Source organism: Amphiura filiformis, unplaced genomic scaffold (genome assembly GCF_039555335.1).
Source record: "Amphiura filiformis unplaced genomic scaffold, Afil_fr2py scaffold_22, whole genome shotgun sequence".
Classification (NCBI taxonomy): Eukaryota; Metazoa; Echinodermata; class Ophiuroidea; order Amphilepidida; family Amphiuridae; genus Amphiura; species Amphiura filiformis.
In genome coordinates, this window is record NW_027305486.1 from 1,274,598 (window position 1) to 1,346,686 (window position 72,089).

General features: G+C 36.8%; 2 protein-coding genes across 2 annotated transcripts; both read right to left on the minus strand.

The window, feature by feature from the left end:
* Positions 1-1,220: 1,220 nt before the first annotated feature.
* LOC140143522 (coiled-coil domain-containing protein 174-like) lies at positions 1,221-37,733 on the minus strand. Its single transcript, XM_072165352.1, has 10 exons — positions 37,591-37,733; positions 15,777-15,884; positions 13,549-13,649; positions 10,782-10,843; positions 9,461-9,668; positions 8,366-8,467; positions 6,815-6,975; positions 6,543-6,637; positions 4,956-5,229; positions 1,221-3,985 (listed from the first exon to the last, which is right to left on the minus strand). The coding sequence occupies exons 1-10, from the start codon at positions 37,627-37,629 to the stop codon at positions 3,492-3,494; spliced, it is 1,644 nt and encodes a 547-aa protein (XP_072021453.1). The 5' UTR covers positions 37,630-37,733; the 3' UTR covers positions 1,221-3,491.
* Positions 37,734-42,112: 4,379 nt separating this feature from the next.
* LOC140143455 (transmembrane protease serine 11C-like) lies at positions 42,113-51,738 on the minus strand. The gene is made up of 7 exons (XM_072165288.1): positions 51,490-51,738; positions 49,007-49,238; positions 47,971-48,309; positions 46,353-46,548; positions 45,332-45,621; positions 43,626-43,756; positions 42,113-43,225 (listed from the first exon to the last, which is right to left on the minus strand). Exons 1-7 carry the CDS (start codon positions 51,514-51,516, stop codon positions 43,040-43,042), a joined length of 1,401 nt encoding a protein of 466 aa, XP_072021389.1. The 5' UTR covers positions 51,517-51,738; the 3' UTR covers positions 42,113-43,039.
* Positions 51,739-72,089: the final 20,351 nt, after the last annotated feature.

Consider the following 72,089-nt stretch of genomic DNA (forward strand, 5'->3'; position numbering starts at 1 on the left):
ATCTCAAAATTAATATTCCTGAGAAACAACTTATTTGGCTTGATCACAGCACTATGGTGCTGGTGCTAGGATTAAATTTTTTAAATTGCAAAAAAATTAGCAAGAGCTCCGCCTTTGTGGGTGCTTTTGCAGAGATGCCACTAGGTGCATATAAAAAAGGAGTAAAATACCAGGGGGTCTGGTATACCCAGTGGGGTGTTCAAGCCCCAGTTTTTTTTATCAATCACAAACCTGTTTGAAACCCTAAAAACAACATTTGTTTTCATGAGAAACACTAATTTTCAAAGAGGCTCCATTTTCAAGTTACAGCACTTTAAAATGTCCACTTTCCTATATTTAACCATGCACAAAGCATTTTCAAAACTTTTGCACTGGCTTTATTACATGACCTATGCATCTGATTATGTGAAGCACAATTTAAAACTTATAATTCATTGATTCAAGTGGACCACCCACCAGAAGCCAACCACCCCCACCTGAAGGATCACATGTTTTTTTCTCACATGGTTTGTTCATCTTTTCCAAAACTGAAATTAACAGTTGAGTGCCAATGTCAATTAGAAGATATTGGCTATTATGTATGTATAGCAGTTGAAATGCATGAAAAGGTTGAAGTAAAAGCGTCAACTTTGAAGGCTCATAACTTGAAAACTGAGCCACCTTCGTACACATGAACTGCATCATTTCACTTTAATTTAAATAGGCCTATTTTTTCATTTTTAATCACCTCTGAGTGTCCATGAAAAGTCCAGGTTCCAGACAATTTTAAGGCTATACGGTGGCTATAAAATACCAATTGCAAGTGAATACTTAGCCAATTACATCCTGGTAGAGGGGCTAGCCTCAGGGCCGCTCCTAGGGATTTTGCCGCCCTAGGCAAAGCCTCTCCCTGCCGCCCCACCAAAAAGTGTTAAGGGGGTTACCCCTTTAAAACTAGCAGGGATACATAATGACGCCTTTCATGAAACAATTGTGCGCTTACCACTATTTAATTTTGGTTATAATGAAATTGAATATCGGGCTAAAATTGATATTTCAAATGATTTTGTGCGAAATGTGCGTAAATCTGGACTTTCGTCATTTGGAGGGGCGCAGAATCGATCCTGAATTGGTCGATTCGGCGCCCCGTAAAGGTGGCGCCAAGGGGCACGTGTCCCCCATCGCTCGCCACTTGTTTTTTTTCCTACTGCTTTTCTGTTTGTCTTTTATTAACCCCCTTTTTATTTTTCCTCCCATTGTTTCTTTTTATCCACCCTCATTTTTTCGCCCCTTTTCTTTCTCCATTCCTGCATGTTTTTTTCTTCTTTTTCACCTTTTTTTTTTTTTCCTCTACGTTTGCCGCCCTAGGTGACCGCCTTACCTGGCCTAATGGTAGGAACGGCCCTGCCTAGCCTAGCGATAGCGTATTATAATACTGCCACATTTAAGGTTATACGATGGAAAGCGTGGAGATGCTAACTTTCCTATTTTGTCTACCACCTAAAGATTTTCTCACCAAAAGTTTTTAAAAGTAGGCCTAAATAATTTTCAACGTCTCAATACAAATGTTTTCAGCTGTTGTTTTTTGTCTTTTCCTATAGAAAGAGACATGTAGAGCATAAGCATAAATAAATTTACATGTAATAGGCGTACCTTTTATTTTTTTCACCTTGGTATAGATTTATATCTTTCTATAGGAAAAGACTGAAATCAGCAGCTGAACATATAATTTGTATTGAAAAGTTAAATTATCTAAAACTCTGAACTTCTCACAACATAGCCTTAAATGTGCTGGACAAAGCATTTGTTTACATAAGGGTTGTTATCTTTTCAGCTAATCATGATTTGAGGTCAGACCTCATTACCAATGATATACACAAAGTGTTGCTACAATGGTTCTGAATAATTATACACTAATTGAGAGGATTGAGACATTGCTTGCTCATGGCTCGTGCACAGAAGGGCGGGCCTATAGACAGCACGAGCCCAATTGGTGCTTTATATATTGACTTGCCGAATGTATGGCAAAGCAACACTGAAAAGCAAACATTGAAGGAACAAAATTCAACATCTCTTTTACAAAATCGCCAGATCAAGGAGTTTGAACAGTGTTTGTAATATGATCAGCACAACAAACAGTCTGCAAAGGAGACTATTCTCTGAAATTTTGTAAAAATTTTCAGTAACAAAATGCTCCAAAAATCACACTTTCCGTCCGAATTTTCCTAGCTAATTAAGTAACAATCATGAACGATCATGCAAAGATCGCTCCCTCAAATTACCAGCTCCATTGCTCAAACGATGTAGCAAGAGAAAGTAAAAAACATAGAGAAATCTAGACCACGACTATAGCTACAATTGCATTTCAACAATTAGTTCCCAATTTCAATGCCTTTTTGTCCTTGGTCAAATTAAAACGAAATGTTGAATATAAAATTGCTGAAAAGAAAAACAAACTTAGTTTTCATTTTTAAAAAAATGGACTATTGATCTTGATACTTAGTGCCTCTGAAATATGATTAATTAATATTTATTGTTTTTCTCTACTACATTAAACATGACATACCCAAGATTATTGATTGCTTGACTTCTTTTGTGGGGTGAGTATATGAGTGTGAGAGTTGTCTGATATTTGTGTTTGTGTATTGTATTTTTGTTTTGTCTTTTGTTTTGTTTTTGTCTGTTCAAAAACATAACAAAAAACCCTGCCCTATAATAGCTCATTCATTGTATTCACAAACTTTATGATACATTTATTTGAAACTATGTTATGAATACTAATTATTGACTTTGCATTGAAAGGGTCTGGTGGATAGGCCATTATTTGTACACATGTTTTTCTCCCACCACCAGACCCAAGTACATGGCAATAAAAATGAAAAAAAAAAAGTTTTTGCAATGTTATTAAAACGTTTTATACCCTTTACATAACCCTTATTGAAGCAAATACATGAAGCAAATACATTTTAATAAAATCAATACAGCTTGGACTTGCCAAGAATTGAACAGGGTGCCTGCATCATCTCTATGGGCAATTCCATTAATTTTGTCAGCATTTACAGCTCCAGCAATTTTCATTCAAAAACAGTGAATTTAGGATTTGTAAACAACATTTGCCAAGTTTGAAGTAGTGACATTATTGGGTAAAATCCATTCTATATTTCCATGATTTTTTCAGCTGGATTTCAACATGTTTTTACATAATATTGTTTCAACTGAAATTCACATGGCATTGTTTTTTTTCCAGAAAATCGGAGTACTCCGATTTTCGGGGGTTTAAAACTCGGGAAATCGGAGTGACTCCGCGAAAATCGGAGTAGTTGGCAGGTATGCACAAGGGCATGATTTTGTTGGAAAATACAAGCACATACAAATACACCAAACCAATATAAAAATGAATGCGTCTGAGAGCACTGCACATAGTACGTGCCAGTATATTAATACACAATTAATATATGGTTTGCATCGTTCTCGCTCAAGAGCATGAATTTATATAAGATAAATAGCAAGAGTCATTTATTTTGACTTTGATTCCTGAAAAATGATAGGCTCTGCTTGATCGACTCCTCATTGACATTAGTCCTGTGTTCTTTTTGTTTATTTGTGTTTGTGCTTGTCCCTCCTGATTGTGATGCACCACCAGGCAATGCAGCTGACAGGTCTGACGAAGTATGCTCTTTGTTCATTGATAAATCAAATACTTTTGAAGTTCCTGGGCCATTCTTTTTAGTACTCTGAAATGATTTAAATTCCCCTCGAGGTACATAAGAAAATTCTGCACTGCTGAGCACCTTTTCTGCGTTAGACTTAGATGCTGTTGATGAAGTCTGTCCATGTTGTTGGTATATATGACTGGTATTTTGAGATGATTTTTCATGATAAGATTGCACATTTGCCGGTTTTCTTCGCTCTTGTTGAGGTGAGTCAAAGTACGCATTAGGGGGAGCAAATTCAGACAGTCTCTCATCTCTAGCTTTTTTCTTAGCTTCCTCCCATAAATTTGGATCTGAAAAAAAGATACAGAAATCAAAATAAGAATTTTATTAGTAAAGAACAAAGTAAAATTAGTTAACTACAAAATAACTTCATAGAGGGCAGAGGGTTATGTTTACAGACAATTATCTCATTACCTCTCTTTGTAGATTAATGTCTTAATAATGATTAATGATAAGCTTCAGAAAAAAGAATTTGTGCCTTTAAAAAAAAAAAAAAAATAACAATGTTCTAATTCTGGGTCCCTAAAATTGCTTAACATATACTGCACTTACAGAAATTCAACAAAAAAACATCAGAACCTTGAACTATTATATTAAAACATCAACATCTTAAAATACTTTTACTGCCTTCAGATGAGTTTTCCAGACCACGATTTTGACGCAATCTTGGGTCAATCCTTCATGTAATTATTTCATGTAAGCTAATTCTAACCCTAACCCTTATCATAACCCCAATCCTAGCACTAACCCTAATCCTAACTCTACCCTAAACATATCCCTAATTTTGTGTAAAATTACATGAAGAAATAACCCTTGAGATACGGGATAACTAAATAATCTTGAGATACAGGCAAAAATATGAACATATTATAACAAAATTGGTATTATAAACACTCCTAGTAACCAAATGTGCTGGAAAGTAACAATATCAGTAGTACACTTTGTCACTTTGTATTAAACTTGATTATGATGATAAATCAATTTCCAATTGCCTCCTTTGCCCTATTTAATACTTGAAACAGAAAGTGTCACATTTTGTTTAGTTTACAGTTGAGATTGGATTCTTCCCAAAATTTGTTGGGAGTGGCCATCTTTTCCTTCTTCTTTTATCTTCAAAATTTAATTTCTTTCTTTTCTTTCTATATGGGCAGGCCAGTAAGCTTATATACTTTAGGCTTTATAGCTTGGCTTAAGGATCCAGGTATATGGCACAGAAATACTATTTAAACACATAGACAAGCAAATCAAGAATTATATTACCTTTCCCAATATCCCATTCCCTAACGACGGGTTGTTCTTTCTTGCTTTTCCCAAGCAACATATCGTAACTTTTATCAGCTAATCTGTCCTCCAATGCATCCTTGCTTCTTTCCTCTACTGTATCATCTGGAGCGTCTTTATTCTCTTCTTCATCATCTAGGCCTGGTATATCACCTTTCAGCTTTTTCCTCTGCTTCACTTTGGCCAGTCTGGCTTGCATGGCAGCTTTTCTTTTTGCCTTTAGTTGTTCTCTTCTAGCACGCTGGTCTACTGTCTATTATCATAAACAAAACATGTGCATCGTTTCATAGAATTGTTGATATTTTTTGGGGGTGGGGTTGGGGGAGGTACAATTTAAAATTTGCAGAATATCTCTTTTTTCCCTGCTAATAAAGTATCAGTCTGCCTATGGGCTTTCCGATTTGAAAACTATCACCCTCCCCTCTTGAAAAAGAAAAAAAGGAAAAAATACAAATTCCAACCAAATCAGTTTTAGTCATTCCAGATCCAAAAATTGACATCCAAAACAGGTGGGAAAAATTGGAAAAGAACTGCATTTCTTAAGCTGTGCCACAAATTCAACTGCATTTCACAAACTGGGCCACAAATTCAACTGGATATCACAGATTAGGTCACAAATTCAACTGGATTTCATAAACCGGGCCACAAATTCAACTGGATTTCACAAACAGGACCACAAATTCAACTAGATTTTAACATTATTCAGCTGGATTTTGTTAGGGCTTTTTTTGTTATTATTGGTATTGTGTTGGATTGGCATGACAACACACCAACATATTGAGGACATCATTATTATTATAATTATCATAATTTATCAGGTCCCTGGAAATATGGGTAGCATGGCGGTGTACGTGTGTCTGTGTACAAGCATGTAACCCCATACCCAAAGAGATAAAAGACTACCAACCACAGAGTACTACAGAGTACGTACCACCAGTCAAAGTCCCCGTGTATTGCATGCGGAGAGTTCTCGCATATTCATGAGGGCTGATTGTTCGATCGTGCCGTGTCTAACAATCACGCCAGCGCTGCATGCCTTCGCGTATGCGCGATAGAGCGTTGCGTGCTTTCGCGACAGACCATGATTGCATAGCAGTCTTGCCTGTCGCGTTTCATGGAACAATCGGCCCTCATTATCGGGTGATGCGGAGACTTTGACTGGTGGTACGCTCTCTGTAGTACTCTGTGCTACCAACTCAAAATGCTATAGTTTATCCGCCATTTCGGATATCACTCATAGGGACCACAGCGTGTACCTCAGCATTTATCAGCAAGAGCCATTTACCAGCAAGAGCCCAAAATCTAATGATAACTAAGCTTGAGCGTTACAAAGGTTTGTGCAAGCAGACATCCAAATACGTTGAATCAAAGTTTGTCGGGACATAGTGAAATAAGCAGGAGGTACCCTATTTTGACCTCCATGAGCGACACACAAACATGGCAAAGTCGGTACTCTTTGGTTCTACCTCATTGATTGGGTCCCATTAGGTGTATTAAGTAGCTTGCATGAGCGACACACAAACATGGCAGAGTTGGTACTCTTTGGTTCTACATCATTGCTCTTACCTCATCTCTCAGCATTTGCAGTGATTCCATTTGTTCCTGTCTCTGTGTCTCGTCTTTGGAGAAGTCAAAGTAGCCTACACCCAGCTCTCGCACCTCTGAAAATTTATGGTCAAAATCATATTTCATAGGGATCAAACGTAGAGTGGTATTTTCAAGTAATTACTAAACACAGCAAAATCATACTAGTTAGCATGACTGTAACAGTAGACCCACGCTTTTAGGGTGATAGATGAAACTAACCAGAGGATGTGTATTATAGTATTTCTCCTTACCATCAAACTTAACATTCTGATAATGTACTGGTCCTGGCCCTTTCTTGGCAGCCTCTTCTGCTTCTGTTTCCCATTTCTTTCTTAGCATCTCACGATACATGTCTTGTGACAATAAATCTGGTAATGTATCTGTTCCTAATTTCTCTTTCTTTTCATCTTCCCTGCAAGTAAGGATGTATATAGATTCGAAAAGTTAGATTTGTCAAATAAAAAGGCTTATAAATAATTATGTAGTCCTTATCATTCTGTTACATACAGAATGTATGTAAAAAATAATGGGCTTCTAACAAAATGAAATGGGGAAAAATACATTGGTTTCTTAAAAACATAAAAAATGCATGATTTTACTAACATGTGCAGAAGCTTCATTATATTAATATAGCCTTATACTGTAACCTGTGGTCTATCCTTATCATTCTGTTACATACAGAGTGTATGTACAAAAACTGACATGAAGAAAAGTATTATCGCAAAAATTTTTTCATTGGTGGTGTGAAGCATGATGTCGACCAGGTCAGGAACTTTTCCTGTGTGATTTAGAGGTTTTGTTTAAAGTGACATTCAATTTACAGGGACATGTCACAATTCACCTGGCTAATTTCTATACATTGAGCCATATGCAATTCAAGAGGTATCGATCATACTATGACAAAGCCATCAATGATTTGCTCCAGAGAGTGATGCCCTCAATTTTTCTTGAATTTCTACTTTGTGCACGATTGCAATGCCCAATGGTGTACTAATAAAATACCACATGAAAGACTATAAGCCTGAAGTGCTTTAATTAAAGTAAAATATAAGTTTTTATATTTAATCAGGAGATCTCCCATTTTATTCCTAGTTCACCGATTGAATGATGGCTGACACGCCATGCGCATGTGAGCTCATGTGCACATTATATGATTGAATCAGTGACATATAAAAGGGCATATAAACTGTGTGCACATCGCTATTCGTCTATTTATATGCCCCAGCTACATGGATACAATTCTGGTTTACCCTCGCACCCGTGTTTTTGGGTTAGGAATAGGGTAAGGGTTAGGATTAGGGTTAGGGTTATACTTGTGTGCAGGGTATACCAGAATTATTCCGCTGCATGAAACTCCGCTGAATAATACAGGTAATACAATCGGCGAGCTAATACACGCAATGTAGGCACTGGAATGAAATAGCAATTTTCACCATTTTACCTCATTTGTTTGGCTTGAAATTAAAAGGGGACGATTAGGTATATTGCTGATAGGAAAAAGTGAACCAACTAGGATTTTATAAGAGCAAACTAACAACACTACCATGCTCAAGTTTGTTCCCTCATACACCAGAGTCGGGGTTGCCAAATAATTTCGGCCCGAATCACAGCCAATGTTGAAAAGTCACCCAATGTTTTTATTAACCATTGCTTTCTATGGGACAGGAAATTGTCGAAAGTCGCAGGGACAATCTTCAAAAGTTGGCCAATTAGGATACCAAATCACAGGTTCGGCAACCATGACCAGAGTCTAGCACATTATTGATTGAGCTATCTTGCACAATTTTATTTTCAGCTCTTACCTGAATTTATCTGGATTAAGATCCTTATCCATATTGATGAGATGTGGCACGTCCTTACGCATACATCGTCTGGATCGTCCAAGAGAATCAACATAGTCAACCCTGTGGTAATCAGTGGTAATAAAATAACTCAATAAGACATGGAAAAAGATGCATACACAAAATGTCTGGCATCAGCGTAGACACAATTTGCATACTATCTATGACCTACAGTCTGTCCACTTAGAAGTACAAAGTAAATAGACCTCAGAAACTGGAGGTATGAGAATAATTATTTCAGCGCAATGCTTCTATGGCGCGTAAACTGCTGCGCGATTTATACTTGCCAAGCGCACCATGCTCTTTACGTGTTGAGTCGCGTACGCGTGTGACGCAAAGCATCGACCCCCGCTGCCACAAATTTGGTTTGTACTTCTATGTGGACAGACTGTACACTGTGAAGATTCTTGGATAACACTTTTTTTAACACTTCAATGTGTTTATATCCGTATTTAACACTTAAAAGTATAGTAGGTGTTACTTAAGATTAACACTGCCATCACATCATTTTCATCCAATTAATAACACACCAACATGTTTATATTACTGATAAAGAATGTTGGAGTGTTGATAATTGTTATGCAAAATACCCTTGTAGACGCATTGTAGTGTTAAAAAAGGAATCCAGGAATTGTTTACAGTGCATTGCCCGTGTCTGAAGGTAAATTATCTTTAATATATTTTTTTTTTATTTTTGTTAGAAATATGGCAGTGTTTATGGTGGACATAATCGTATGATAAAGTTTTGAACATCCCAGGTTTTAGCCACCTTGAATATAACTGCCATTAAAAGATTAATTGCAATGGGCTACGCTAGTTGAAATTCACATATCCCCTATGGAAAACCTTAATCTCCTACACAGGGAGTGTAAATTTCAAATGGAGTCACCCATTCAACCATGTTTCGCCGTTGTTCATCACCGTTTAACAACTCGCATATGGTGCGTCGGCATGGTTTACTTTACTCAGGCACTGCAGACAACATGGACACATCATTTTTAAATGGTGTTGAACAACTGAGAGACATAATAGAATCCCTAGCTTACAGAGACCTACCATTCTTCATCAGCACTTGCTGGAGGAGGAATATTGCTATCATCAACATCATCGTCCTTTGATTGCATCATCATTTCTTCTCTTGTTGGCACCGTTGCAACAATTTCCTCCTCTTCTTCTGCTTTTTCTTTCCTTTCCTTCTCTGCATGGATCTTGTCCACTACTTTCTTCTCAAAATCTACCAAAAATCTTTCGTTGGTACTTTCATCTGTAGAAATAACATACACAGTCAATTCTTATTATAAAAATTTGGGAGCGATTATCAAATAGGGTGCAACTCTACTAGTCGTATTACAAGACTGGCCTACCGCAACCCTAAACCCTAACCCTAAACTCTGTAAACGAGGACTGGACTCAAGTCTAGCAAATTGCATGTTATTCGGTAATTGTACCAAAATTTGAAAGTTGAGTGCAAGAAAGTAATATGTGCAACGGCTGCCATATGTTAGATTTGAAAATTGCATTTACTGAGAATTCCAAAAACTTGGCATAGTGTTTAATCTCATTAGGGCGAAAAATTAATTGCACAAAAATTTCCACTTTTACAGTAGTGTGTTTTATTGCTGACCCTCTTCCTCCCTCTAATGAATCCGGAAGTGGGCATAAGAGTGATATTTTGTAAGAAAATATAGCAAAAACAGTTTTGGCCCCTCCCTACATTCAAAACTACATTTGTTTATAGGACGTCATCGATCTTTTGAGTTGTTCCCTAACCTTTTATAGCCAATACAGCTTTTGAATCAAGATCTCCATGTGGCTTAAAATTGGCGAAGCTACATGTAGGTGCAAAACTGACAGCATATAGTGAGCATACTGTATACACCAATATTTTTGTGTAAGATATTTTCGCGATATGAAGCAAAAAACAAAAGTTTGTTAATTTTACAGTTGCTCAATCCTGCCCCATATATTTCATGTGTCTTTAATTTTGCAGTTGTGGCTGGGTGTGCAAAAATAAAACACTTGCCGTTATACAGCATATGTGCAAGACATAAACAAAATCTAGTAATGTATGTAATAACCAAACATATCGTCACCCTCATAACCAAAGTGCCTAAGTCATTATTACATGTTTCTCATTTGCAATTTTGATTTTCTGAGTACTAAACCAATAATTAATCAAATTTCCAACCACATTCTTCATTAACTTGTGGAATTAATCTCTTTTGATGTATTCCACAAGTTAATGAAGAATGCAGCTGAAAATTTGATTAATTATGGGTTTATTACTCAGAAAATCAAAATTGCAAATGAGAAACATGTAATAATGACTTACATTTTGTAGGCACTTTGGTTATGAGGGTGACGGTATTATACATACCTGGAATAATATTCCCGCCAGTCATTTTCTCATATAATTTTGCTTTTGCTGCCAAAATAGATCTGAAATGTAGATTAAAAATAATAATATTATAACAACAACAACAACAACAACAACAACAACAACAACAACAACAACAACAACAACAACAACAACAACAACAACAACAACAACAACAACAACAACAACAACAACAGCAACAGCAACAACAATACAATTAAATAAGAAGAAGAAGAATTAATTTAAATGTGGTATTTTACAGCACTTCATTTTAAGGCAGCAGTTTCTTCATAGCCAATACCATGCAATATTACAAACCTTACAACTACTAGTAATAGTTTGCACTATCTACAATGTAAAGTTACTGAGATAGAAGTAAACAAAACTAAAGGTCAAACACAGCAAGTTGCCATTTGATCCTATTGAGATTATTGACCTAGATACAAAATTTGTCTCCGCAGCACATCAGCCAGACATCGGTGCTAATGTAAACTAAATTCCTGAATCCCGTTGGTAGATGAACAATTTGCTAACTAGTACAACTTTCACGAAAATCAGAGCAACTGTAATTTCAGACCCCGGTACCCCAGGTCAACATAAAAAGTGGTAACCATGTGTGTTCTAAATTTCGCGGAAAAGGGGTATTTTGTTGACTGAAATCGCGGACCGCCAAATCGCGAAAAAGGGGGTATTCTGAGCATTGTCTCCGCGAAATTTAAAACAAAAGGGGTATTTCACAGCTTCGTTCGATCGCTGTCTTCAGCCCGCGTCTTCAGCCTCCATCCTCTGGCATTTCATTGATTCCGCCCTCAATCGTCACAGCGAGAGCGCCAGAAGGCAGCTTTTTACTATTGGCACGGCGGTTTCCCGATATAGTTGTCTAGTGGGTGTTGCAATGATGCTCCCGCACGCTTTGAAGAGAGCTGAATGAGCGACGCCAACATCGATGGTGTCAGATGTAACCGCTTTTGGCTGCCGTATACACTTTTCCATGTGGTGAATTGAAAACATTGCGGAAACATTGGCAGTGATTGGAGCGAATTCTACGACCGACCGAAAGTGATATTTTTCCTTGGTTTTTAATTCTGTTCGAATTCTGATGCATGTAAGTTTTATTTTGTATCGTTGTTTCTCTTCCCCTGTTGCACTTGAAGTTTGGCGTGCGCCGGTTCGTTCGTGAAGAAAATAAATCAAAGTAAGCTTATCGGGCATTTGACATGTGTCAAACTAACAAAGCTGCCGAATTTGGAACCTATCATGCAATCCGTGAGTTCTTTTCGAAAATTTCAAGCTCAGTTTTAAAGAAACACTCCACCCACGACACTCGATCAGTCGGGCGATCAGTCATACTCGGTAATGTTCGTTGGATGTTCATAAAACATGTATAATGAATAAATTAAAGGGGTATTCCATGATCCACAACATCATCCCCCCAACTTATACCAAACTTTTCAAGAATTTGATAATGGGACCCCTACATACATACTGTGTAATTGCCAAAGGAATCTTGTAAATTCATTCCCATTTTCAATTAAAATCAGTATACAGGCATTGTAATTACCCCAGTTAATAACACAGGATCATCTGGGAGTACAACAGACACAAAGTAATGTTCATACTTGCACATTTTGTACTTAATATATTAAAATATTTGGAGTCATTGAAAAGGGGTGTCTGGAAATCTTCTCATTGAAAACCTTGAAAAAGGGGGTATTTTTTACCCTGATTTTGTCAGTGATTTGGCAAAAAAAGGGGGGTAAAATCAGTGAAAAATCAGTGAAAAGGAGGGTTTTGAAAAAAGGAAGAACACACATGGTTACCACTTTTTATGTTGACCTGGGGTACCGGGTTTCAGACCCCTGTACAAATTTCAAATTGACCCTTGACCTGTTGCACTACACATAGCTTCTGAACCATAGGTTGTATTGAGAAAAAATTAATATTTATGATTCTTGGGCCCAGACAAATAATTTGTTATATTTTAGAGTGATATTTGAACACTCACACCAGACTGTGCTTCATTCAACCCTGCTATAGAACTATCAGATTCCTATTGCTGCTGATCCCAGAGGTACACTGCACTGCCCAGAGCTACTTAGTGGCTACTTTGGAGTACCAGTGCAGTACCATTCCAGTACCAGTGTGTGTACTTGTGTGATTCAGATATATGTGTACTCTAGAGGTACTCTACAAATGAAGTAGAGTAGCAGTGTACCTCTGGGGGCAGCAGCAACTTAACATTTGGTTCATGTTTGGTGTTTGTGAGTTGACATTGGCGATCTAATTTTACATTAGCCGACAAACCCCGGGTTACATGAATGCATAAGACCTGCAGTGAAAAGAAATTAAAATTTTCCCTCTTCGTTTTTTAAATAAAAGAAAAAATAGTGTTATGATTTATAGTGTGCTACGCACAGGCACAACGCATAGACATTGATCCAAAGCCTCAGCACACTTTACAGGTTGTTGCTGATCACTAACAGCCCCATATCTGTCCATAAACTCAGGGATGTAGCTTAGTGCACACCCTAAACATTCCACTTTCACAGCCAGGATCAGCCCCCTGAGTTTCATGGGTTACAACGAGGCGATTTGCAATAAGTTCCATGTCCAGGAGTTTTTTAAGCTAACTCAATTTTTTGACACAAACATAATACTAATACCGCCAGGGATCGAACCCACAACCGCTTGCACCATATTCAAATGCCTTATCAAATGAACTTGAGCTAACTTGACTTCTGTTACCAAAGAATAGCCCATCACTTACTGTGACCTAGCCAGGGTATCTTCCTCTTCGCTAGTAAGCTGTGTGTCCCTCTCTGCTCGTGATTCAACACCTGCATTCTTCTTGCTCCAGATATTTGCTTTCTGAAGAGAAAACATTCATCAGTTTAAATAATATCGCTTTTTGCGGATTCTGACCCCTTAACCTGCTCCTGGAAATCTAGTTCATACATACTCACGATATAACGACGTTTCTGATTGGATTTGCGCCCTTTTTTGCTGGTCATAAATACCGTTTATGACCAGTACGCAGGGCATAACAAGCTGCGTCACGCAGCGTTGGAACCCAATTAACGCGATCCACGATTTGCTATTGTTGCGTACACGCGCATGTCACCGCGCCCATCATACGCAGAGCGCAAGAGATGAAAGCGTTGACTCCCGGCCAGGGGCGGATCCAGGATTTCGAGAAAGGGGGGGCACTCCGCTTGCGCGACGCAGGGGGGTGTATGAGGGGGATGTGCCCCCCCTCAGAAGTGAGAAACTTTTGGAAAAGGGAAGACCCAATTGAAGCCATTTGGTGGACCATTTTGTCACTATTATTGTGTAAAATTTTAGTTTGAAAAAGTCAAAAATTTGCGAAAAGACGGCCCAATTGAAGCCATTCGTGGACAAGTTTTGACCTCTTTTGTACCCATAAAGTTATTCGACACATGGGGGGGGTGTCTGAGGGGGGATGGCCCCTCAGAAATGAGGAACTTTTGCAAAATGAAGACCTAATTGAAGCCATTTGGTGGACCATTTTGGCACTATTATTGTGGAAAATTTGAGTTTGAAAAAGCCGAAAATATAAAATTTGCGAAATGACGGGCCAATTTAAGCCACTTTTTTTTCACTGTTATTGTATAAATTCAGAGTGCTGGGTGTGAAATACAGATGCCGAAACGGGCAGTTGTTTATATAGGCAGGGGGTGTCTGAGGGGGAAGTACCCCCTCCGAAATTGGGTAATTTTGCAAAATGAAGGTCCAATTGAAGCCATGTGGTGCATCATTTTTACACTATACGAGTATATCATTACTTTTTAAAACAAAACAAAAACGGCCCGAACTCAATTTGCAAAATGTTGATGACACTTAGGCCTACTCATTTTAGGCCTAAGACTCGGAGATTCGCAATGCATGGATCGAAGTCAGCATGAAGCTGACTTTGGTGACAAAATGTGATGGGCCCTGCATCATCAACAGGCCAGCAGTAATCAACAAGCACTGCCTAAAAGAATCTAGTATTATAGGACCTATACTTCTGATAGACCAGACTGTGAGCTACTGTGCGGTTTATTTTGGCATGGGCTTATGCAATTTAACTTTTCCCCCATCTCCTTTTCTCTTCTCTTTTTCTTCTTTTTACCTCTTTCTCTTCTCTTCTCTTCTCTTCTCTCTTTTTCTCTTTTTTGGGGGAGCAGGGGGCGCCACCCCGCTGAATCTGTGCCTGGAGAGTGCCACCCCGGTGTATGATACTCACTACAGATTTATCAGGCTGTAGGCTCTTTCTTTCTTTTTACGTTATTCTTTCTTTCTTTCTTTTCTTTTCTTTTTTCCCTTTCTTTTCTTTTCCTCTTTTCTCTCCCTCCTTCCCTTCTCTTTCTTTTCTTCTTTTTTATTTTTTGGGATCCGCTAAAAGGGGGGCACGGGCCGGCTGTGCCCCCCTCTAAATCCGCGCATGCTCCCGGCCGTTGACCTCACGAGCTGCTTCCTGCAAGTAGGCCTACTCATTTTCTCCCAATTTTGAAAATGTTATTTAACCTATGAAAATGTTATTTAAACTTGTATAAAACCTTATTATTTTCATTTGTTTTGGATTGCTAACAATGTTCAGAATGTTGGGTATGTATGAACGGGGTTCATTCATAGGATTTTGGGCTTGATCGTTGATTTATGCCCTCGGCTCACGCCTCGGGCATAAACAGCGATCATGCCCTCAATCCTATGAATGAACCCCTAAATCACATTATGTTATACAGCAGCTACCGTACTCATAATTATATTACAATAGCTGCTCTATAGCATAAAATATATGGAAAATATACTTCCAATTTGTAAATTGATACTTCCAAGTTAGTTTCATCTCTCTCCTCATATTTATCTTTAAAAATAAGTACCGGTAAATTACACATCAAAAAATTCCACCAAGACTCGAACCCCCAACCTATGGATTATAAGACCAACTTGTATACTACAACACCTACACTTACAGTAGCTTAATATTCGTACCTTGACCGACGATTTGGGTCTAGAAGTAGATGAACTTCCCGCATTCTGTAGACGTTCTCTCTTAAATTCTTCTTGTTTACGAAAAAGTTCGGCTTTCAAACCCACAATCTGTAGAAACACACAATAATAACAAGCACAGTTATTTACAGTGAAGTAATTCTACTATCTGAGTAATAATTAGAATACATGTAGGCCTAAATTTTTGCCAAACTTCAAAAGGCATAAAGGGGTACCTGGCTAAGGGTGTGACCACAAAGATATTTTGCTAAACGTGTAACCAGATTACAATATGTGACACGATCAAGGGGAATGAGTCGGATGTCGCTAACATTGATTTTGAGATATTGGCAAAGAAAAAGTTAAAATTCTTTTGTTTTCTATTGTTTTCAGCGATTGATAAAGTGAGTTAACTTTGTAAAGAAAAGTTGTATCAACTTGGGGTTTTCAGTTTCTGAAAGCTCTAAATGTCCACTTTAGAAACATATGTAAAACTCATTTTTGACTAGGGTCAACATGTGACTCATTCCCCTTGATCATGTCACATATGGTCTTTTAACCATGTAAACATATGTTCAAAAAAAAGTATTAAAAAAATAAGTTACTTATTTTTTTTGGATTTGGAGTATCTTATTTGGACCTAGAGTTAAAATGCTAGGATCATTCATGGTTGAAAAAAAGAAGAAAAAGGTAGGCCCTAGTCACTAGTGTTTTGACATGAAAACACTAGGGCCTATTTTTTTTCTTTTTAACGTCAACCATTAATGATCCTAGCATTTAGCTCTAGGTCCAGGGACACTCCAAAAGCAACAAAAAAATTTTTTTATGTTTAAACGATTACTGCTTTTCCTAAACAGATGGTGCATTCGCGGTCGGTTAACCGATGATCCGTGTAAACCGCTAACATCCTATACCTGGCTAGACTAAATCCTTCAGTCTTAAAAATCTTACCGCTTGTACTGTGTCAGACTCATGAAAATATTCTCATGATGCGACTTTGGTTGTGCACTGGAACTTCAGATTGTGCTCTGAAGCAGGCGGCGGCGGCGGATGACATGATAGAGAGAGACAGCAAAACTGCTCAGACGTATGGCACTTTCCGAACAATCGTAACACGGAAGTAAAACGGGACTGAATTTCGCAGCTGCCGCGATCACTGGTACGCGCCATTCAATTAGCACACTGAGTGATCGGAGCCTAACCAAAATGGCTGATTGATGTGGTTTTTTGATGGCAAATTTGAATCCACCTTTCATACCTACATTTTATCAGTGTTTGTATGCCGGTGCATCTTTGTGAACCGGATCCGCACAACAACCATATACTAAAGATCTCTAACAGCAAAGCTAAAGCTTTAGCTAAAGCTTTGCGTTCTAAAGAGAATATGCTCGAACAAGTTTTAAAGGCCAATTCAGTGCAGATTTGCTCATCTGGACGATCGTAAAAATCATCAAAATTCAGATTTTGGTACCTTTGTCATTGTCATACATGTAGCCTGCCAGTGGTTCGGCCAAAAGCCATATTTAAGCCAAAATAAGGCATTTTTTTACATGAATCTGTAATTTATATACTGACAGTACTGACAGTATAAATAATAGGTATGAAAGGTGAATTCAAATTTGCCATCAAACTGCATCACTTTTATCAAATTAAAGCCCTTGAGTATAAAAGAAAGCCAAAACTGCAAACCGTTTTGTCATAGCACTTTCCGTAGCAAAGTTACATCTTGCCAAAGATTGACTTTCATTAAAAATATTCAGCCAACATTTAATGCATCAATTAAAATACAAAACAGCATAGTCTCATGATTGCAGCTTTTCTATGTGAAACTGCTATCACAATCCCTCTAAAATTCCATGTGCAATTGTCTCATCACAAAAAAAAAATCATATATTTGGGTCAAGTGACATGTAAAAGATAGGTTTCCTTGACAAATCTTTTCTTTTAAATTTCTATGCAAATATTTATTGTGTTTGGGCCCCGGTTTAAGCCAATTTGGCTGACTAGCTAGTAGCAAATGTGTTAATAAGGTTTGCCTCTCATACATTGTACCTATAAATTGGCTGTATGTTTCTACTAGGCCCAGTTCCAATAATTGAAACTCCCGGCTCCAACTGCAGCGACCGGGATTTCCAACAGGTGCTGTGTACATTGTATAGTGTTTCATGGGTTTGTATAGGCTGAATAATATGCATTCACATACATACTTAGCCGTCGGTATGAAGAAATCGTTGCTCCAAAAATGATTACAAATTACACATTTGTAATCATTTTTCACCACAAAATATGATATGAAAACACAGGTGAGCAATGTATGAATATATGTAGAGGTCAAACAGGTTGTTAATTATTGTCAATTTTGATAAATATTTTGCGACATTTACAATGAAAACAATTAACACTGAAGGCACCCTACAATGGCACCTGCTACAACTTGAGAACAAGTCCTCAAATGTTCGAAATTTGTAGAATACTACAACTGTAACTTAGGCCTAGTCCGAATAATCAGACCCAGAACAAAATATTAATTTCTGACATGATCGTGTTCTGGGTCATGAAATTTAGTCAATATAAATTTCTGGGTTTTTTTTTCTTCATTTTTTGCCAAATTTTGCATTTCAAAATTACCAAATGACAATTTGAATGACTTCTTCACTTTTAATAGTGTTTCATGGGTTTGTATAGGCTGAATAATATGCATTCACATACATACTTAGCCGTCGGTATGAAGAAATCGTTGCTCCAAAAATGATTACAAATTACACATTTGTAATCATTTTTCACCACAAAATATGATATGAAAACACAGGTGAGCAATGTATGAATATATGTAGAGGTCAAACAGGTTGTTAATTATTGTCAATTTTGATAAATATTTTGCGACATTTACAATGAAAACAATTAACACTGAAGACACCCTACAATGGCACCTGCTACAACTTGAGAACAAGTCCTCAAATGTTCGAAATTTGTAGAATACTACAACTGTAACTTAGGCCTAGTCCGAATAATCAGACCCAGAACAAAATATTAATTTCTGACATGATCGTGTTCTGGGTCATGAAATTTAGTCAATATAAATTTCTGGGGTTTTTTTTCTTCATTTTTTGCCAAATTTTGCATTTCAAAATTACCAAATGACAATTTGAATGACTTCTTCACTTTTAAAAGGGCATATATCGTGATCCACAGCAACAGCATCAATCATCATCCCCCCACTTTTCTCAAAAAAAAGTTGAGATTTTTATATCACTGGAAACCCCAGGGGGGCCACTCATATAAAAAGTTGTAAGCATGCGTGTGAACAAAAACGCGAATATGGGTGGTTTTTCCTACTGCAACACAGGCCACTTGCGGGCCCGTGTTAAGGGTCTCAAAAGCATTGATTATAGCAAATAAGGGAGTCATATTTGACACCATGTGTCCGTGCTAAGGGTATTTAAATCTAATCACATTCCTATATCCCTACAATCGTCATAATAAAATATACTGCCCTAATAATGCAGGCGATAATTATGTTGAATAATGATAACTAGTAGGCCTAAGCCTACCAAATCCAGTTAGGAAGTATCCAATTAGAGTATTATAATAAAGGAAATAAGAAACTTGATGTCTTTTACTTTTTTCTTCAAAATTGATCATGCATCCTTGCTAAGGGTTGGCTTTAATCCACTTGTAACTTTGTCCTTGTTAAGGGTATGGTTAACAAACCATTATCCTTGTTAAGGGTTATTTTGAAGACACAATGGTTGTCCTTGTTAAGGGTGCTTTTCTGAAGTGCATTCACACGCATGCTTACAACTTTTATATGAGTGGCCCCCCTGGGCTGGAAACCTAGGCTACATAATGTTTATTTACAAAATATTTCTTGCAGATTAATTTGTTTAGCAAAGATATCGTGAAATTTTAATTTCGTTCTGGTATACCAGAACGAAATTACAACACATTGTCTATGGAGCAGTGTATATACAAATGATTCGTACCCCATGCACAGGGTACGAATAAGTGGTACATCCAAAGACAGTGTACATGGATATCCATGGAGGAGCTGTCAAAAATTACATATTTCAAAACCAGGATAACTGCGCCCATTATGAAAATTCACACAAACCCATCATTTTCAAAATACACTGAAACCCCATATTTCATTTTTGAAAAATATGATTCCTAATGTTTACTTACTTTTGTTCAGCAAAAGTTTGTCAAATTCATGTCTCAGAATGTTTATATTTTGTAGACTGATAAATGTTTCCATATATTGCACCCAAGTGTCAGTGCTAAACCCCTCATGTGGAGCAAATAATATTACAAGAAGTCAATTTGACCAACCACATAATAGATTAGGCTGTTCTTCTCCATCCATAATGTGTTTTGAAGCATGACCAAACAACAAAATTTTTCATCTACTCAAGGCTAGATGACAGCATGTCATGATTTAATTGGCCAACACCAAACATGTGATACACATGTTAGACCTAAGCCAAGCTCTTTCAGTGAGTATGAAATCTCTGTTACCAGTGTATTGAAAAGCACATGGTCGGTGAAGTGCATCAAGGAAATAAATGGTTTTTAAAGACTTGATACAGACTATTAGGCTACATGCTGTACATAAAGCTTTTTTCATGAATATCTACTGAAAAATATCATAAAAAGAGGATGCTAGGATCACGAAATACTCCTTCAAGCAATTTCAATTTGTTTACATTTTCGCTGGGATCACTGAACATGAATGGGACTAACGGTTGCATGTCATAAGGTGGTGTAATTTGTGTTACATGGTCAAAATTGACAAAAAAAGTATTTTTTGATATGTTGTAGGCAATGTTACCCTTAATCATACCCATTTTTAGTTGCAAATGTTTTTCGGTTTGGCATAATTGCCTAATTAATGAATAATTAGTGCATAGGCGGCAATGTAAATCTGATATTTCAAATGCATTTTTCTCAAATTGGACCTTCTTCACATAAAATAACCCACAACAAATGTCTGAAGTTGGATTTTGTCCAATGTGCCAGGATATGTTCACAACATAGTGATGCATCAGTCTCACCCTTCAAAAAAATTTATGTAATCGCGTTCACGATAATACAGGGTGCGCCAAAAAAAAGATATTTTTAAATTAAAATGTAATGAATCATTCATATTTTCCCAACACTACTTCCTACCATTTTCAAAATGCAAAAATTAGTTTCCTTGTGCAATTTCCTTTCAGAAAATACATGTATACATTTATCATGATACAGTGAATATTAAAGGAGATATGGACATTTGCAGCTTTTGCATGTGATTACATTGACTTCTGTGCATTTAGAGGCAACCTGTGGTACAAAATGTAATGAGAAACTAATGTGGAATATGAAATTGATCAATTTTAAAGTCAATCTTGTTTCTTTCAGTAATTGGCTCTAAAATGAGACATTGAAAAGCTCAATATGACAAGGGGTTATGAAGATATTTTCCTATGCTTGATACATTACTCCTCACCCACCTGCTCCTCCATCCCGTCAATTTTCAATTCCAGCTGATGCCATTTGTTTAGTTTGACTCATTTTTCAGTACTAGTTTACACATTTTTAGCCCTGTTCTTTAGCTTTAAAATGAGACCCAAAGTAGCTCAATAGGACAAGGGGTTGGTTCAATATGAGATTTTCATTCGCCTACATTCGGCAAATTGTAACACCTCCACCTTTTTAGGGTACACACTTGTGACATGCGACCTAACATGACTAATACATGTATGATAAACTCCTCAACGAAAGTTTGGAAAGTTTTTTCAAGCATCTATATCTCAGATTATTTGTAACCTGTTCATATCATGTTGCATATCAATGGATACCTACATTGCTCCCCTTTACAATGACACTAAATTTGAAACAATCACTTTTTTTACGGCTGAATACATGTCTTGTGAATGCAGTGGGGTCTCAAACCGAATGTGCCAAATTGACCATTATTCTGTGCACCAAGCTGCAATTCCATATCTTCACAATTTGGGACCTAAGGCAATCATCCCATATGACAAGGTTGCCCCCACAGAGCCAGGGTAGTCAATGACTACCTGCAGAATATGGGAGTAGAGAGAATGGAATGGGTTGCCATCAGCCCAGACTTCAACCCGATTGAACACTTAATGTGTGACCAGCTTAGACCTGTTGTGCGTAACAGAGTAGCCAATGCAACCATATTGAATGACCTGTGACGAATCCTGGTTGAAGAATGGAGTGCCATCCCACAGCAATGTGTGAGCAGGCTGGTGAGCAACATGAGGAGGAGGTGATGGCTGTTCTGGCTGCGTATGGCTTTACCAACCGCTATTGAGGTTAGTGACCAGTGTTGTTTGAGCACAGAATAATGGTCAATTTGGCACATTCTGTTTGAGACCTCACTACATTCACAAGACGTCTACTCAGCCGTGAAAAAAGAGATCGTTTCAAATGTGGTGTCATTGTAAAGGGAAATAATGTGGCTATCCATTGATATGCAACATGATATGAAAATGTCACAAATAATTTGAGATATAGATGCTTGAAAAAACTTTCCAAACTTTCGTTGAGGAGTTTATATTGTAGGTATGCCAGGCAAACCTTAGTTAACACATTTGCTAGTCAGCGAAATTCGCCTAGACCGGGGACCAAACACAATACATATTTGTATAGAAATTTCAATTTTTTGTCAAGAACAGGTCGGTCAAGGAAACCTACATAAATATGTTTTCTATACTTCACTTGACCCAAATATATGATTTTTTATGGTGATGAGACACTCACACATGGAATTTAGAGGGATTTTGAGAGCAGTTCCATTAAAAAAGCTGCTATCATCATGAGACTAAGATCTAGAAACACCTAGACTGCGGAACTCAGTCCTCAATGATAGTCAATCATTTATCTTTTGGTCGTTATATGACTATCATTTGAGGACTGAGTTCTTATGATACATCTTCCGATGAGCAATTTCAGACAATAGCTTGGGATTAGTGGGGCAGAGGTTATCTATTGAATCCTTTCACCCGCGGGGTCACTCCCATGCATTGTGGCCTGTACACCATCAGCGATATTAAATTAATTTGAAAAGCACCCTAAACAAGGATTTAACCCTTGGCTAAAACGATACCCTTAACAGGAATTTTATTCCTTGTATCAAATTTCATACCCTAAATTTCATTTCCGCGATTAGCAATTGCAATTTTGCTACCCTTTTTCCAATTTTTCATGTTTTTGACACCCTAAACACGATGCAGCAGATTGTGCCTACCCACGAAAAACTACCCTTTTTACGCGTTTTCATTATCACGGATGGTGTACAGGCCACAATGGGAGTGACACCAATTTGGTGTTTGTTATGCTCCTCGAAATATGTACCTTAAGGTCTATGTCTGAGAAACACCCCCGTAATGCTATTTTGGGGAATTTTGCTAGCAGAATGGTGTGCGCATGCGGTGGTGTGTACCTCGGCCTCTACATCGCTGGTGATTTTTGGTCTTCAAAGTTCACCTTTTGGGCTGAAAATCTTCCTACAAGGTTCACCTTGTGGTACACATACTACCCTGGAACATTTTGAACCTATTTTTGGTGGTTGTTGTGACTCATAACATCATTATTTTCAAGCTTTCTTCTGGGTAATCGATCAAACCCAGAAGATACATTTTTGACTGTGTGTGGATCAACGTATTCTACCGCAAGATTTCGTCACATCGTAAATTTTTAAAGATGGCGGCCATCCCGGCGGGTGATATGGATGACTAAACTGTCTGTGTGTCGTGATGACAATGGTCGGTGGTTGTGAGTAACTTACTGGTGGGGCAGGAGGTTTCTTTTTGTCTTATTGTTTTCCATTTTCCTGTACAAAATGAAGTGCTCCGAATTGTTATTCATGACGATTTTCGTCATTGGAAGTGGTTTGCAACTACAGCGTTTGTATACAGATATGCATACAGGTGAACTCATTTCTAAGCAAGAGTAAAACCCAAGTTCCCATGTCTTCTGTGTGGTGAAGCAGCCAAATGGGGCCAGCGTGCAGTGGCTTGTGATCAGTGCCAAGGCTGGTATCATGCAGATTGCATGGACATGAACTCGGTAGTGTATCAAAACATAGCGGACGGTAGTAATGTATCTTGGATTTGCTGCCAATGCGGCCTTCCAAACTTCTCCAGCTCTCTGTTTTCAAGATCTGATATTGAGCTGTCAAACAGTTTTTCTTGTTTATCACCTGATTGTGACAGCATTACCAGTGAGTTTCCTAGCTCGCCTTTGGCTTCCTCATCTCCATCCACCAAATCCAAGGGTTACCAGAACCCTAGACCTACCTCCAAACCAAAAAGAAACAGCCTAAAAATCCTGGTTGTAAACTTCCAGGGCATCCGCAACAAAACTGCGGATTTGAGAGTTTGTATTGATGATAAAGACCCAGATATCATCATAGGGTCTGAGACTCATTTGAATGATTCTGTGAACAGTAATGAGCTGTTCTCATCCAACTTCATGGTTTTTAGAAAGGATCGTAATTTTGGTCCTGCCAAAGGAGGTGTGCTTATAGCAACCAAAAACGACCTCATAGCCACTCATAGAGTGGACCTTGACTCGGAATGTGAGGCGGTTTGGGTTTCAGTTGAACTTCAAGGAGCCAAACAAATCATCATTGGTTCATTCTATCGTTCCCAATTGTATGGTAACACTGTTGAGTATTTTGATCAGTTACGTGAGTCCCTTTGTAAAGCTACTAAAAACAAAAACAGCCAAATTTATTTAGCTGGGGACTTCAACCTTCCTGACATTGATTGGCTAACCCAATCAATACCACCTGGCTCTCAATATGTTGCCCTGTCTAATCACATGCTGGAAATTTCAGCTGAGTTTGGGTTGGATCAGATTGTCACCGAGCCCCGATGGGTTCAGTCTTCACTGACAATGTGTACGCATGATGGTTCCAATTAGGGGTACTTTTCAAGAAATGTCCATGAAATTTTCGAGGACAAAATTGTTCGCGATTGTCCAAATTAGGGGTGTTTTGGAGCAAAATTGTCCTTGAAATGAAAAATAGGGTGTATTTCTGGGGGACTTTCGTCCGCGTTTTCTCGATACAGTTTTCGTTATTGTACTCATTTCCCCGTGAAATAGTGGGGAAAATTCAAAAGCGTCCTTGAAATGGTAAAAAGAGGGGTATTTATTTCGGAAAAATGTCCTTGATTCCTCGTGATAAGGGGGTGAAATGAAAATGCGTCCTCAAAATGATAAAAATAGGGGAGGTATTTGGGGGCAAATTTTCCTTGATTTCGTGCAAAATAGGGGGTAAAATTGCTGCAAATGTACTCGATTCACTGTGAAATAGGGGTCATTTTCAAATCCTGGAACGGTCATACGTCCTACCTTTAAATACAAACTGAACCCACCGGGCACCGAGCCTACCAGGATTGATAATATCCTTGATCTCTTTTTTACCACCAATTCCTCCTTAGTGGAGAGCTCAACTGTGATACCAGGCATTTCGGATCACGACGGGATTCCCCTGATTGTTGTTAATTCAAAACCCATAACTGTTAAACCTAAACCAAGAAAAGTGTACAGCTATCACAAGGCTGATGTCAGTGCTATAAAAGCTGACCTCCTTGAGTTCAGTAATTATCTCACAACCAATGATAGTTCCAATTCAACTGTCGAAAGTATGTATACGGATTTTGAAAATAAAATCAAAGATGTCATGGATGCCCATGTACCAGCTCGAATGGTCAGCAAAAAGAACCTGACCCCTTGGATTGGTAAAGGTATCAAGCGCTTACATAGAAAAAAACAAAGGGCATACAACAGTTGGCGTAAACAACCAACACCTGACACCTTTGAAAATTTTCAGAATCAAAGGAAAGTGATTTATAATGAAACTAGAAAATCATACAGGAAATATGTAAATTCAGTTTGTCTTGACTCCTCAAAAAGATTTTGGTCGTTCATAAAGAGCCTAAAAAACGACTCTTGTGGAGTCCCCTTCCTGAAAAAGGATGGTGTAATTGTTTCTGGAAATATTCAGAAGGCAAACATACTCAATGATACATTTAAAAAAGTTTTCACGCAGGAGAAAGCTACGCTCCCTCCCACTTCACCCAGTATAAATGTTCCATCCATGCCCGACTTTGAGATTTCAGTTGAGGGAGTTGTTAAGCTTTTAAAAGATCTTAAGCCAAATAAGGCTTCCGGCCCAGATGGTGTACCTGCCCAAATTCTCAAACTCGCTGCTGATGAGGTGGCCCCTGCTCTTTGTTTGATTTTCCAAAAGTCTTTGGACACAGGTAACCTACCATCTTCCTGGCTCTGTGCTAACATCTACCCTGTTTTCAAAAAAGGTGATCGTTCAGTTGCTTCCAATTATAGACCCGTTTCGTTAACTTCCATCTGTTGCAAAACCCTTGAACATATCCATTCCCAAATAATGTCCCACTTTGATGAACATTCCATCCTCACCGATAAACAGCACGGTTTTAGGAAACACCATTCATGTGAATCTCAATTAATCCTTACGTCTTCCCTCAATTCCAGATCCCAAATTGATATGATTATTATGGATTTCGCAAAAGCATTTGATACTGTCCCCCACAAACGTCTCCTTCACAAATTAAATGGTATTAGAAACAAAACCTTCACTTGGATCTCAAATTTTCTCACACACCGTACCCAGAGGGTCGTTGTCTGGGGTGAGCACTCGACTTGGACAGAGGTGACTTCTGGCGTTCCTCAAGGTACGGTGCTGGGACCCTTACTTTTTTTAGCTTTCATTAAGGGATCTAAAATGAGCGTTTATTGCGTTTCGACAGTATTTTTTGTGGGACATGAGAGCACCTCAGACCTATCGAATTGCATTCTGAATACGAAGCATGTCTTTCTGATATTAAATATTTTTCATTTTTTGAAAATCACAATATAATACAAATTTTATGACAAATTATAAAAATTTGATATTTTTCAAATTTTGATATATAACAGTCCTCGAAGTAAATTATATAAATCTAATGATATATTCTTAAAGTGTATGTAGCAGGGAGGAAAAGCCGACGATCAATTGAAAATTTTGACCTTTCATATTGAAGATATGGATTTTTTCCCAAAAGACCTAATTTTTTTTGGGTGTTTTGGGAAAAAAATCCATATCTTTAATACGATAGGTCAAAATTTTCAACTGATCGTGGGCTTTTCATCGCACCTACATACACTTTAAGTATAAATCAACAGATTTATAAAGTTTACTTCAAGTACTGTTAAATATCAAAAATATCAATTTTTAATGATTTGCGAAAATGTGTATTAAATTGCAAATTTCAAAAAATCAAAATTATTTGATATCGGAATGACATTCTTCACATTCAGAATGCAATTCGATATGTCTGATGTGCTCTAATGTCCCAAAATAAATACTGTCCAAACGTTCATACCCCAGCCCTTAATGACCTGCTGAATAATATTACTTCTGAAGTTAGACTGTTCGCGGACGATTGTGTCATGTAGGCCTACCGTAATATTTCTAATCAATTTGACCAGGATCAACTCCAAGACGACCTTGACACCCTGGCCCAGTGGCAGGATGATTGGCAAATGCACTTCAACACCAAAAAGTGCTTTGTCATGCGGATTACACATATGTTCGTAATCCCAAGGTCTACAATTACACCCTAGGACAATCCCCACTGGAATCCATGGCGTGTCACGCTTATCTTGGAGTTGATATTACTAACAACCTAACCTGGAATAAACACATCAACCGTATTACATCTTCTGCAAATAGATCACTTGGCTTTATAAAAAGGAACCTTTACTCTTGCAACAAATCCATCAAAGAAAATGCATATTTCACCTTAGTTCGCCCACTCTTGGAGTACTCATCTTCAGTTTGGGACCCCCATACGCAGGATCTTATTAACAAATTAGAAAAAATTCAACGCAGAGCCGCAAGGTTTGTCGTCAATGACTACTCCAGACACAGCAGTGTTACTGAAATTCTCACCAACCTTCAATGGAACTCACTCAAGAACAGAAGGACAGTAAGCAGATTATCAGGTCTCCAAAAGTCAAGACAAAACCTCCTCGCCCTGCCGGTGAATGACCTCCTTCTGCCGGTCCGACGTCTGTCACAGCACCAACATCCCAACTGCTACCAAATCATCACATCAAACAAGAACTGTCAAATACAGTTATTTCCCCCAAACAGTCAAAGATTGGAACTCACTACCCTACTCACTACTCAGTAACCACCATAGAAGACACCAAGCAATTTAAAACAGCCGTCATAAGCCACCTCAACCAACAAGACTAGTAAATTTCATGCGCACACCTCATCCTGCGTGTATGACTCCACCAGGAGTGTTATGCAGTACATACATTCAGATTCAGAATCTTTTTGATGAAAGTTGATCTTTGAAAAGATGTAACTTTGCCACGGAAAGTGCTATGACAAAAAGGTTTTCAGTTTTGGCTTTCTTTACTCAAGGGCTTTAATTTGATATATAAAATGATGCAGTTTGATGGCAAATTTAAATTCACCTGGCATTAATACATGTATTGATGTAATAATCTATTTCATGATTTACACTGACTGTCATATAGATCGATGCTGACTTGGTGGAGAGAAGACGTGTTGTTGTAGAGCTCGGCATTTTCGAATTGTTTTTCAACCTACCCGAGAAATATGGACTCACCAATCTTCTCAGGAGTAGGCCAAAAACTACAGCGAGTACTCCAGGCCCTTGATGTTAACAGCCTTGAGCCACCAACTTGGACATTACGAGAAAACACAAAGAAAATCTACTTGGACATATGCTGGTTTAAATTTCCGCGCCTCGTATCAGCCAGCCTACGTGCGTGATCCCGGCGTGAATGCGACCAATGAGCTGGAACGAACCAGCACAACAACGCGCTGTGATAACCACGACAGCAAAAAATCACAAGGCTCGGACGAAGGGAAATATGACCGTACGGTAAAACAAGTTCCAGCGATCCACCAAAGAAGAAGAAAAAGAAGAAGTCACCATCAACCCAGAAACGGGATAGACAAAGACTTGCAAAATGGCTGAACACTAAGAAGAGCTCGAAAGTCGTCTCTGCTCAGCCATCTAGCCCCAGTAATTCAACGGATGCCGTGGAAATACCAGCATCAGCAGTGTCTACGTCTGGAGACCAGGCAGAAAATCTGGATGAATCTGTGACCACTGTTTCTGAGAAACCTCAAAATTTTAATCGTAACAACTCTCAATGCCCACCAACTCCCACCCATTTTGAACAGCAACCCCAGCCAAAATCTGAGTCTAAGTGCAAGACATGTGGCTAACTCCACAGAAATGGTACATTTTCATAAATTTTAAAAGTTCATTCAATGCTTCCAAGTTATTGTTTCCTGGAAAGTAGACTAACAAAGCTTTCAGAAACCACTTTTGTTTTTTGCCTTGCACAATTTAATATATTTTTATGACAATTTGAAGAAGTGGGAACTGGAACAGGTTTGTGTATCCCTAATTTTGCAGGAAATAGCTGATCTTATGAGTATTGCTGATCCCAGTGTACATGCACAAAAGATATGTATTAGTGGTTTAATATTAGCTTTGATATCTCTACTGCAATTCCAGAACAAAATTTAAACCCATCAGTAACATTATAAACGTATACTACGGCCTTCAAATGTGGGTATTGAAATGTCCCGTCTGTCACAGAAAAACATCAAAAAGTTGTTTATTTTCCATATTTTAATATATTTTTTGTTCAAAACTTAATTCCTATCTCCTATCAAGTAGGCCTCATATAAAAAACAAAGTAAAATTGTTCACTGACATTTAGTATAGATGATATTCCATCTCAAAATGTGTCCGTCTGTCACATTTTAGCATTCATACCATGTACAATCAAATGGGGGGAAATTTTCAAGTCAGAAATATTTGGTTTTTTACTTCAGATTCATATTCTGCACTAAATTTTGGCAAATAAAAATGATTTAATGCTCATTTTGACAATTAAAATTCCATCTGGCAGTCAAACCATTGTAAACACTAAAATTTGATCATTTTGATGGGTACTGGCTGTTTGAGGTTGACTCCCTTCGCACGAGAGGCCTCAAATGATGTTTACGGTAATATTTTATCATGATTAGATGTTGTTTGTAATTTCTGTATGAAAATAAATCCCACAAAGTGTATTTGAGCAACTCACCATTGCTCTAAAGATCACTGTAAAAAATGTTCAAAAATGGTCCTGTCTGTCACGTCCCGTCTGTCACGACTTTGGCGAGCCCAGGTATAAAAATCTCAGCTTTGTATTTTTTGAGTATGATGTTTACTGAGAGTTTATGTACCAATGTTTAATTTTGACAGCATTTTTCAATAAATCTCACTTGAGAACGGATAGAGTTTTGCAAGAATGTACTCTTTTTTTTAAATGGGTGCTTTTTCCGTCCGTCTGTCACGCTGTATTTCAATTTACAACCATACAGCCATTGAATCACTTGGTTTCATCTTGTGTGTTTTAAATTAAATTATGACATGTTCTCTTTGACTTGGAGTATAACAATTTGGGATATGTCTTGTAGATTTTTTTGTTGAGGCATTTGAAAAAAAAAGAGCCTATCTAAATGTCCCGTCTGTCACGCTGGAGTTAGCCACGTGTTGTCTGTTTGAAATCGGATTGTGTGGATGTATCTTGTGTAAAGGACGAATATGAAAGACAATTCATCTTACAAAAACTGGACCATTGCTTTAATCCTGGCTGTAAGATTTCAGCGTCTCAAGCGCTTGGAGGTCTGAAAAAATGCACCCGTTGCTCGCTTGCTAGATACTGTAGCAAGGCATGTCAGGCACAAGACTGGAAAACTCATAAAGCAATGTGTACAACTGCCAAATCTACTGAATAATTGTTGTTTTTCGCACACTCCTGAAAAACTATTTTTGCTACATGTATAGATCATATTGATCTTGTTTTTGGTTTTGTTTGGTCAACCACTGTCTGCAGTGAAGCATGCCGTGACTCTCTTTTGAAGATGGAGCACGTGTTAGTAAACTTTGTGGTATCGACGTTCTCTTCGTTCCCGAAGATTGAACCTTTTGTATTTTATAAATTGTTTTGACATAGAGATCGTGGGCCGTAATGGAGCCCTATGTACTTTTGAATGTTATATTATTTATTTTTTTTTCTGGTTGATATTGTTTTGTTTATCGCAGCAGCTCGCAGAAATGTATCACACTTTAGTGTCTTTGTTACCCTGTCATCAGGGGTGCGCCTGAAATAATAGGCGGGATGTCCTATCTATCTATCTATCTATCTATAGGTATGCCAGGTAAATTCAAATTTGCCATCAAACTGCATCATTTTATATATCAAATTAAAGCCCTTGAGTAAAGAAAGCCAACACTGAAAACCTTTTGTCATAGCACTTTCCGTAGCAAAGTTACATCTTGTCAAAGATTGACTTTCATCAAAAAGATTCTGCTAGCAAAATTCCCCAAAACAGCATTACGGGGTGTTTCTAGATCTTAGTCTCATGACGATAGCACCTTTTTTTAATGGAACTGCTATCAAAATCTCTCTGAAATTCCATGTGCGAGTCTCTCATCACCAAAAAAAATCATATATTTGGGTCAAGTGAAGTATAGACATCATATTTAGGAAGGTTTCCTTCTTAAAAAGCTTCTTTTAAATTTCAATGTAAATTTGTATTGCCGGTTTGGGCCATTTTGACTGACTAGCAAATGTGTTAACTGAGGTTTCCCTGTCATACCTACTATCTATCATGTAGGTATGCCAGGTGAATTCAAATTTGCCATCAAACTGCATCATTTATATATCAAATTAAAGCCCTTGAGTAAAGCCCTTGTGTATCGGAAGTCTCTTCTGGGCTGATGATTTAGTATTAATAGCTAATAGTGAAAATGAATTAAACAAAATGCTGGATTTACATGTAGCTGCACAATTTGCACAGGACTGGAAGTTAAACTTCAACTTTGATAAGTCTAATGTTTTGATCATGACCCAACGCACAGACAAAAATAAGCTTTGGAAATTAGGAGATCATTTTATTTCAGAAGTCGACACTTACAAATACTTAGGCGTTAAAATATCTCGTAACTTAAGTGACCATAGTCATATTGATGACGTAATTAGAAAGGGTAATCGACTTATAGCTTATGTAAAATCGATCATTGATAATTTTGACGACTTCAACCGTGTGTATTATGGTGATATTTTATGGCGGTCAATTGTTCTACCTTCCATTAATTATGCTAGCTCAGTTTGGGTGTGTAACAGTCAAAATGATATTGATAAATTGAGAGTTTGCAATTGCAAATGGCACGCCATATCCTCAGAGCTACCCGAAATACCCAGCAAGCCAAGCGCTATATGGTGATTTGGGATGGGTTCCTATTGCAACCACGCAGAATACATTCAGAGCTAAATATCTTTCTCGTTTAATTGATATGGACTTGCATCGTTGGCCAAAGCTTTTATTCAATTCCATGCTCAGTCTTCAGAACAACCAAAATACTGCGCGTTTCAAATGGTTAAATTGTCTCCAAAAAGCTCTGGATGATTTAAACCTGCACAATGTTTTGGAGAATGCCCACACAGGAAATGTCTCTAATAATTCGCATTGGGTCAGCTCTATCAAGCAAAACAACGTTAATATTTTCGTTCAAAATTGGCGCGACAAAGTTAATTCAAAATCATCCCTTTATGATTATTGTACCCTCAAGGACCATCCTGGACTCGAGAATTATCTCCTTGAAAGTACAGACTTTTACGACGAGGCGCTTAAATTTAAACTCCGCTCAAACACACTTCCACTTGAGCGCAGAATATGTAATTGGTCTCCAGACAACAATGGAACATGTATTCTATGTAATAATGGTATTGAAGATGTCAATCACTTCTTATTCCTTTGTAATGAACTTAAGAATATTCGCAATGATGAATATATGAAACTGGAGATTTCACTTGTAAATAATAATTGTCTGGATATTTGGGAACTATTTATCTCAAGTGATTTGCAAATGAAACTGCATCTTACCTTAGGTAGTACATCTTGTACATATAAGAATATTACCGATGCTCAATCCATATATTGTATATTTGATAACTATTGCAAATCATACGTTAAACGTGCTTGGAAGTTAAGGTCTGAAATTAAAGCACGTATCATTGCATAATGATTTTCCAATTTATTTTCAACGTTGCTGTACATAACATAGGCCATACATAAAACGTATAAATTGTGTATATATTTTGTTATCTTTGTAAATATTTTTACTTAATTTCTGTTAGCCATAAGTACAAGAAAAGCCATCTTGTTACTCTGACTTTCATACGACTGTTTAAATTAATTATATGATGGAAATTAGAGCGCTACATAGATCAGAAACTACATTTTTTTGTACCAGAGGGCATCCAGAGGCATATTGGTGCGTGCCTGTCACCGTCAGGGCCTGTCTGGTGCGGCATTTTAGGGTGCGCCCTCTTTCATTCTTGTCATGTCCCTTCTGTGCATTTGGGCCCTGTAGTAACTATTTGTTTAGTGCTCTGTGTTGAAATCATTAATTCTACTTTTTTTTTGTTTCAAAATATCCAACCTACATTATGTGGGTGTGGGGATCGTGTATGGTATGCGTTTGTGTTTACATGTTAATTTTGCTTATTCTATGTTATGTTTTGTATGAACGCACCGTCGGGTAGACGTGTGCCGCTGATGTAAAAGCGTATGTTCGAATAAATAAAGAAAGAAAGAAAGAAAGCCAACACTGAAAACCTTTTGTCATAGCACTTTCCGTAGCAAAGTTACATCTTGTCAAAGATTGACTTTCATCAAAAAGATTCTGCTAGCAAAATTCCCCAAAACAGCATTACAGGGGAGTTGCTCGATCTTAGTCTCATGACGATAGCACCTTTTTTTAATGGAACTGCTATCAAAATCTCTCTGAAATTCCATGTGTGGGTCTCTCATCACCAAAAAAAATCATATATTTGGGTCAAGTGAAGTATAGACAACATATTTATGAAGGTTTCCTTCTTAGAAAGCTTCTTTTTAATTTCAATGTAAATTTGTATTGCCGGTTTAGGCCATTTTGACTGACTATAACAAATGTGTTAACTGAGGTTTCCCTGTCATACCTATATCATGTAGGTATGCTAGGTGAATTCAAATTTGCTATCAAACTGCATCATTTTATATATCAAATTAAAGCTCTTGAGTAAACAAAGCCAAAACTGAAAACTTTTTTTCATAGCACTTTCCGTAGCAAAGTTACATCTTGTCAAAGATTGACTTTCATCAAAAGATTCAGCTAGCAAAATTCCCCAAAACGGCATTTCGGGGTGTTTCTAGATCTTAGTCTCATTATGGCCACGTGTTTTGAACTCGCCACCCTTAGCGTTACATCACAAATATTATGAATTTTTACACCAATCAAGTTTCAAATTAGAATATCTCCACAATTATCAACCCTAAACTAGCAAAAGTATACATTTTTGGAAAGCTGAAGGCAAAAGCAATTTAAATATACACATTTCAACTCATTGTACAGGGTGACCTTGAAGTTATTCAGGGTGGAATAAAAAAATTCCAAATAAAAAATGGGTCACTTCATGCATTGCTTATTACTAACTTGCAGTTATAAACTGAAAGTAAACAACATTGATTTGGTTAGAGGTTAGGGGGAGCCGACTGACTTTGGAAGAAAAAAATCACAGCTGTTTGGTAATCTCGGAATACAGGGTGTCCCAAAATATGTTCAAATTTTTTTACAATTCAACATATTTTGAACTGAAACATCTTAACTCTAACCCATACAGAAAAAGTAAGTCCATATTTAGATTCCTCATCAAATTTCCTCTCAGAAAATGTAAACTTGGACTATGATAGGATAAGTAATTAAAAATTTACAGCAACTTTTAGATTTTGAAGACTTCCGCATTGCTTACTACAGTGTTTAATATGAAAACGGGTAGTTTTGTACATAAAAGTTTGCATTTTAGAGACTAAACCAATCATAAAGAGTTCAAAATGATTAAAAACAATTAGCAGAGTTAATAATCTTTCAAAAGAGCTCTTAACCATGTCTGTAGCCCATATGGATGAAAAGATATGATCAGTTGATTCAACGCGCACACACAAAATCTTTATTTCCCATAGACTTTGCACATACCGCCACCGCCTCAACCGCCACCGCCTCAACAACCACCTCGGCCATTCTGAACTCAAACAACTGTAACTCCACTATCTTAGCTGATAAACAATTTTCCTTTGGAGGTCTGTTAGGGCACTCATTTAGCTACAAAATGACACCAAACACACTACATTTACCTTTTGTTAAAGCAGAGATATAACAATTTGAACGAGTCTTGGTTAGGAAAAGCGTAACAAAACCACCATTTTTGGGTGGCGAGTTCAAAAGCGCGGGCCTTATGAATATGATAGCAGCTTTTTTTATTATGGAACTGCTATCAAAATCCCTCTAAAATTCCATGTGCGCCTGTCTTATCACCATAAAAAATCATATATTTGGGTCAAGTGAAGTATAGAAAGCATATTTATGTAGGTTTCTTTCTTCGGCCAGTTGTTTTAAATTTCTATGTAAATATGCATTGACATTGTCGGCGAATTTGACTAGACGTTCGGCTTTTGTATCTCTTTCCTTGTTGGAAAGGTATAACGTTGTGGAGATAGGAACATGTACGACCATCCGGGACCTACTCTGCCATGTTTGGCTGAGTAACGCTACGTTGAACACGGTCTTTTGTGCCTATGTAAATTATCCTCTGACAGGTATTGTGTTGAGAAATGACCCCACGACTTTCACGTGCTTAGAATTGTACCATTGACATTTATCAAATTTTGACGTTCGGACAACGATCGGATCTTTCTATATATGCAGATCATATTCGTTAGCCTGATATCTGGCCTTTAAACTTACCAATATTCTTCAGAAACTTGGTCATACATCTTTACTGCATGAAATAGACGACATTTGTGTGATATTGGCAATGTCAAAGGTTACGATAATCTGGACTATTCTACATTACGGGGAGTCCGAAAATGAACTTTGGCAGGGGCTGAAATGCATTTTTACTAGCGCAATCTCTGTTTGTAACTAAAGCATTTGGAGTTCCAAGACAATCCAGCGTGTATTTTTTATTCCAACTGGCGGCCGGCCGGTCGGTCATGCGTGAATTATTCTCGTTTTATACAGGTGTTTTACGTTTCATGTTAATTTACTATTCCTAATCCATTACTCCGTTATTTATTCACCCTCAAGTAAAATGGACATGACGAGCCCGGGACATGAGGCGAGGACCTCGCGAGGTCAAATATAATCAGATGTGATTGCAGGCTACCCATAATGCTAAGCGTATGATGGGCTATGTATCGTATCCCACAAGCTACCACATAAAATCTCATGTAATCATGGTAATATACTGCAAAGCATTCTTGGTAGGGAAGATTGCCGCATCAGGTCGAGAGGTCAAATGATGTCAATGATGTAAATAACTGTAGAACCAAGCAATACCCTCCAAGTAAATGCAAGCGTTTTCACAGCAAATCAACAGGGATCGTCGAATTGAAGGTAACAGAAATTGGTACAATATGATGGTCAATATAGAGGTTCATTTCTATAGGTAGGGAAAGTGTGCATAAATGTGAAAACTATGTTTTTTCAAATGGAATTTTACAGCTCTTGCGAAATGGTATGACACCTGCCAAGTGACCCAGGAACACAATGAAAAGGTCAATTTTCATCATTTATTTGTTCCGGTTGCGTTCAACCATCTCCAACAATTTTTTCAATGGAAGTTCCTCTGGCCCTAGTGGAAGTAAAAACGGATACTATGGCCAGAGTTCTAGGGCTAAATTTGACTGACTAGCAAATGTGTTTTAGGTTTGCCTGGGATTCCTAGTCACGATTATGCACTTTCAGTTTCCCACGCGTTTGAACGGGAATTGGATTGCGTACTTTTTCGATGTCTAGTGAGCAAATTTTTTCATTATTTTGAGAAAATGATGTCAAATTTTCTATTCTATATTGTTTGGTAATAATGTATTTTGCCAATAGTAAGTTTAAAGTTGTAATTTTGTGTTTTTGATCGCAAAGATCGGATATTTTCGTTCGATTCAATTCTGAACCCTTCGCAAGGGTGCCGATTTCGCAGAACTTTGACGATAATTTTGCCTTTTGGACACTTAAATGCTTTCGATCCTTAATTTTGTTTCAACCGAGTCTTAAATTATCAAGCGCAATACAGTTGGTACCACATTTATATACATTGATGAAATTTTAAAGATTTTTTTTCAAGTTTCTAACCGGCGCAAATCGTTAAGTGTGTATTTCCCATTGACATCCAAAATGGTGTAAGCCAGTCCTCAATATACATAGGTACGGCGTATATAGGACTGGCAAGCGAGTCTAGGAATGAGGATTCCTATAGACTGCGGAACTCAGTCCTCAATGATAGTCAGTCATTTATCTTTTGGTCGTTATATGACTATCATTTGAGGGACTGAGTTGTTATAATATATCTTCCGAGGTGCAATTTCAGACAATAGCTGGGGATTAGTGGGGCAGAGGTTATCTATTGAATCCTTTCATGACCACTGAAGCATAGTCAAGCCTGCCAAGGACACTCGGCACAAATTGAAAGACCATCACAAAAGAATGCATGCATGTCAGGTCATCGACACCAATTTGGTGTTTGTTATGACACAAATTTTGTGTCTGTTATGCACCTCGAAATATGTACCTTAAAGTCTGTATCTAGGATTCCTATACATTTTGTATATCAATCATGACTGTAGTGTCACTGTACTTACAGACGATTCGTTCACGCCTATCTTCTTTCTTCCATCCATTCTAAATTGAAGATGACAATAAAGAAAACATGAGAATAAGTCACGTAAGTCGGACAAAATAGATGGAAATACTCAGGCAATATGTTTACGTACGTTCTTTTTCGTCCATGTAAGTTACCATGTAATTTGTTCCCTTCAAATTTAGAAGCACCGATTCATCTAAATGAGAACGCCCTCATTATTCTTCATGCAACTTGCAATTGGCAACTTGAGGGCTCTTGACCACTGAAGCAAAAAAAAATTAATGAGCCTGCCACTCCGATGACTTGATTTTAGTTTTGACAGTTATAGTTACGCTCCAAAAGACCGTGCAATAAGGCCGCCTTTAACCAGGCCTGCCTTTCCTTTAACCGCCTTTTAAGGGCGCCAGGATGTGCCCTGGTGATGGCACCATACAATATTTTGTCACGCCGGGTGAAAAGGCCCAATTAATAAAACTCTGGAAGTCAAGTCAATCAGGTTAAAAGCCCGGGGTTAAAAGCCATCGTCTGGATGAGCATTGATTTAAGATCCCCAGCCAGTGGTAATGCCTAGTAGGCCTACAAGGAACTTATACGATGTCCTCATTCACAAACTGATACTATCTGTCCATCGTATAAGGCTATTACCGTACGATAATGTGCTGAAGGAATATTACACAGTCAAGAATAGGCTCCATCATTTTTTTGTTCTGATCCCTCCCAGTCTCCCAAAACTTCAAAACATCAAAAGCGTTGCATATTTACTTACTTAAGACTGTCCTTTTTCACATAACGCAGACAAAGTAGGGCCAACTTGCCTAGAAATGGTCAAATTTTGTCAAGAAATATCTCTGTGTAATCCTATGTAAGTCCCATATCACATCGTTATCGGCGATCGTGATTTTTTTTTCCTGAAGTTTGGCTGGTACCCACTAGCGTCATGCATGTGACGTGACACAGCTAAAATAATCGACCGGACAACCAGCTAAGCCGTATATGCCTATCATGTGCAATACCAAGTGCAATACCGTAAAATGAGGTAACTTCGGTCAGCGGGGTAACTTTGGTCGGTCAAATATATTTTTTTAAATAGTCACATTTTCGTAGTGCAATATTAATTTTAGTCATATTTGGTGTCAATTTGTTAAGAAATATATTTGGAAGAAATAATAGTCGCTCATGTCCAATTTCCTCGAAATTCGGGATTTTTGACCAAAATAAAAATGAGCATTTTTTTACATTTTTTTCAGAAAAAATAAAAATCGATATTGGTAAGCAAGGATGTGTGCTTGATTAATTTTGCAAGGGGTCAAATGTCACAAAAAAAAAAACTTGCCCATATACAGCGAGGATCAGTTTTTTGATTTTTTTTCTTCATGGAATGTATAATACCGGTAGGCTACTCTGACAAAAGTTGCCCCAAATGCGGGGTAACTTTGGTCACGCTATTTTTAACCCATAGGGCACCCTTACAAAATTGTTAAAAAATCTTTTTCAACTTCAAGGTGTAGAAGGGAAACCTAATGTCATAAAAAAGAGTTAGTTAGAAATATAATTGGTTTTGTTTGGAAGCTGTGGTTTAAAAACTCGGAAAAGTGCCCAAAGTTACCCCATTTTGCGGTAATTATAGCCTATATGCCTATGGCGGTAAAATCCGGGGGTAAAATTTCCACACTGAACGGCATGCCAAAAATGCTCCCCCGGCCTGCCAAAAATCGCTTCCCCACCCTCGGCCAGCCAACAAATCTTTACCCCTCCTGGCTGGATCCCCCTTTGCACAATGTCATGTTATTGTAGCCTTTTATAGACCATTAAAAAAAGCCAAATATCACCCCCCCCCCCTGGCGACACTAGGGGGGGGCAATGGGCGAATCACCCCCGCAATATTTTCTTGCCTCCACCCTCCTCCACTTCAAGCAAACCCCCGAAAATTTACTTAAATTTCCACTTTTTGCGGCAATTTTGCGCACAATTTGTCGATTTTCCCCCCTGACATTCACTTTGCCCCCTAACAAAAAATTCCTGGTGCCGCCATTGCCCCCCCCCCTTGTCTTGGCTTGACAACAATTAGTTGCCCTCCTCCCCCCCCCTCATTATACTACTACCCTTTATCATACCCTTATGAAAAAATTTGGCCACCATAGTCATTATATAAGACGAAAAGTGGTGGCATGAAGAACAACATTTTTCACATGGAGAACGACTGGTAATGTAGATTACATAGCATTAAAAATCAACCCAATACGGTACATGAATCAGCGCGCTCAATGGACTTTCGCGTTCACTTATAATTTAATACGAGTATATTTCTATATTCAGGGGCGGATTTAGGGGGGGGGGCGCAGCCGGCGCGCGCCCCCTCTATTTTTTGACTAGCAAAGGGCGCCGGTAACTTAAAAATACAAAATTGTAAGAAATAAAAAAAGGAACCAATTCGGCCATGAACAGCAAACAATGGGCCAAAACCGTTGAGTTTTCGAGGGGGTAACCCCCTTTAACACATTTTTTTTCGTCGTCGACCAAAAGGCGCCCCCTTTATCAAAAATTCCTGGATCCGACCCTGATATTGCTGCATGGTTGACTGTGTGTGTAATCAGTGGCGTCGATTTGTGGAGGAATGGGTTTTTGGCATTGAGTAAAATAAGGGTGGGCGGGGGGAGGGGGATGGGGGTGGGGTATAGGACTTTGGCATTTTTTTCATAGGGCATTTAATAGTTTGGTTCTCGTCCCTCCCTCCTCAATTTCTGGGATTTGTCAGATTTTTTTTTTTTTTTTTTTTTTAGATTTTTCAATTTTTTAGACTTTGGAATGATTTATGAAATCTTCATACATATAAATAAGTTTATTAGAGAACAAGCATCACTTCCAAGTCTTTTTGTGGTACTCTAGGGGTTTATCCCTCAGAATCTCACATTTGAAAAAAAAAGGCCTCATCGTTTCCTCGAGCACTGTTGGAGAAGACCGAAAACTACTGACAATGCTAATTTTACATTGGGGAAAAAAAAAAAAAAAAAAAAAACACCTCCTCCCTCATCAATTCATGAAAATCCTCTGGACGAGAACCAAAACATTAATTTTATACGGCCTTATGTAATTATTTATTGTTACATTATCTAGAGATGGAACCGAACCGAGACTGGGGGCCAGTCTATTTTAGCCAAGATTTAGAATTTTTATTAGCTTTTAATGAAAGATCGCGGGTTTTTCGTAGTCACAGAATAAGCTTTTGACTTTTGAGCTTTTAATCCGATAAGCTGATTATCTATTTCTGAGCTCAATCATCTGAAATTACTGGAGCGTTAGCCACCCAGGCTGGTGGCTCATCACCATAATATTTTATTAACAGAAGGTTTTATCCAAATTCATTTCCCAATGTCACACAATCAAATGACCAAAGACAACAGCCGGAATCAACAGCTGGTAATTAGGCAGATGCACGAAAGTTTTTCATTAGGCCTATGTTCTGCTGATCATGTATGTGGTCAATGTAAACTATTCTTACTGCAATCGGAGGTCCCGGGTTCAACCAGCTAAATTCCATCAACTGATTGCTCTTTATACTTCCATCACGTCTTAACTTAACCCATGAAGATAAATTAGTCAACTTTTATTGACTTGTCTTCATGGTTTAAGGGATTTGGAATTGAGCGTTTCGACAGTATTTTTGTGGGTCATGAGAGCACATCAGACATATCGAATTGCATTCTGAATACCATGAATACGAAGAATGTCTTTCTGATATCAAATAATTTTCATTTTTTGAAATTCACGATATAATACAAATTTTATAGCAAATTATTAAAATTTGATATTTTTTTTTTTTTTTATATATAACAGTCCTCGAAGTAAATTTTATAAATCTAATGATATATTCTTAAAATGTATGTAGCTGGGAGGAAAAGCCGACGATCAATTGAACATTTTGACCTTTCATTATATTATTGAAGATATGGATTTTTTTCTCAAAAAGACCTAATTTTTTTGGTGTTTTGGAAGGACGTGGTATTTTTTAATCATTTGCCATAAAATGTGTATTACATTTCGAATTTTAAAAAATCAAAATTATTTGATATCAGAAGGACATTCTTCGTATTCAGAGTGCAATTCGATATGTCTGATGTGCTCTAATGTCCCATAATAAATACTGTCCAAACGTTCATACCCCATCCCTTAAGTAGGCCTATATAATAAGGAAAAATGTCCAAACGGAAATAAACATCACAAATTTGGTCAATTTTGTCCTGGCGGCGGTCAGTACGATATGTTCGGCGTCCATCGGAGGAATTACTGGTTAGGAGCTGTTAGGAAAATAGCACGTCCTTCCGAAAACAAAGTAGGCCTAGCCCGTCTCGGACGTGTGGACGGGCTTTATTTTACGCACTACACATAAAATTATGCGCAGTGGTATAGTAGGCCTATAGGCAAAATCCGTCACTCCTGAAGTCAAGGGGCTAAGGGCCATCTTCCCCCAAAAGCGAAACAAACAAGAAAACCGAAATCGATTATTGCTTCGTTTATTAAAATAAACATATTATTTCTGTTACGCACACACATTCTTAAATTAAATCTCCATGCATAAGAGGGTCCAAACCTTTTAAATAATACATTAGTTTATAAACAATAATAATTAGATTTGATAAGAGTCCAGCTCTTAAAAGGGTCCTGCCCTGTTGCATTAGCGATATTCCAGTTGAAGTCCATACACCCCCTGGAAGACATCTGTGACGACCTTAATCTCCCACACAAAGGGTGTAGAATCAAAATGGAGTGAACTCCACTTAAGATTCACCTCCCTTTGTGGAAGATTAAGGTCACGTGTTTCATCGGGTGTGGATGGGTTTCAACGCACACATAATTATATTTTTAAATAAAATATCTCGCATAAATGGGTCCAGCCCTTTTAAATAATACATTGATTTATAAATAATAATTTATATAAATATTAAAGATTTGATAAGAGTCCAGCTCTTAAAAGGGTCCTGCCCTGTTGCATTGCGATATTCCAGTTGAACTCCACCCCCTGGAAGCGAAGACATCAGTGACCTTAATCTCCTACACAAGGGGTGAGAATGTCAAATAGAGTAAACTCAATTTGACATTCACACTCCCTTTATGGAAGATTAAGGGAATCTCTTTCATCGGGGGTATATGGGTTTCAACTGGAATAGCTCATTATAGCACACCTTTCTTATAATAACGTATAACTAATAAGATTCAATATCATTTCTTATTATCATAATTATGTAAATTGAAACAATGACCTGAAAATTTCACTTTCTTTCATGTTGGGCTATAGTGCATTTCTTGCGGGTATGATAAAGCAACAATGCAGGTGAAAATGGTTCAAAACTTCAAACGTTTGGATCGAAATTACACCTTTTTTTAAGGTGGGACAAGCTTTTATTTCTTTTGCTTCCTTAAGTAATAGATTATCAACTCTTTTCTGCCTTTTACAGATTGGTTTCACCCATCTCTGAGCGAATCCACGAGTATAATTTAGACACTCGCGCCAGAACATCAGGATATGCCGGATTTGCACAGCCAATTCCAAAACTTGTAATACCGACCAACTCCCATACGTCACCGCTGGCAGTGCCGCTAGTCTTACGGCACATCATGGGACCACCACTGTCACCCTGTGGAACACACAAAATTGGGAAATGTGTATTTAGCAAATTGCAAGGAGAACATTAAGAAAGACATAAACATTAAAGTTTTCATTTCTTAAAACCATAATATGATTGCCGTCAAATTTTAATTTGTTATACATTTACCAAAATTATAAAAAATTCGTGAAAACTATCAGAAAGATTTTCTGTCCATTTTAAGCCGAAATAACAAAGTGAAATAAATCACACGGTCTAGATTTTGACAGTTTAATGTGGAATTTTATCATGCCCATTTAGGTGCAAGTTGGGACATGTGTAAACATTACAAATATGCCAAAAGATATTATAAGATGGTACTTTATGGCTGCAAGTACCATCTTAATACTAATATGTTAATATTTAAGGAAAACATTGTGTCTTTGCTTACCTGACATGATCCTGAATTGTTGTTTGTATCGGTGCATATCATTTGTTCTGTAATCCCTCCATACGCAGCATCACATCTTTGATTGCTAACTAATGGTGATGCAACCTGTTGTAGGGTTCCGGGTGAAGGCCCTGAAATTATAACATAATGAGTTAAATGAATAAGAACTTCAAAGTTCAAAAGTTTAATTTAAAGGCCTATTCAGTGACCAGTTTGCTCATTCGTAAAATCGTAAAATTCATCATCGAATTTACGAATTTTTGTTTTGATAGTATCATATTTGGGTTTTTTTGATATTTTTGATGTTAATGTGTGCAATGTTTAAAAATTGTAAAGGACCCCTTTGGAAATAAGCCCTTTTTAGGGCATAAAGGGTTATCCTATGCATATCTGCAATTGTAATTTTAAATGTAATTTTATTACGCATGACTAAACTCAAATCAAATCAAATCAAATCGAATCATCAACTTCAGTGTTTTGCACATTTGTTATGTTAGTAACATCCCAGCAAACACAAAAACGTTTTATAAACGTTTTAAACAAGTTATATTTTGGGTTTTGTTTTAGGTAAAAACGTTTTAATAACATTAAATGTCGGGTAATATAAAGGTCATGAAAACGTTTTAAAACGATTTGTATGAAAACACACTACAACAATATTATAAAATGTTTTCAAAATGTTATAATAAACTGTTTTATGCAAATATTTTTTGCCAAATATTTTGTCAACACTTAAGGGATGGGGTATGAACGTTTGGACAGTATTTATTGTGGGACATTAGAGCACATCAGGCATATCGAATTGCATTCTGAATACGAAGAATGTCTTTCTGATATCAAATAATTTAGATTTTTTTGTGAATTCGCAATGCAATGTAATACACATTTAACAGTACTCGAAGTAAACGTTATAAATCTGATGATTTATACTTAAAGTGTATGTAGGTGGGATGAAAAGCCGACGATCAATTGAAAATTTTGACCATATCTTCAATATGAAAGGTCAAAATTTTCAATTGATCGTCGGCTTTTCCTCCCAGCTACATAGGCCTACACTTTAAGAATATATCATTAGATTTATAAATGTGAAAAATATCAAATTTTAATAATTTGTCATAAAATTTGTATTATATCGTGAATTTCAAAAATGAAAATTATTTGATATCAGAAAGACATTCTTCGTATTCAGAATGCAATTCGATATGTCTGATGTGCTCTCATGTCCCACAAAAATACTGTCGAAACGCTCAAAACGCTCATTCCAGATCCCTTAAATAACATCATGTTAAAATATTTGCAGTAGGTTATCAAAAAAAATGTTTTTAATGTTATTAAAACGTTTTAGGCCCTTTATATAACCCAACATTTAAACGTTTTCTGGCAACCTTTTATAACATTTTGCGAATGATGTCGAAAACGTTTTGTGTTTGCTGGGATAGATGTGCTAACATAATAAGCTGCTAGGAAATCAGACAGTAATATCTCTGAGAAATTAGCTACATGTTTGAATTGAACTTTGTCAATACTGCTGTTTTCCTCGTTTTGTTGTTGTTGTTGTTGTTGTTGTTGTTTTTTTGCCAAAATTTGTTAATCATCGTCAATGACCAAAATGTGTGTTGGTTATTGTGATCGCTATTAATATTTGATCATTGTGTGAATAATAAAAAAGATTGTTAGATATTAAGCCACACATCATGCCTACTTACCCCCAGAGCTTGTTGCACCCCATCCAACCACATAACAAGGGTTCGGAATCGTCTCAGTAGATTGGAAGGCAGTATGCTCAAATACATTAGAGTTAACACAAACGGGTGTTATATCTACGGGGGTAGCCAGCCTCAACAAGGCAATGTCGTTATTGGTGGTGCCACTGTTGTAATTGGGATGTGAGATAATGTTGGTTGTAGTTACTTCTACGCGTGTAGGGCTGGGTGGTGCGTTTTGGTCTAATTGTCCAAAAGTGAGTCTTAGTGGCGTAGTGGGTGCAATTCCTTCCCTGTGTAACAAAGGAAAAAGGAAAAAGGAGGTTGTTAGCTTAAATCAACGAAACATATCATCAATCAATCAATTATCTCCATAAATTGCCAAAATCATAATACATGCTCTAGTGGCGCTCAGTGGAGCCAAAAAAAAAATCGCGGGGTTCTTCCTGGTTGAAGGTGTACGGGTGGGTTTCAGTGAAGACCGATGCGCGCAATTTGGTGCTTTTTGTAAAGAATGGGTATACTGATAAAGCTACGCGTCCTGAAAAAAGATAAGAGAGTTGAAATCCATACACCACCATCAGGAAGACATTCAGGTAACCCAATTTGAAATTTACATTAATGTCATTTTATCTATAGGGCATTAGCGCCAATCCGGCTTGAAATGTGGGAGGGACAACCGGCCCAAGTTGTTAAAAAGTGGCTGAAAAGTACAAAAAATGGGTCAATTTGCCGAAAGGTGGGGGGGGGGGGGGCACGTTCCCCTGCCACCCCCCCCCCCCCGGATTGACGCCCACATGCTATAGGGGGTGTATGGATTCATAAGCGGCGGAAGAAGGTGGTGTGGGACGTGTCCCCGTGTGTCCCTCACTAAATCTTCTTCTTTCGGGGGATGCCCCCTAAAAATATAGCCCGAAAAACACGGTGTTTTTGACCAAAATAGGGTAAAATTACAAAATTTTGCATACATATTGACAAAGTTAGTTTTATATTTTTCGGAATCGGTAGTAGAGATAAGACTTACACACAATGAGCTGCAGTCACTGCCCACCGTGGACTGATAAGCTCAGCACCGCAAAAGAATTGCCCATTCGAGGTAGACAAGTATGGTGCCCAGGGCCACACCTTTTCATTTGCCACAGTATCGCCATTGACAATCCTGATGTCTGGGCTGGCATTGCCTCGTCCACATATTGATTCGAGTCCGACCCATGTCAAACCTGTAGAAGTTATAAACCAAAATCAGTTTAACATGTTTAAGGTATGATTTGTAGGCAGGTTATCAAAAAGCGCGATGTTGTTTACAACGGTTGAACCGCACTGCACTTCGGTTATTTCAAAAAATGCGATTGTGTAGTCTGTTTTTTACAGCCTGTATGATTGTCCCTAGTTTAACATTAATGCCTGATCTTTTTCTCGAGTTCATTTTTATCTTATAGAAAAAAAATCAACGCATTTAGGTTCTCTGAACTAGTTTTTCCACCTTTTCGATGACGTTGCGCCATCAAAATGCAAAATTATGCATTTCTGAATCAATTTCCAATTGTGTCATGTGATTTTGCAGAATGATTTAACATATTTGAACAAGAAGCTCTATTTCATTTTTAATGAAACATTTACTTGCTATATTTATATAAAATCAAAATAAAGAAAAGCTTCGGTTACAAAGTTATTTTGAGCATGTTGAATAAGCAAGTAAGCATTTAATATAAATCTTTGACTTTGGACAAAATAATGGGCTATTTCAGTTGAAATCCATACACCCCCGATGGAAGACATGACCTTAATCAGTGTACATCGGTTATATATATAAATGCGCTTTTATAAATACGCACGTGACCACCTCCGCGCTGCCATAACAGCTTATAGACAGTAAGTCTCGAAGTGACCTTCTACATAGCGAGCGGTCTTCCTATACATTTGAGACTGCTGTGCAGCAAAATTGTCTATTTTGTTCATTTTTGTGATTAAATTGTAAACGTTTCCGTCTTTGAATATTTTTTTTCGTCGTCAAAGACTTTCAAAATGTTGTTTTTGATAATATATTACAAATTCGGAATTGCAAAATGTGTAATAATTTTGCAATTCAATTAACACTTAAATTTGATGATATTATATCTACAGAGTTCCTATCCCTTTCTGTATAGTGGTCAATGCATGAGGATTTGGTCACACTTGCTGGTCTTGGTATGTCGTGCCCATGTGTCACGTGCGTATTTATAAATATAACCGAAGTACACTTGTGAAGAGATTCATCAGGTTTGTAGATAATTATAATTTGAAGTTTTCATTATACAAAACCAAAATTTTTTGACACTGACCTGACAGTTTCGTATGTCTTGGTCGACATACTTCTTCAGAGTGATTGGTATCCCATCATCCTCTGTGCTGGTGGTAACACAGCTCCATCCCTTGGGATTCTATTTCGGTTTTGTATATGAAAACTTCAAATTATACCGAAGTACACTGTTAATCTCTTACACAGGGGGTGCATATTTCAAATAGAGTCACCCATTCAGCATGTTCAGGTAACCCCATTCGAAATCTACGTTGTGTGGAAGACTAAGGTCTTGGCTTCTGTAGCGAATGTATAGATTTCAATTCAAATAGAATAGCCAAATAAATGCTAGAATTATTCTTACCACTGCCTGGTTGAACAGGTGGAGGTTGAGTAGCTGGGGGCTGACCTGGGTTAGATGGTGGTTGACCTGGGTTAGATGGTGGTTGACCTGGGTTAGATGGTGGTTGACCTGGGTTAGATGGTGGTTGATCTGGGTTAGATGACCAATAATAGTACCAAGAGGAGTATGAGTCATCAGAAGAAGACGGGTAGAACCAATACCAATATTTATTTTCTGGTGCGTCGTCTTTGACATCTTCTTCTGTGGTGGTTGTGGGACGCGTATGGTTCAGATGATGACGATGGTGATGTCCACCTGTGGTGTTATGTCTTCCTTCATCGATATGAATCTCGCGATCATCTGAGAAAGGAAACAACAATAGATAAATCATTGAAGTCATATTATCTTGTGTTGGAAGTGAAACTGAACTTGCTTATATACTTAGGAATTGCGGTGGTGTGGCCTGGTTTTTGTATTAACCGGGAGTGGGAGGGGAGCACAAACTAGTGAATGTACCCACGAAAATATTATTTTTTACCGATTGAAATTGTGACTTGAAGACCTCACAGACTTACAGATTTCTAGAAATTTATCAACGCAAATTGAACATTTATATACCAATATCATTCAATGCGTTAAATTTGGTTAATTTTGAATGTAACCAGGCGAAATGGAAGAATCACATCTCAGATGGTTCTTTCCCGTGGACAACCTCTCAAATTATGAAATTATTGATCGCAGCTTTTTTCACAAGGGATCGAGCTTCGTCTACCGACGACCTGTGATATGCCGATGGTCCATGATTTAATAGCGACTTGCTCAAGCAAAATTTAACGAGACTGACGTAGTCCTACTGAAAATACAACGACCAGGGGCGTATCAAGAGCCTCATCAGGGGCACATCATGATAGGGGAGTGTGGGACCCTTTAACATCTCCTTTATGCTTTATCAGCCCTGTCCCTTTTTCGGTTTTTTTTTTCTCGAGCTTCCTCCACCCTGTCCACCCGCTTGCTACGTCCCTGAATAACGACGTAAAACAATGTAAGCCCTACTTACGATGCATTCCCAAAGAAAATATCACAACTGTCGCTACGATCATTCCTACTAGTAAAGCTGATAGAACCAACGCAGATATTGCAATTAGTCTCTTTCCGCTATGGCTGCAACAGGTGATAGGCTTTTGGATATCGTCGGACGTTGTCGATAGTGGCACTTTGGTGTCCTGTGTAGGAGGTGGTTTGGATATAGTTGACGGGAAACTGAATCCACTCTCGAGATCAACATTCATCTGAAACGCAAATCACAATTATGTCAATGCATTATAATATTACACAGTGACTATGAAAATGTGGTTTATTTGGCAAACTGTTGGCAATAGTTTTTTGCACTGAATAGACATGTCTTCAAGACACAGTTTAAGACATAGGGCCTATAGACGCGTCAACTAGGAAGCCGAAGATATGTCCAACCAGCAGACAAATCATAAGATCCCCACAAATCATAAGATCAACACGCGTCTCAAACCTCATAACCTGGCTTCAATATACACCGTTTTAGTTGCGTTTTATTATTATTGAAGACATTTCTATTGCAAGCCACTATTTGCCATACTCTATTTCACTACCTCCAGTCAGCGGCACTAGCTTTGAAGCTCAGCTTGTTCTGCGTTAGCTTAGCGTTAATTGGTGCGCGTACATACTTTTAAGTGCAAGATCAAAGTAGTGAATATGTACACGAAAGAAATAACGCTAAGCTAACGCAGCACACGCTGAACTTCAACGCCAGTGCCGCTGACTGTCCAGAGGTAGTGAAATAAGTTACGAAATTTTAGTTCCTATTTTGAGATAAACATCTGTGCATCGAATTTTCAAGATGAGACCTCATTCGTGACAATAGCCCAACGTTTCTACCAATAATGGCGAGCCTTGCGATTGAAAAAGACGTTGATTTCAAAGTTGCACTGAACAGACACAGCTACTTAAACAATTGAGATCTCTTCATGGATGGTTTTGGATCACCAGCCCTATTATTGCAAAAGGGAATATATCTTCTACGTACATCATTAGCAATACTTTTTTTATTATTTCTTTTTCTCTTTAGTTTTTCATATAATGATTCACGTGGAAAAAGATATTAACATACAAAGATATTAAAATGTGTTACTGTTTTTGAAGTATTGTAAAAAGCAAGATCTTATCATAGTAACAAATAGCCTATAGACGAATCCAATTTCACGCATTCCTACACCTCAATAGCAGCCATATTTGGGTCCCCGTCGGCTCCATCTCACCTAAAATGTGACATGATGCGGCCTTGGAGGGTATTTTAAGCTGCATTCTATCACCCGTGTTACACGTAGACAAAAGAATGATGACAGTTTACAACACAAAAGAATCTAACATCGAATTTTAAGCGGCTTTAATCCACCCAATTGGGCAGTCACAACACCAGTTTGGTGCTGCGGGGACCCAATCATGGCCGACCAAATCCTGACCATGACTTGGCTCGTTGGACTCGTCTATAGATACTGCTTCTTACTTGAGACATAATGTACGATCTCATAATTTAAAAAAGTGGTAACAATATTTGTTCAACCCTGATTGTTTCGCTACAATTATTTGCAATGTTTACACCAGTCGGCCCTGATTTGGTAAAATGATCTAACTTGAAATTAAAATTGCTGTTTCGAGAAAAAGAGGCGTTAAAGTTTGAACACTTGACGTTTTTCTTTTTGAATAAAATAAATTATTAAACAGATCTAATGTCTTAGAAAATATAAAAATCTCATTATTTGGTGGCATGGTGGTGATTTGAGGATGTCACCAATGGAAAGAGCGCCCTCACATTACCCATGATATTGATTTATCTCAAAATTTCCAAATTTCAAGTTAGATCGTTTTACCAAATCAGGGCCGACCTGTCCCAACTTACACCAAAATTGAAGTAGCCAAATTCGTTGTGATTGTAGGTCGTCAATGAAGCAATTTGGACATTTAACGTTAAACGTCTGAAATAGCCAGTGAGGTTTCTTTCAATTTTCCTCGTTATTTCGGCCTTGAAATGGACAGAATCCTTTCCTAACAGTTCTTACTAATTAGGCCTATTTCAGCATTTTTGGTATAAAAGAATTTAAGCAAAATTTGACGAAAATCGTACATTTATAGCCCTTTCGCAATTTCTGAAATCTCAGACTGCGCATCATCTGCGCACGAACATCCGAGTCTAACCCAATCTCCTCCATTGGCGATGCGTGTGATTAACCGCGCCTGAAAGGGATTCCCCATGATTTTACTTACCTGTTTTCACACTAGCAGTTTCTAGCTATAGCTCATCAAAAGCTTCGCTGTCGTATGCAAGTGTTCAGAAAACATCAACACCAAAAATTTCTCACACGGAGGAAGTGTTTTTTACGAAGTACGAAATTTATCCTCATTGAAATACCGCGAGTCCTCAATATTTATCTCTCATGGATATTACCCACAATGCACTTTGATCTGAAATTGCGACTACGTAATAATTATAATATTGAAAAAACTTACCATTTTAGTGTTTGTTGAAGCCATCATGCACTATGATCGTAATTGTCACTGTATAACTAAATTTTTCACCAAGATATTGTAAGTACTGGTACAAGTATGCAGATGAGAATGATCAACTAATCGTTGTCTTCTCTTTATATACATTTTGAACACTTTCAAAAATGTCTTTAAAATATTGAAAATTGCACGGTAATGCTGATTAATACTAACTGACATGTAGTAACGTCACAGTTAGCTCTTCACCCAGTGACTCGATATTACTGTTTGGTTGTTTAAGAAAACTGACTGAGCATTATGGACCGTTTTGTCGAAAACCATTGGTGCTTGTCACTACGCAATACGCTTGACTGATCCCAACTTGACAAATTGCCCTTAATTCAGGTACAATGCTACACCTGATTCCAGAAAAATACTATTTTTTTGAAATTGAAAAAACCCAAAAACATAATCATATCTAAATCCCCAGTTTAATCTGTTCGCAATTTGAGGGAAATGGGCCAATACATGTAATTTTGCATGTTTTCGTATTGCAGTCACAAAATTCTAAGACTTGGCACAAGTCTAAGCATTCAAAATCTTGAGTATAGGCTAAGACTGTAAGAGTTATAACTCATGATTTTAACATTTTATGTTAATTGTACTACGTGGTTATGAAAAAGATTAGAAAATGTGTTCTTCAAAATGCATTCTTTGTACAAGTGTTTTGGCTTAATTGTCACAGCGTACGAAAAATGACCTAAAACGCATGTTTTTGGACCTTATTTCCTAAAATTTACCAAATATTAAAATTAGACTTTCATTGGAAGTTAGAACTAACTAAAGGATTATGATTTAGCTGTGTTTCGTTTGGCAAAACAGGATAATATTTTTTTTAAATCCCAAAATATTAGTGCTGTATTTTTCTGGAATAGGGAGTAGTAGTAGTAGTATATCTCTATTAGCCCACAATGTTCTCACTTTAATGAAAAATTCAATAACCCTCATCAAAGAACTTACATAGGTCTAATTTTGACCTCAGGTTGTGGAGTATGAGTTCTAGTACCCAAATATCCAAAGGTCATTGTATGAATGTACAGGCATTTTGGGGTTAAGGAACTGTGTCATGATGGACGGGTTAATCACAAATGCCACTAGGATCCACAACATATTCTCTATCAGGACACAGTTCTTTAACCCCAATACATTTGTATATCCATTGAATGACCTCTGAAAATTGGGGTACACAAACTCATACTCTTCAACTTGAGGTCAAATTTTGCACTATTGAGGTTATTGAACTATGCAATTGGAATGAGACCATTGCGGTCCATAGTGTGACGAAAGCGATATACTTCAGGTAGCTTGAATATAGTGTACCGTATCGAAGACAATGTACCTATAAAGGTACATGTCAAACAGTTTGACTGGGTCTGAACTTATCAAATTGTGTTTTTACGCATGATTAGTACAATAGTGGGCCTATACTAAATATGACTGATTTGATGAGTTGATTTGATGACGTACGTATCGGGTTACAATATGAAGTCGGCGATATGCTTCTTTATAGATTGGTAGGACGCTTACCATATTTGGTCGTAACGAATTTGACGGAAGAACAATTAGTTGATTTCCTTTGTATGAGTAAATACTTAGAACCGGCCATAGGAATTCGTAACCCGCCTTAGTATATAAAGAAGACGAACTAAAATTAGCGGACAAAACTTCTGAAAGTGTGGAATGGCGTAAAGTATATAGTTTTACTTGGTCATAAATCGATACTACCCTATTGTTTAATATAGAAATATCGCAACAGAAAGAACAGTTTACCCACCCATTGTGTTGCAATAATTAAAACTAAAGACAAAACAAAATTAACAAGTGTCGATGCAAACTAAACTAAACTTGTTTGTTTTACCTCTTCATAAGAACTTTTTGTTTTGTTCCAGATGTTAGTTTCGGAGATAGTAGTTTCGGAGAGAATTTTCAAACTGATACAAAGTTATCATAGTTACTTATTCACACAGTTATAATGCTTATTTTGCCGTTTCGGGGAGAACCATTATTCCCTTAAAGCTGTTAATAAAAACCATGCAACTTTATGCTCTTAACGCTGAAAATTTTGTTTCACTTGAGCATATTTTGTTAGAACTTGGATGTGAAATATTTCTTAAAAGTAAGGCAACATCTATGTTATATACCGTAAAACATTGAGATAACATAACACACAATAAGTAACGGATTGATATAGCTACACATAACAATAACGATTTATATAGCACCTAAACCTACACGTTATGCACTTAAGAAGCAAAATAAACTACAAAGAAGTACCAGACTACACTTGATAATAACAAATAGGAGAGTCGAAAACGTCTGATTAGAATAATTTATATTGTCGTCAAGCTGGTATTTAGTTATGTTAGTAGATGCTTTTGCAAACAGTATTCTTCATTCAAATTTATCAAACGCTCTTTCTCAAAATGCATTACGTATCAATCAATTATCACTAGATACCGTATCAATAGGGTTGGGCGAATCTGAACTTTTTTTACAAAAGTGATTTAAAACGAGTTGTTTTTATGGCCAAATTTAGCGTAGAACACAAATACGTCAAAATTTTTTTTTTTTTTTGACGTTTGACCCCCCTACTATTCAAAAATTCAAAATGGCTGCCAAAATAACGTATTTTTGCTTGTTTGTGGCATATTTTAGTAGATACATAGCTTCAATGTGTCTTTTTATATGTTTTGGGGGTTAAGAAACACAAATTTGACACTTCTGAGATGATTATCTGTATCCTGTACAAGTTTAGTCGCCAAAAATTCAAAATGGCTGCCAAAATGACGTCATTTTGCTTGTAATAGCATATTTTAGTACATACATGACTTCAAATAAGTCTTTTTTATATGTTTTTGGATCTGGAAGCACACCTTTGACACTTATAAGAAGAACTAGAGTACCCTGTACGAGTTATCAGTTGCCAGATATTCAAAATGGCCGCCAAAATGATGTCATTTTGCTTGCAATAGCACATTTTGACAGATACATGGCTACAAATATATATTTATCTATGTTTTGATGTAGGGGTACACAAATTAGACACGTTTAACATAATTGGCAGTAACATACACGAATTATGAGTTGCCAGAATAAAAATACCATCCAATTTTGTTGAAGAAAACTGCTGAAATCTACTTCTCTAAGGAGTAGGAATATAAACAGGGTTAGTTCACATGTGCTTAATATGGTATGTCATTGCATTTGTAATTTCTACTGTGACAACCTGCATTTTGTATTTTACAATAGGATATTTTTCAACAAAGTATCAATATATGCTGACAAGTTTGGTTCTGGATACACATCATTTTGAATGGATTGTCTCAGTTCATCACCACTTTCTACAATGCGAACATCAAATTTAGCCAATTCTGCTTCATATTCTAGATTTAACACTTTTGTCGACATAGCTGTCTCTGTCATCTATTCCCAGGAGATCCATCAATGGGAAAATGAAAGCACCAGTCAGCTGAGAATAGTTTTCAATGCAGGAACCAATTTCTGTACGTGGACACCATCTGCCAAGTCTATGATGATGGACACTGCCGATGAAACTAGAATTCCTTCGCAATCTCAGCAATCCTACCAAATCTATTTGATATGAAACCTTTGAAGCGATGCCTTGTGTCTCCACCCATGAAGTTTATTCATTATAGAGGGATATGGAGTGAGCTGCATGAATTTGAGATAGTAGCTTCGAATAAGGGCCAATGTTATGGACACTAGATCCACGTGAGGTGAACACTTTCTCTACGGCAGTCATGTTTAGCAGCTTCTGAACACCAATTTTCTGTTCAATGTTTCTGAGACTTTATCAGCTGCATGATCTGCGCATTGTGGTGGGTCCACGTCGATCAGTTCAAACCCGTCAGACATTCACACCACTTATTAGCAATGCTGATAAACGCCAAAATGGAAATGGGCAAGAAGAAGTTCTGACAGTGTTTCAGATGCAATTACCCGCAGACGGTTAAATATCAAAGCGACTAACACTCGTGAAGAAAACAGAATTGAAAATAAGGAAACTTGCTAGAACCATGAACATGGAAACTATGCATGTACTGTGATACATGATTCTATCAATATCCTTGCACACTTAACTGAAAAACAACAACTTAGCAAAATCAGGGTTAAAGTAGCCCCAGATATTCATCAAATGCGACCAATGAAAGTCGACAGTAGATTCAAATGGTGAAATTTTCGTGTGAAGAACTGTGACAATCCATTCAAAATGCAAAGAAACCAGAATCAAACTTGTCAGTAGATATTGGTGCTTTAGAGAAAATATCCTAGTGTAATACAAAATGTAGGTTACTCTCAGTTACTAGAAATTACAAATGCAATGAAATGCCATGTAAACACATGTAATATCCTGCTTATATTTCTACTCCTTAAGAAGTAGATTTCAGCTGTTCTCTTCAACAAAATTGGGATGATATTCAGTGCTGGCAAGTTATTATTCGTATTACTGCTAATTACCTTAAAAATGTCTAATTTGTGTTCCCCTACATCAAAACATAGATAAAGACATATTTGTACCCATGTATCTGTCAATATATGCTATTACATGTACATGCAAAATGATGTCATTTTGGCGGCCATTTTGAATATCTGGCAACTGATAACTCGTACAGGGTACTCCAAATCTTCTTATAAGTGTAAAAGTTGTGCTCCCAAATCCAAAAACATATAAAAAAGACTTATTTGAAGCCATGTATCTATTAAAATATGCTATAACAAGCAAAATTACGTCATTTTGGCGGCCATTTTAATTTTTTGGCAACTAAACTTGTACAGGGTACAGATAATCATCTCAGAAGAGTTAAATTTGTGTTCCTCAACCCCCAAAACATATAAAAAGACACATTGAAGCTATGTATTCTACTAAAATATGCTATTACAATCAAAATGACGTCATTTTGGCGGCCATTTTGATTTTTTGGCGACTTAACTTATACAGGGTACAGACAATCATCTCAGAAGAGTCAAATTTGTGTTCCTCAACCCCCAAAACATATAAAAAGACACATTGAAGCTATGTATCTACTAAAATATGCAACAAACAAGCAAAAATATGCTATTTTGGCAGCCATTTTGAATTTTTGAATAGTAGGGGGGTCAAACGTCATTGGAGGTCAAACATTTTGGCGGATATGTGTTCTACGGCAAATTTGGCCATAGAAACAACTCGTTTAAAAAAAAATATGGTGATTCGCCCAACCCTAGTATCAAGGTTATACAGTAAGCCAAAAAATTAGGGTACCAGTTATGTTCACCCCTGTGTATCCTAAACAAAGACCGATATGTCATCATTGGAACTATCAGTCAATAGCTGTCTCTTTTAGCTTGAATTTAAGACCTCGTTCGTTGAAATCTTTCAAGAAATAAAGACACGATATCCAAAAACCCAAGGAAGACGCCGATTTAAAAGTTGCAGTTTGCTCCATTGCCAGCCCTATTGATTTGCACACAAAGCGTTCTTGAATAAGACGCCATGCTCTCATTGATTAGTCACCGTTTCTCGATCTCTCATTCTCAACTAATTTCAACAAATAAGGTCTTAAATCATAGCTAATGAGTACAGGTAGTGGCTGTTTGTTTTAATTTTGACATGTTTGTCTTTCTTTATGATAAATATATATATATCACATCATTTATTGAGCGCTATATCAAAATATTACCACAGCGCTGTACAATAGCAAATAACATGGTTAAAAACACAATAATATAAAATTATACAGCAAAAATAAATATCACATACATGTACAACAATAATTATTAAGAAGCAACACGATAAATCATCAATAGACCCTATTAACATGATTAAAATACAAGAAGTACAATTTAAAAAACCCAAAGCAATTATAATGATAAAATAAATGTAGGCTAATACCAAGGATGCATATAAGGGGTGAACATAACTGGTACCTTAATTCTTTGGCTTACTGTATGTTGTTATATTAAAGCCACTATTTGCTATATCGAGAAATAAAAAAAAATCTAACTTTTCGGTGCATTATAAAAACCAACCCGTGAGAGGGTACTGAGTTACAGGAGGAAACAAAAAGATGTGTAAGAGCAACTAGCAAAAACTGTATTAGTACAATCAGGTAATTTGAGTTACTATAATCATTACTTTATACAAACATACATCATATACTGAAAGCACCAAAGGACTAGCATTCTTAATTTCTAAAGTTGTGTGATATGTTCTCTTTACTCCCTTTAAGGCCCACAGTTATAATAAGTGCGGTTTAAGATTTTGAAAGGAGGCGAGCCCAAACATGACATTTTTACGGCAAAATGCGACTCTATTGGATATTCTGGGGGTCCAGACATTTTGCACTCATTAAAATTCTTCAATATTGTCTTTAGAGGGGACAGGTTGATCGTGGTAGGGCTAGGGTTAGGCTATTCTATGGCCAGGTCGGCTACATTGCCTTTTTGTGTTATGGATATACAGGAAAAAAAATGGCCGTTTTGACATCTGGTTTAATGATTGTGTACAAATTGGTGCACCAAATGGCTTTAATTGGGTCATCATTTTCATAAAAATGACACCCTTTTCCAGCACAGACACCCCCTCCCCTCTATGATGCAAGCGCGACGATTCGTGTCCATTATATGCACATCTTGTGATTCTTATGTACTTATATGTAGTCGTCCCGCTTCTGACTGTCTAGATCCACCCCTGCTCCCAACGCTTTGCTAACGACAGCGTTTACAAATTCTGTCCGGAATCTTTCCATTTGCCGCCGTGCAGTGTCCCCCCCCCCTCCACACAACAGAGGGAGTACGGGTTTCAAATAGCATGTACATTCGGTACTAGTATCTTATATTATAGGTAAAGCCATACAAATGGAGTAATGGGTTTCACTTGAAAACATACTCCCTCTGTGTAAGACTTTTATTAAATCTTCCACATGCCAGATTATTAATGGAATAGCCCATTGATTCTACTAATCCATTGGTGTATACTTTAACAAATCGTACGTGGTTTTGCCTCACTCTTGACGGATTTCTTGAACCAATTTTTTGTGAAATAGAAACGATCACAACCACTGTCACAACGACGCGTCGCGACTTCTGAAATAAAAATTGATTATTACAACACTGACAGCGTTCTCCAATTACATCCGCTATGAATCCCAGTTGCTCATCCAACATTACCATTGATCGTACAAACGCAACAGAATTTCCAGCCGAGTATCTGTTTCTCCCAAATGAATGGATTCTATATCAGATCATCTGGCCATGTTTAATCCTTTTTGGAAGTCTTAGCGATTTATCATTCATCTGGACATTTGCAAGATCTCCTTCATTACAAACTCCAACTTTCATTTATCTGGTCAATTTGGCCGGAGCGGATCTGCTAACATTATTGACTTTTCTGCTACTGGTTGCATTGTATGCTAAAAATGCACCTTTACGATATTATTACGGCGACGAACTACTTCACAGCATATTTACTATGATCAGATTTTTCTTCTTCTTTTTCTCAGTAACAATTCTTACTCTTGCAACTTCAGAGCGTTTCCTTGCTATATGTTACCCTATCAAACATCGGCTCTTGAAAGGCTCAAGAAAAACGATAAAACTTATCTGTATTTCAATATTAACAAGTTTGATATGCTGCAGCTCAGGAATACCATTTATCCCTGATTCAGTTTCTACTAGTGCTTGTTTGAATTGGAAGGATGACGTTTATACAATCGAGATATCTCATTTTTATTTCGAGGTAAATGTACTTTATTTTCAATTAATTACATTGATCTACTGTTTGTTTTGGATTGCCTTGTTTGTGATAAATATCTACATGTATTTTCGAATTATGCATACACTGAACAAGAGGCAACAAAATAAAAACCTGCCGACGTCAAATACACGCGACGAACAATTTCGTCAAATTTCCATAATGTTAATCACGATGGGATCGGTTTGTCTGATTTGTATTGCAATGAATTTTATCGTAGAAATTTTGGAATCCGTACCTCTACCTGGTCTGGTTTCAGCACGTCAGACGGCTATACGGACAGCTATTCAAGAAATTGTTATTGGTTTCAACGCTTCTGTTAATCCATTGGTGTATACATTGACATATCAGCGTTATCGCAAAGCGTTCAAGGAATCTTTTCGTATATGCAATGTAAGAAAGTCAAACAACCGTCAAAGAAACATAGCGACAATTCAAGGAATGCGTACATCAAAACTGTAAAAAACGTAGACAAAAAGTATCGTTGACCCTTGACGCTGAGAGGATCGTTATGAACACTAAGTCGTTGCATACAATAAGAACATTTGATGCTTCTGTGTATAGACAGTTGTGTTAATGATAAATTATCTAACTTTTAATGCCATAGTTTAGATCTTACAATATTTTGCGTTGTCATTTTTCAGATGTCATATCTAGCTCACTTGAAATTATTACGCATAAGGTGAGGTATATAGAACACTTGATTTTTATATATCAGATGCGCCAAAAAAAAGTAGCCTTACACTTAGAAAAAACAATTTTCAAACTGAATCATATTTGGGTAAATTTATTATTCTATTGATGCATGGCACATTAAGACACCACATTGAACCCAGCTTGACTTCAAGAAAGCTATAAGCATTTGGTTAGACGAAGGTCCAGTTTAAAAAGTGATAAACTGGCCTATTCATGGATCAGCTATCTGGTTTGAGAGTGGTGATTGGCTAATTTATGCGCGCCTTTAATTTAAAACAAAAGGAATGAAAGAAAAGTGAGACAAAAGAACTGAAAAATAAAATGAAAGTTATGAAAAGCACAGAGAAGAAAAAACTGAATTAGCTTCATTGAAGAAACTGTATTGTAACTTTACTGTGCTAGTCAGAATCTTTCCCCCTTGTATAGGCCAGCTTGTCACTTTTAAAACTGGACCGTCGTCTAATCAATTGCTTGTACTTCTTGAGGTCACATTGGCTTCAATGGGGTGTCATAATGTGCAGGGTGTGATAGAGCATTTATTGAAATAATAAATCTTGTATTTAAAAAAAATTCAAAGTGTAAGGATACTTTTTGGCGCAGTATATTTGTATTACAAAACATGTATTCTGGATTTCTGTACACACTAAGTAAGGGACAACAAAATAGAAATCTACAATGTCAAATACACAAGATGAACATTTTCATGATTTTCGTCAAGTTTTTATAATATGCTAATCGCGAATGGATCTGTTTGTCCGTTGTGTATTGTTATGAATTTAATCGTGCTCATTTTGGAATCTCTGCCCTTTTTGCCAAAGTCTCTAATACAGTAAGCCAAATAATTAAGGTACCAGTTACGAATTTAAGACCTCATTCGTTGAGATTGTTCAAGAAATAAAAACACGACGATCCAAAAACCCAAGGAAGATGCTAATTTAAAAGTTGCAGATTGCCACATTACATGCCCTATTGATTTGTACACAAAGCGTTCGCGAACAAGAAAACTAGCGCCGTGCTTTCATTGATTAGCACGAAAAACTAGCGTCGTGCTTTCATTGATTAGAACACAAAAGTGCAACTTTTTATTTCGTATCTTCATTAGGTTTTGGATCACCGTATCTTTGTTTGTTTTTTTTGTGCTTGTTTTAATTTTGACACGTTGGTCTTTATTTAGGATATACAGGGGTGACCACAACTGGTACCTTAATTCTTTTGGTTACTGTAGTTTATATTGCAATGAATTTAATTGTGCACATTTTTGGAATCTCTTGCCAGAGTCTCTATAGTTTACAATGAATTTAATGGTACACATTTTGGAATCTGTACCTTTTTTGCCAAAGTCTCTAATGGTTTGTATAGCATTGAAATTAATCGAGCACATTTTGGAATCTATACCCTTTTTTTTTTTAGCCCCTAATAGTTTGTATTGCAATGAATTTAATCGTGTACATTTTTGGAATCTCTTGCCAGAGTCTCTATAGTTTACAATGAATTTAATAGTACACATTTTGGAATCTGTACCCTTTTTTGCCAACGTCTCTAATGGTTTGTATAGCATTGAATTTAATCGAGCACATTTTGGAATCTATACCCTTTTTTGCCAAAGTCTCTAATAGTTTGTATAGCAATGAATTTAATCGTGTACATTTTTGAATCCCTTGCCAGAGTCTCTATAGTTGGCAATGAATTTAATAGTACACATTTTGGAATCTCTACCCTTTTTTTGCCAAAGTCTCGAATAGTTTGTATAGCATATTGAATTTAATCGAGCACATTTTGGAATCTATACCCTTTTTTGCCAAAGTCTCTAATGGTTTGTATAGCATTGAATTTAATCGAGCACATTTTGGAATCTATACCCTTTTTTGCCAAAGTCTCTAATAGTTTGTATAGCAATGAATTTAATCGTGTACACATATCAGAATCCCTTGCCAGAGTCTCTATAGTTGGCAATGAATTTAATAGTACACATTTTGGAATCTCTACCCTTTTTTTGCCAAAGTCTCGAATAGTTTGTATAGCATATGAATTTAATAGTACACATTTTGGAATCTCTACCCTTTTTTGCCAAAGTCTCTAATTGAATTTAATCGAGCAGATTTTGGAATCTATACCCTTTTTTGCCAAAGTCTCTAATAGTTTGTATAGCAATGAATTTAATCGTGTACACATATTAGAATCCCTTGCCAGAGTTTCTATAGTTGGCAATGAATTTAATAGTACACATTTTGGAATCTCTACCCTTTTTTGCCAACGTCTCTAATTGAATTTAATCGAGCACATTTTGGAATCTATACCCTTTTTTGCCAAAGTCTCTAATGGTTTGTATAGCATTGAATTTAATCGAGCACATTTTGGAATCTATACCCTTTTTGCCAAAATCTCTAATAGTTTGTATAGCAATGAATTTAATCGTGTACATATTAGAATCCCTTGCCAGAGTTTCTATAGTTGGCAATGAATTTAATAGTACACATTTTGGAATCTCTACCCTTTTTGCCAAAGTCTCTAGTAGTTTGTATAGCATTGAATTTAATCGAGCACATTTTGGGATCTATTCTATACCCTTTTTTGCCAAAGTCTCTAATAGTTTGTATAGCAATGAATTTAATCGTGCACATTTAGGAATCTTCTGCCAGAATCTCTAAATATATAGTTGGAAATTAAGTTAATCGTGCACATTTTGGAATTTGTCAAAGTCTCTAAAAGTTTGTTGCAATGAAGTTAATCGTGCGCATTTTAGAATCTTCTGCCAGCATCTATTTGGAAATTAACTCAATCGTGTACATTTTGGAATATCTACCTTAATTTTCTTTTTTTTTGCTAAAGTCTCTAATAGTTTGTATTAATTGATATGAATAAAATTGTAATTACTATATAAGTGTAAATCACAGAAGTTATAAGGCTTTACCACAAGCACAAGGCATGTTGTTAAATTTCACGTAGAGCTTGTAGACGCAAATTTCAGGAGTGTTCATAATTACTTTGCTAGGAATGGGTTGAAGAATACGGAGGGAAAAAAAAAAAAAATTTGCAACGAAAAACGGTGTCTAAATTTTAATAGTCCAAAGGTTGTCTTATATTTTTTAGTATTATAGAATATAGTATTGGAGTCAGCCACACATTGTCAGAGTTAGACAAGCCCCAGTTCAGTTTGGGGATGGGTATTTTAGGGGAAAAACGAATTTGATCTAGTGGAGTAATTTTGGAACCACGAAATTGAAATTTGGATATCTAACAAGCTTAAACTATAAATAAGTCCCCAATAGAGAGTAGGGCATGAAGAATGAGGGAAATTACAGGACAAAACTAGAACCACTAAAGTTACCCCGAAAGGTGGATATCCAACTACGGTAGTTTGCTTCGCAGGGCTGCAAACAACCACTATCCGCGAACTATTGACTTGCAATTTTGTGCCCCTTTAATATTTTGTCCCGATGGATAGTGGCCTGACCAGCTCCATCTTCCGGGCACAAATTGATGAGAATTGGCATGTGATTCTTTTTAGCCTGATATAATACCTTAATTTTGGCTTTAAAATTATGTAAATTTGGAAATTTGGTCCATTTTTACCTTGATTTGGGGCTAAAATAGTGTAAAATTGTCCAAATTAAAACCGTGCCAAAAGTATGCCCACCAAAACAGATTTTTTTTTATTCTTCCTTAAGGGGAGTCTGTAATTTGTTTTGAGGACAAGAGCCAGATTGTCCGAACTTTACACCATAAATATTTATAAACACTCCCTTGCCATGCTTACATGTAATATCGCTGATGTATTTGGTTTTAATGATTCTGTTAATTCATTTATATATTTTTTACCAACCAGCGTTATCACAAAGCTGTTAGAGAAACTTTTAGAATATGCAATTTTTGATCCACAGCCTCTCCCCCACTTTTCTTAAAAAAGATGAGATTTTTATACCACTCAAAATTGAATTACGTTCTGGTTATCAGAACTAAATTACAACACTGGCCTATGGAGCAGTGTAATACACATAATCATGCATAACTCGCAAACGCAAAATCGGTATCAACTTAACTTTTAGGAATAAGCTTTTTTAGTGGATATCTACTGAAAATGTCTTAAAAAGAGGATGATAGGATCACAAAATACTCCTTTAAGAATGTCTAACACCCTGCCAGGAAACATATGACAATTGCTGGAACGAGTATACTATGAAACTGTAATGAACCGAGCAAAAACAAATACCGCTATGTGTTAAAATCATTAAATTATATCAGCATTTAAAAAGAACAGATGATTTTGAAGATGTCAGATCTTGCCAGTTTGACCTTTTTTGATTGTCAAATCGTTACAAGATGAGGCATAAAACGCCGAATATTTAAATACATATATATACAATACGATATATATACTCGTAGTGAGCATTAATTTATGATGTGTGATTTAAAAAGGGCATTTCGTGATCCACAGCGTAATCCCCCTCACACCTTTCTCAAAAAAGTTGAGACTTTTATACCACTGGAAACCTCTGGCTACATAATGTTTATGTACATCACATTTCTTGCAGATTAGAACAGTGTAATACATGTATACATAATCCCGCACACGCAAAATCGGAATCAACTGAAATTTTGGGAATAATTTTTCCGTGGATATCTGAAAAATTTCATAAAAAGAGGATACGAAATCCTCCTTTATGAAGTAACGCTACTTGCGATATTTTACGGTAGTCTTGAGAAGCACAATTCATCAAAAACAAAAGTATGGAGAGCAAAAAAGCTTATATGGAAAAAGTTATCTCTGGCAGCCGGACTATTATCCCAGCAAACACAAAAACGTTTTAAAAACGTTTTAAATAAGTTATATTTTGGCTTTTGGTTTAGGTAAAACGTTTTAATAACATTAAAATGTCGGGTTATATAAAGGTCATGATAACGTTTTAAAACGTTTTGTATGAAAACACACAACAACAATATTTTTAAATGTTTTCAAAAAATGTTACTGTAAACTATTTTTGCAAACATTTTTGCCAAATATTGTGTCAATACTTAAATAACATTATGTTAAAATATTTGAACCCAGCAAACCCAGAAATGTTCTTAATATGTATTTTTCAAAACCTTTTAATAACATTTAAATGTCGGGTTATATAAAGGTCATGAAAATGTTTTTCGTTATTGAAAATATTTTGGGTAAACATTTTTCGCAAAATATTTTTTCAACCCCAAAATAACATTCTGTTTATAATGTTTTGTATCAAGTTTTCAAGAATGTTTTTGGAATGTTATTAAAATGTTTTTATACCCTTTATATAACCCGACATTTAAACGATTTCTGTAAAACATTTTTGTTTGCTGAGCAGTAGATTATCAAAAATGTTTTTAAGGTTATGAAAACGTTTTATACTCTTAATATACCCTTTATATAACCCGACATTTTAACGTTTTCTGACAACCTTTTATAACCTTTTGCGAATGATGTCGAAAACGTTTTGTGTTTGCTGGGATATTATACGTATAATACGTATTCTGTTACATTTTTTTATATCTTTAAGGGGTGGGGTATGAACCTTTGGACAGTATTCATTGTGGGACATAAGAGCACGTCAGACATATCGAATTGCATTCTGAATACGAAGAATGTCCTTCTGATATCAATTAATTTTGATTTTTTGAAATTCGCAATGTAATACACATTTTATGGCAAATGATAATATGAACTTAAAGTGTATGTAGGTGGGATGAAAAGCCGACGATGAATTGAAAATGTTGACATTTCGTATTGAAGATATGGATTTTTTTCTCAAAACACCAAAAATAGGTCTGGGGGATCCATATCTTCAATATGAAAGGTCAAAATTTTCAATTGATCGCCGGCTTTTCCTCCGAGCTACATACACTTTAAGAATATATCATTACATTTATCAAATTTACTTCGAGGACTGATATATATATATATATATATATATAAATTGTGATAAATATCTAATTTAATAACTTGTCATAAAATTTGTATTGTATCGTGAATTTCAAAAAAATGAAAATTATTTGATATCAGAAAGACATTCTTCGTACTCAGAATGCAATTCGATATGTCTGATGTGCTCTCATGTCCCACAAAAAATACTGTCGAAACGCTCAAAACGCTCATTCCAGATCCCTTAATGTATTCTATTAAATTATCTATTTTTATGTATTGTATTAAAAAATGTATGTATTCTATTGTTCTCTATCTTATGTATTCTGTTAATTTTTCTAATTCATATGTATTGCATACACCAATTTCATCACTTTTTAATTTTTCCATTTCTTTTGTATTCTATTAAATTTTCAATTTCTTACATCAGTATTGTTCTAACAAATTAGGAACTTTGTGAGGATCGTTTTCATTACTGTTATATTTTATGTGTTTTATATCTTTTCTTATGCACTATTAATATTTAATAATAATTACTAACATTTTTCAATATAGTCACTCGTACATGACGATGTTTATCACATTTTTCACTAAAGAAGGAACCAAGCTCTAAAAGCTTTCTTTGTAGTGTAAGAAAAAAAATAACAATAGCAAAATTATATTTAAATTTATAGCTGAGCGCCGTAAGAGGTGCTCCGAATTTGATTTCAGCTAATGTAATGCCACACAATAGGGTTTTTGGACTTGATTTTTTTTATTATAGCAGGAATAAAATTCTAAAAGCTTTTATCTGGAGTGTAACAATACTACTTTTATTACAATAGTAGAATTGATATTTAATGTTGTAGCTACTTGCGTCATGAGATGTGGACTTCAATTCCATTAATATAAGGCAAAACATAAGAATACTTGTACTTGATTATAATGTGATCTGTAGTGTAACAATAGTAATATAATAAAACATGATTTCTTAGTCACCTTTGTTGTGAGATGTGCTCTGAACTGGAATTAATTTCATATAATTATAAAGCAAAATATACTTCATTCTCTCCACCGCTTTACGAGACCCTCTCATTCTATCTCTCTCTCGCTCCCTCACTCTCTCTCTCTCCATCCCTCCTCCTCCCCCCTCTCTCTCTCCGTCCCTCTCCCCCATTTTACAAGGCTCTCTCATTCTCTCCCTCCCTCCCTTACTCTCTCCCTCTCACTGTGAGCTCATTCGCATTAAAAAAGTTTTAGACGTAACCCTTTTCAAAAATGACCTCTAAGAACCACTGCACGATCTTCATTGTAAAACTGTGTATCCCCAAACGAAGCTTGGGTCAGTGCTTCTTGTGACACTCGCGCGCTTGTGTGCGTACCCATGAAATACTCGCGCGCTTGTGTGCGTACCCATGAAATACTTTCGCACTTTCGTGTGTACCCATAAACTCTTGCGCAAGCTCGTGCGTGCCCAGAAACACTTCCGAAGTTTAGAATAAATAACTATAATTAAAATGCTTATTTCCTAATTATTATATAAAAATAAATAAATAATGTTGCGCTACAAAGTGTGAAAAGCAAGAAAATATAACCAAAGATATTATTCTTTCATCGTTTGATTAAGTGTATATTGGATATAGCGGTAATTATTATCTTTATAGGACAAAATAGCTATTTTGATAGGGCCTATGTTCAAAGACTTAAAATTCGATTCCGTCTCTACTAAAAGGTTGTACTGCTAGGATTGCATTGCTGACACTCCAGAATTACGCTTACACTACAGAATAAATTAGAGCTACTGTGGCTCAAGAGCCACGAATATCAGGCGGCGTTTCTGACCCCATCTTTAACTTTAGGTTGACTTTTCATGCTCCCCTCATATCAAGGATGATTTGCACCAAGTTTAAGACCATTAGGATCCATTTCAACATTCGACATCATGACCTTTGATGACTTTTGATGACATCATGACTTTTGACCAAGGATGACCCCCGGTTGACCTTTTCATGATCACCTCATATCAATGATTCTTTACACCAAGTTTTTTTTACCTTTGACCTTGGGTGACCTGAGGTTGACTTTTTCATATTTTTTCTCATAACATGGATGCTTTGCACCAAATTAAGCCTAAACGGGTCCATTGTAACATTTGACATCATTTGACCTTTGACCTCGGGTGACCCCAGGTTGACGTTTACCTTCCCTTCATATCAAGCAAGGATGCTTTGCATCAAGTTTAAGCCCAATCTTGAAAGTTATCATGTGACCTCATTTGACCTTTGACCTCGGGTTGACCCCAAGCTGAGGTACAATTTATATTAACCTGGGCTAGTGGTGCTTCTGACCAAGTTTGGAGTAGCATTTTTAAGATTTTCGCAAAATTACCCCTAATAACCCCTATATGACCTTTGACCCTATCTGTGTACAAGTTATATTAAGCTTGGGTCAATGGTTCTTATGACCACGTTTGGTTGAAATTGGGTCAAGCGTTTGGCAATATAATTAAAGACAGAGATAAAAAGAATTTATCGCGTCTGGCGTCATCTGTCAATCAAATTCGAGCACGGTTTGTTTACAAATGTCGTGATGATGACATGCTGAACGCGGCGGTTTAACTTTATACATTATATATTTATAAATGCGCATTTATATATAAAACCGAAGTCTACTGTTTATGTCAAGGAAAAATGCAACAATGATCAATTGTCTTGCATATAGGCCTACTGGCAAAAGCGAAATTCTCATACATGACTGGTAGGTGTAAATGTCCTGACTAAAGCCATCGGGTCAACGGCACATACAATGCCAGTTGCCTCTGCTGTAACTTCAAGAAGCAAAGTTAAAAAGTGACACACTGGACTATTCAAAACAACACGGACTAGACATCTGGTTTGAGAGTGGTAAATGGCTAATTTGTGTTTGCCTTTGATTTAAAAGAAAAGGAACAAAAGAAAACGGAAACAAAAGAGCTGACATAAATACAAGTTATGAAAAGTACAGAGAAGTAAAAACTGAAATAAATATTGCTTTAAAATAAAGCTTCATTGAAGAAACTGTGTAGTCTCTTTGTTGCGCTTGTTGGAATCTTTTTGCACATCGTATAGGCCAATTTGTCACTTTTAAAACTGGACCTTCGTCTATTCAATTGCTTGTAACTTTTCTTCTTGAGGTCACATTGGATTCAATGTGATGTCATAATGTGCAGGATTAGATAGTGCATCTATTACAAAAACCAATTTACCCCAATATGGTTAAGTTTTGAAATAATTGTGCTTATTTTTCCAAGTGTAACTTGGATGGGGGGGGGGCACTCAACTTTAGAAGTGACGGGTATGTGCCTACCGGTGTCGCGAAGTAGGGGCCTATCGGTAACAAAGCGTTATTTTCAAAAGGGGTCATTGGGTACAAACAAAATAAAAAGGGGGTCATTGGGTATAATATTTTGAAAAAATGGGTCATCGGGTAGAAATTTTGAAAAAACAGAGCAAAATTTGAAAGTTTTGACATTATTTTGTTACATTTTGATGATGTTCTTCTAGAAAAAAGGGGGGCACTGGGTAGCCGCAACCAAAAAGGGGGTCATTGGGTAGCCGCAACTTAAAAAAGGGTGGTCATCGGGTATGACTTTAAAAAAGGGGGGTCATCGGGTATGACTTTAAAAAAAGGGGGTCATCGGGTATTAGTCGACTTCAAAACAGGGTTGACAGGCACATACCGTCGCTTCCAAAGTTGAGTGTCCCCCTGGGGTAAGGATACTTTCTTGGCGCAGTATATTTAGTTAATATGTTGCCCTTCGTGAACATAAATTATTCCTGTGGACATTTTAGTGTACATCTTGACTTGGTGACTCGTTCTTTTGCACCCTCAAAACGATAACTTAGAGGTGACAATGATTGAAGACTACGATTACATCAAAGACAACTATTTCAATGTTTCAAATATCTTTTTCAATAACATTATCTGAAGCTTTGTGGCTGATTATACTGTACTTTGATAAATATTAATCCAAATTCAGATCAATTATGCCTCTTAAGTGACGGTGTACCATATAAATATATATATAAGCTTTTCATTGGATTTGGCAGCCATTTTGAAAAGCGACCTCAACTGTGACCTCCTGGTAGCTACCTATTGAAATCTTAATTTAGCGTTACATTACTGTCATCAATACTTAAACTAAAATCTGGTCAATTATACCTCATAATTGACTATGGTAACCGTATAATGCTTTTCTTTGAATTTTGGCGGCCATTTTGAAAAGCGTCCCCAACTGTGACCTCCTGGTACCTTCTTATTAATATACCGACTTATTTATACATTACTTTCATAAATACAAATCCATAATCTAACAAATTCTATCTTTTATCCGCCTATTTTAAGAGCATAATTGCATTTCATTGGATTTTGGCAGCCATTTTGAAAAAAAGCGCCCTCACAGGAAAGTTTTCAGGATACAGGATTTTTTACCTTATACATTCTTGTTCCTCAGTTTCTCCTTTCATGTGTGGAACCTAGCTCATTTTTAACCTGGTCTATTTGGCCGTTTTCAGCATAGCTGTATGATAGGTAATAACAAGATGAGCAACAGCTTCACTGAGAGACGTTTTTTTGGCAACACTGTCATTAAAATATTATCAAATCGTGTCTCACTTTACGGTGTATTGATGCCAATTTCTTTTGGTACATTATCAACCCTAATCAGGATTTTCAGTGAAAGTAAATGCTCAAAATCCCTATTTTTCCACACTACCTTATAATGTCAACAATCCTAAAAAGTTCAAAGTTTCTGGCAACACTGCTCTCCAGTAAAACAATTACCAGAACTTTTTTTTCTATACATAGGTAGACCAATACCTTATCTACCTACCCTGCAAAAAATAATTTAAAAAAAGCACCACTTTGGAGGTTACGTCATTTTTTAAAAGATCATTTTTTTCATAATTAAATTAATGAAAAACACCCCTATTTTACAAAATGGTATCTACCATATTGAAATAATTAATTGATATGTTTACTTCATTTTTGGAAAGGACAAGGATGGATACTTCATTGTGTGGGAGAAGATTATTTTAATTCACGTTCTTCATACAGAAATATGACCTAATATTTAAGCATTTTTCCAGTTGTGAAAAGGGTAAAAATAGTGAAAATTGTGTCAATTCATATTTTGGCCGTTACCATGGTAACCATAGATGAAGAGGTAAAATTGTAACCAAATTTATACTTGTTGACTCAATGTCTAACCATGTGCAATGTATAAAGAAAATCGATTTTTTGAAGTCTGCCACCACATCTTAGATTTTTATACACAAGGTCTCTTAACAGCCTTAGTTTTACCAACATTTGACCGTTTAGCTGATTTTTGGTGATCCCTGGCTAGGGGCCTGTGAACATTACAAGGTTGTCTAGAAACATTTTAAAGCCTAATGATATGAAATTAGGTTTTTTCCTGAAAGACATGTATATATATTTGAACGGTTGTAGTAGTTTGATCCCGTGGGGGAGCTGCGAACAGTCAAAATCAAGGGTCTTTCTTTGCATTTTGGTTGAAATCGCCTCAAAAACTGAAATATGAGGAATGAGCAATTTTGGGGTCTTTTAAAGCTGAAATTATCAAAATCAAGCGTCTTTCGGAGCTCTATTTTGGTCAAATATAGGGGTCCTTTCGGAGCTGCGAAATCCAAAAAGGGGGGTCTTTCCGGGGGAGCATACCCGTATGGTCATTTGTGTTAAGTGCCCCCACCCCGGAGTTTGATATCCGTCATTTTGAAACAAAACGACGATTATTATGCACGCAGTACTATTAATACGAGATTGCTACTTACGTGAAATAGTAGGGTACAGAATGGAAGTCCCGTTCTCGGGTTGAGTACAAGAAGTTTTGAAGGTGTTTCTTTATAGATTTGAGGACGCTGAATAAAATGAGAGGGGTCTGCACCATCGAAAAGTGTAGGAAACTCTCGCTAGAGGGCGTTTTTCAAAATGGCCGCCAAAATCCCTTAAAATCACCATAACTTAGTCAGAGAAGCTCCCAGCAGCACAATTCTAATGTCTATACCCATGTTTTCAGGGTCAAGGAATCCAATAGAGTCATTTACAACAGCCTAGGACCTATCATTCCAAGATGGCTGCCAAAATTTCAAAATGGCCGCCAGTGAAAATTAATTTGGCTATATCTCGGGTGCAGAAAGTCATAGAAGTATGATTCTGGTGTCTATACCCATGTTTAGAGGGTCTAGAAATCCATTGGAA

Bases quoted from the DNA above. Each gene is read 5' to 3' on its own strand.
- LOC140143522 (XM_072165352.1), bottom strand. From the start codon at position 37,629: ATGGATGGAAGAAAGAAGATAGGCGTGAACGAATCGTCT. The intron at 6,976-8,365 runs GTAAGAGCTGAA...CCTTACTTGCAG, and splicing joins CTTAATCCAGATAAATTCAG to GGAAGATGAAAAGAAAGAGA. The intron at 3,986-4,955 runs GTAATATAATTC...TCTTTTTTTCAG, and splicing joins GGAATGGGATATTGGGAAAG to ATCCAAATTTATGGGAGGAA.
- LOC140143455 (XM_072165288.1), bottom strand. From the start codon at position 51,516: ATGATGGCTTCAACAAACACTAAAATG. The intron at 49,239-51,489 runs GTAAGTTTTTTC...TTTGCGTTTCAG, and splicing joins CTTCAACAAACACTAAAATG to ATGAATGTTGATCTCGAGAG. The intron at 45,622-46,352 runs GTAAGTCTTATC...TTTGTTACACAG, and splicing joins GTGACTGCAGCTCATTGTGT to GGAAGGAATTGCACCCACTA.